Source organism: Gorilla gorilla, chromosome 8 (genome assembly GCF_029281585.2).
Source record: "Gorilla gorilla gorilla isolate KB3781 chromosome 8, NHGRI_mGorGor1-v2.1_pri, whole genome shotgun sequence".
Classification (NCBI taxonomy): domain Eukaryota; kingdom Metazoa; phylum Chordata; class Mammalia; order Primates; family Hominidae; genus Gorilla; species Gorilla gorilla.
Window position 1 is genome coordinate 17,495,799 of NC_073232.2, and position 72,089 is coordinate 17,567,887.

Genomic DNA, 72,089 nt, shown 5'->3' on the forward strand with positions numbered 1-72,089 from the left:
AGTGTGTTCTTTATCAAAATCTTGGGTAAAATATAATATGCTTTCATTTCTTGGTTGCAAAAATTAGATTATTTTAAAAATAATTTTTTAAAAACTTGGAATTCAATTCTGGAACATTAAATAAGTACCTACTATGTGCAAAGTACTTTCTAAGTGTTGAATATACAAAGTTAAATAAAATGCTGTTTGAGGAGAAAGATAAGATGCAAATATCTATAAAACAAGACTAAATTAAGTAAGTGCAGAAAGGAAGGAAAAATCAGTGGGAATTCAAAGTTTGGAGAAAACCTATTCTTTTGGAATTCTCATTAAGACAGGTGAATTATGTGGTATTTATTGATTTCTGATTAAAAATTAATTCATATTTATTGTAAGGAATGTATACTTAAAACATTGCCAAAAGTACTTTCTAAAATGATTGTGTTACTTTATAAGCCATTTATTTCTGTTTTGTTGTCAATTTCTACCTGCTCTTTCAACATTAACAACCATCAATTTTTTTAAATATTCAAATGATACTTTAATTGGATAGAAATAAATAGTATCTAATTATAGTTTTATTTTTAATATTTCTGTTAGTGATATCCAATACTCTTTATATAAACATTGGGCAATTAAGTTTCTTCTTTACAAATTGGCTGCCATGCTTTTTGTCCATTTTACCACTGGAATATTTGTCTGTTATTTATTTATTTTATGAATATGTTGTATCTGAAGTCACTGTTGTGAATGGAAAATTCTTTCTTGGCTGGGTGTGGTAGCTCATGCCTGGAATCCCAGCACTTTGGGAGGTCAATGTGGGAGGATTGCTTGAATCCAAGAGTTTGAGACCAGCCTGGGCAACATAGCAAGGTCCCATCTCTATTGTATTATTATTATTATTATTATTATTATTATTATTGGTAATTTTTAACTGGCATGTATTTTTACTAAGCTTTACACTCATCTTACTAAGCTTTTTAATTTTGTCTAATGCTTTTTGAGTTGATTTTGGGTAGTGAGATACATCTCTAAATGATAATTTTATCTTTTCAGCAATAAGCATATCTCTTATCCAATTTCCTTTTCTCAAACTTTCAGAAAAATATTAATAGTCACTTCAATAAAGATTTCTTTAATATTTCACTATCAAGTATATTAAAGAATTTTTATTCTATTCATATATGAAATTAGAAATAGATATTAATTTTAACCAAATATCTTTTTGGCATCTATTCACAGTAAGACATTATTTGAACAGAGGCAGGAGATCAAATAGTATATAAAATGGTTAGCCACGTGATATGTTTTATGGATGGTTTTATTTCTATTTTCATTTTTTATGTAATCCATAAGTATTGTGTTAAAAATGAGAATATACCGCAAGCACTCCTCCTTGCATTATTAAATATTTTTAAATGGAACTTTTATGCATTATGTGATTCCATCTTATGTATTGTAATTGATCTAAGAAATTGTCTATTAATGGAATATTCAATTTTTTTCTAATATAAACAAAGCTGCAATGAACATCCTTATACATAAAGGTTTATGTACATTACTGATTCTTTCCTTAGGTCAAGTTCTTGGAATAACTAAAAAGCATCTTTCAAGACAGACTAGATACATTTGCCAGATTCCCTTCCAAAATTGCTATAAATTTACATTTCTACTAGCAGTGTAAGAAGGTTCTGCTTCATTTCACCTTTGCCAACATAGGAGGTTGTTGTTGTTTTCTTAATCATTCCTTTAACTTTTGGGGAATCTAATGGGAGAAAATAACATCTCATAATTGTTTCCTTTGGCCCCTCTTTTGTTTTTAGTGAAATTAATTATATTATATGTTAATCATTATCATATATTATATATTACATATTATTTATTAATATTAATAATTGATTTATTAATATTAATTATTGATTATTATTAATCATCTAATATGCGGATTAACTAAATCAATTATTAAATCAGTTTTTTCCTGAGTTGCCTCAAAATACTCTTAGCTTTTTTCTTTGCTTTTATTGTTGATAAGTTCTTCCCCCCACAATAAAACCCTAAAGAAACTCTATTCTCTTCTCATCATTTTGTTTTTGTTTTCTACGTTTAAGTCCTTCACTGAATGGTTAGAATTTTGATTGGTATGTTTACCTATCAAATACCCCCGTCAAATGATGTATTAAAGAGGGTATCCTGCAGAAGAAAAAGCTTAAATAAAAAGCAGGCTGTGGGATGAATTTACATAGAGGTGGCAGCTGACATTGAGGAAGGAGAGATAAATAGGAAAGAAAGAAATTTACAGCCTTTTAGCACCGGGGAAGATGTTTCTAGACTTTTCCATTGAACTTCTGATCTACTTCCCCAACTACACATGTGTCATATCCACGTGGCTTTCCCACATCATGCTCATGTTGACTCACACTCATATTCACACTCACACTAACACTCACACTCAATGGGATCAAAACTGAAAGCCTGTCCTGGCCTCCCCCACACCTGCTTGGAGTGTTGCGGTGCTCTCCAACACTTTGGCCCAAGCCAAAGCTTCAGGGCTGCCCTTGAGTTTCCATGATTCATGATCTTATCCCGTCAGTTCCTCTTCCCCAGTAGCTCCTGTAGGTTCCGCCTTGAGTCCTCTCCATGGCACCCCCCACCTCAGTTGGCGACCACTATCTCAATGCAGATCACTTCCTTTCTCAGCTAGGGCAGGTGACAGTTTCCTACCTGGTTTCCCTCTCTTCAGTCTTACTCTTATCCAAATCATTCTTCTCAGAGCAGCTGTGGAGAATTTCTGAGATGGATATCTGATCACTTTTAACATTCTCTAGTTGTTACCAATTTCCTGTATTAAATCTTTTAGGTCTTTTCTCGTCATTCAATCTGCATTAGTCAGTTTTCACACGACTATAAAGATACTACCTGAGACTGGGTAATTTATAAACAAAAGAGGTTTAATTGACTCACAGTTCTGCATGGCTGAGGAGGCCTCAGGAAACTTACAATCCTGGCAGAAGGCGAAGGGGAAGCAGGCACCTTCTTCACAAGGCAGCAGGAAACAGAGTCCAGGAGAAACTGCCACTTCTAAACCCATCAGATATTGTGAGAACTCCCTCACTATCATGAGAACAGCGTGAGATTTGGGTGGGGACACAGAGCCAAACATATCACAATCTAAGATATTCCCACCTCCTTAGTTAATTTTCTCTGTAATACTTATTCTACTTATTCTGTTTTACATAGCATTGCTTGTTTGCTTTCTTCTTATTTTTCTTCTCCTGCTTCTTTCTTTATTTCTCTCTTTCTCCCTCTCCTTCTCTTTCTTTCTTTCTCTCTTTCTTTCTCTCTCCTTCTTTCCTTCCTTCCTTCCTTCCTTCCTTCTTTCCCTCCCTCCCTCCTTCCCTCCTTTCTCTTTCTTTCCTTCTTTCTTTCTCGCTCTCCTTCCTTCCTTCCTTCCCACCCTCCCTCCCTCCCTCCCTCCTTTCTTTCTTTCTTTCTTTCTTTCTTTCTTTCTTTCTTTCTTTCTTTCTTTCTTTCCTTCTTTCTTTCCTTCTTTCTTTCTTTTACTTTCTTTCTTCTGTTTCCTTCCTTCCTTCCTCCCTCTCTCTCTCTTTCTCTCTTCCTCTCTTCCTCTTTCTCTCTTTCTCTTTCTCTCTCTCTCTCCCTCCTTCCCTCCCTCCCTCTCTTTCTTTCTTTCTTTCTTTCTTTCTTCCTTTCTTTCTTTCTTTCCTTTTCTTTCTTTCTTCAATTTTGTGCTGCCTATACTAAAATGTAGAGTTCATGAGGTCATGAGGCTAGAGTTAGATTTATTGTTCATAACTAAACCCCAGCATGTGGAAAGGTAGCTGGCACATAGTAGGTGCTCATAAATATTTGTTGAATGCTTTGAAAACTGTGAACAGTTCCCACTAGACTGCTACTTAACAGTTTTCAGGATTTGTTTGTGTTCCTGCTTTCTCTAACCCCAGGATCTCAACTATTTTTTAACTTAGCTTACTAGCATTGATCCCTATTGATTTTTTTTTTTTTTTTTTTTTTTTTGGCTAGGTCTTGCTTTTTCACTGAGGCTGAAGTGCAGTGGTGTGTTCATTGCTCACCACAGCCTCGACCTCCTGGGCTCAAGTTATCCTCCCACCTCAGCCTTCCCAGTAGCACACCACCAAGCCTGGGTAATTATTTATTTTTTGTAGAGATGGGATCTCACTCTGTTTCCCAGGCTGGTCTTGAACTCCTGGCCTCAAGCCATTCTCCCACCTTGAGGTTCCAAAATGTTGGGATTATAGGCATGAGCCACTGCACCTGGCCTATTTTTTATCCTTTAGGACTCAGCTTTGAGGTTATATCACTAGGAATCCTGTCCTAAGCACCTTCTCATCAGACAGTGTTTCTCCATAGTGCCCAGCATATTCCCTTGTCATAGCACTGACCACCTTATGTTATTAATGTCTACCTCAGGTAGCTGGTAAGCTAATTCAGTAATCAATCTTACTGTCTACAAGACAGATTTATGTCTTGTTTATCATTGTATTTTCCAGGACTAAGCAGTGGTTTTGGCTTATCATCGATGTTCAATACATTATTTATTGAAAAGGTAAATGATAATATCTAATATTTATGTTACCATTATTTACCATTAATATTAATGTAATCATTATTTACTATTTATAAATGTATTTAGAATACTTAGTGTATCACAAAAATGTCCATTAGAGCAACTGAAACAAAAATGATTAAATAGTGTAGATTTTGTTTTGTTTAAAAAAGTATACAAATGTAAAATACTTATAAGGAATATTTCTAATGCAAAGCAACAAAGACGTGTAAAGGGGTAGGCTTTAATTATCTGGAAAATTTCTTGACAATACTAACTAGCTAAGTTTTCGTGTGATTACTGTCTTTTGTGATGAACATTATTATGTTACCTCATTTTTCTATTTTCCCCTAAAAAACAGGAAAACCAAACAAGGATTTCTGTGGGAAAAATGCTGTAACCAAGAAGTGCTTGGCTATTAGAACAATACTTTCTTACTGCTAAAATTCTATTAAAAATGGTTGTATGCGTTTTGAGATTTAGTTGTTTCTGTGATTTAGCTGCAGTCTTTTTATTTATTTTTTCTTAGTCAGAATCTCTGCTTTGGAAACTCTTGGCCTATCTGTTGGGTGGAATTTGGTGAACTTTAGGCAATGAACCAAATCACATTTGTATTCTTCGGCTTCATTTGAATTCTGCTTTGTATTGGCCAATCACATTTTTCTTCGGTAGGCAGGCAAGCTTGAACAGGATGTTCCCTTAACTGCTTGAGGGGACCTTCATGGTAGTGTGGAATTATAGTAGACAGATCTACATAACGATGAAATCAGTGACAACAGAGATAAATGGTGTCTAACAACAATTATTAACACCATCTCATAAAACTATAATCATTGACATGTTAGTTTTTTAAGTTACATAAAACATTGAAACAACCATAGGGACTGTGCCCACATATTCTTTGCCTTCTTGGAGAAGTCTTTTCCAACCGTGGACATAGGCTGAAAATCTCAGTTAACCTCCAGCTTTCCTGTTCAGACTAGTTAATGTGCCTTCTATTCCAACAAAGGAGAACTTTACCTCTCAAGAGATATTTATTTATTGACATTTTACTTATCAGGAAACCAAAATGTTACTTGTTTGTGGCTCTGCATATGATTTAAGAAGAAATATCAGGGTGGAAGATAGATAAATAGATGGATAACATCTTTTTAAAATAATAATTGCAGTCATCAAAGTTAACATATTTTGACAGGTTGGTATATGAAAAGTCATTTTAAAAAAAACAGCTGTTTAACTGTAGGGAATTTCACTCTTAGGTTGAATCCAAAGATGCATGTTGGTATTTATTCTGTAATCAATCACAGAAAGAAAAGACCTCGAATTTTAGTTGGAAGTTTTATTTTTATCCTTTTCCTTACTCCTGGTCTTTAAACCTGCTCTGAGGAGAGCTATACATGCCAGGGTAGAGCTCATCAAAAGCTAGCAATCACAGCTAAATCAGCATGCAAAATGCCACTCAACCTTGGGCCTTTATTAAAATTTGCTGGGACTCAATTTGAGATAGCGATCATTCTTATTAAAAAGCAAAATGTAAGATAGTTTTTTTATATAAATCTCTGGATGGAATGGAATTGCTAATCAGCATAGGCTGATGTGATTTCTCTGTTGCAAATCCTGCCGAGGGCTCAGAAGTGGCACATTACCATAATTCGTAGGCTAGAGCTGGCAGCTTGAAAAAGACCTGCAAGAATCTTTAAAATGCTTAAGCAAAGCTGCAAGTCACAGCAAAACAACACAGCGAGAGCTGCTACCCGGTGTTCCTCTTGTTATATAACGAAGTTGTGGCCTCTCCCTCATCATTTGCTTTTCTTGATGCTCCCTTGTTTATGTTGCTGGGCATTGTTTATAAACAACCTCTCAACATAGCATTGCCACACGGTAACATCCATCCATTTACAATGTGCTTGGTTCACGGCAGAGGTTGAATGAAAAGGCTTGCATTTTTCTTTTCGTACAGAAAGTGCAGCTAATCAATTAACCACATGCACTTAATGCATTGTTTGTCTCCCCTGCCATCTCCTCTCTCCCTGTTTGACATCATCCTCTATAATTTTTGTTCCCAAAAGATATAGAGCAGCCTCCAAAAGACAGAAAACTCTTCTTGGATACATGATTGCCTGCTTATTTAATGCCTATTTTTCACCCAAAGAAAATACGGTTAGATTTGGGGACCAACCCTTAAATTGAATAAAGTCAGAGACATATATCATTTTTTCCACACAGAGGGAGGGTTACATTTACTTCTGCACAAGAAAACTCATGGCACAGCTATGAGGAGAGATGTCAGCACAAACCAAAATGCGTGTGGCTGAATTTGTGGTAGAAGGAATTACCGACAAAGGCACTCAACATTGGGTGAACTAATGGCAATCTGACCTGATGGTAAGAAGAATTTACAAGAAATGTATGCGTTCACATACACAGCAAGACAATACAAAACAGTACACACAGCTTTCTTATGAAAAGCCCAAATAGCTTGATCACTTGGAAGTCAAATTGCTATATGTCAAACTGTTATAAGCAGATATGTCTGCTTAGGAGATTGGTTGTCTAAGGAAGAGAACCAGTCACTCGGTTTTCTGAGATGTGGAGATGTCCAGTGGGCGAAGGAGGGCCTTTCTCTCCATCTTTTGGATTATAGCTTTAAACTTCTTCTTCTTCTTTTTTTTTTTTTCATTTTAACACTAAATTTCAAAATAGCACTAGGCTCAAACTTTTAACCAGGAATAGGTGATAGAGTCAAGCTGACTTATCCTCAACGAGAGACCAAAGGAAGCTCCTTCTGTATCTAGGACTGTTCCCCTCAGGGCCCTGGGTAGGCTCTGAAGTGGGAAGCTGGCCTTTTTTTAGAGCGTATGTAAGTGTAGTAAATGAACATGTGCATTTTAATGACAATTACTGTTTTCTTTCATGGTGACTGGGTTGTGTCACCTTGGTTAGGGTCCATAGTGATCCTTAGAGCACATTAGCCTATAATGCAGAAATTGAGGTGTAAAGTTCTGTTTGAAAATCTAAATTTGCTCAAATTCGAATGAACATCAGTTTAAAGGTGTTAGAAATTTCTCGACTAGTGGTGGGGAAACCCAGTGGGCAGATTTGCATTGTAACCCATTTAAAACGGGCACAAAAGGAAACGAGGCCCAGAGAGGAGGCGTGAGCCGGATTCAAAGAGCTTATGCTACCTGATGTCTCCTTTTGACAGCCCCTCTGAATCCCTCATTAAAGCCAGAGAGCTGAAAATGATTTTCTAGTTAAAAACAGCAGTCAGATTAAGCAGATTAGACAATGCACCTTTATTATTATTTTTTCTCCCAAGTCCAAAAAGCCATTACGAGGGCATTGCTTCTGAGCCTGCGCACCGGGAGCTCTGGCACCCAGTGCCTGTCTCCCCAGCCTTCTCTTCCCAATTTCTTCCTCCAAAAACGACTGCGATCGCTCAGCATCAGCGTGCACAGCTGGACTTCACGTTCCCATTTGCAGTGGATGCTTCATCTGAAATGCTGGTAGTATTTGTCAGCCTGGAAGTGTCTTGAGGCTGCTTCTGAGAGATACAAGGAGGCAACTGATAAGAAGCGCATCAGAAGGGCAGTTAATTGCCTCCAGTCTCTCGGTGCTGGGAATATTTAAAATCTATGGGATTAAAGGCAGATTAAAAACTGTGGAAGCAGGGGCCCAATAGCGCTGAAAGATCACAATCAGCAAGGGTAATGGCAGAGAAAAAATGAATGTGGCAAATAAAATGACAGATAGGAAATTCAGATCCGCTTCTAATGCTCGAAGTTCCATCTTGTAAGCACAATTCATCTACGTGTAAATCATTTTTTGGCTTCAAGCTTATCAGCCAATCGGTGAATTAAAAATGCTCTTTCCTTAGAGGATTAAAGAGGTTGATTGAAGTCAGTGTGAAAACTGGCTAATAAGTCTGGAAATGTCAGGAGGGGGCTTCAGAGGAACTCGGTATACTTTTTTTTTTCTCTCTCTCCTCTCTCTGCCTCTCCCACTCAGTGCTGTGAAATAGGAAGTTTGCAAAGCAGTGGAGTTCTGTTACTTTGAGAAATGCTTTTGTGTTTTCTGTAGGTGACAAAAGTATCCAGATGGAGTGTTTGAATTTGCAAGGTGCACAGGAATCCTTACCATGAAGACACACAGTGGGGAAACATCGATGAAAGCAATTGCTACTTGTAGAAATCAGCCTGCAAAGGGAAGCCACTAGAAACCTGGGGGCCTGTAAGATTAGCCTGATTGTCTATTTTAAGTTGTAACACTGTGACCAGGAGTATTTTAGATTTTGAGAACATTCGTTTAATTGGACAGTTGATGTTCATTTGGGCTCCTGGATTAAATGTGTTAGGCTTTAAAACGTTAGCAAAACATACTTTTAGTACCAAAGCAGTTGAAATACTGGAGATGGAATAAGTGTTCCCTGTATCAGTGAGTTTTGTTTCTAAGGCAACTGTCATTTTTAAAATATGGGGTCATATGCAATTTGACTCAATTTCTAAGAGGTGGTCTTGGTAAGGGGACTCCCGGCTGGTCCTGGGCTTCAGCACAATTTCAGCGGAGGGGACTGTTCAGGGGACTGGAAGGCACCCTAAATGCAGATTGTATCCTTTTCATTCCAAAGGTCCAGTTGAACAAGAAAATTCCCAGCGCAAAAGTACTAAACCGAGACATGTTGTAGGACTCTGAGAAAGATGTTTTTACTTTTCTGTAGTTTTATTCCTGACTGCACCAACAGTTTCAGGTGCTTGACATTCCATGTCTAGCATCAGCATTGGGCTTGATAGCCCTTGTATTATAGAGGAGGTAACTGAGAGGCAGCGATGTTCAGGAACTTGCTAAAAGTGACCCAGGAAGAAAAGGAGGGGTCTAGATTCCCACTCAGGGTTGACCGGAACCTATAATCTTTCCTCTCACAAACCCACAGTCTTCCCTCCCGTTTGCATTTTGAAGAATAGGCAACACACAGGCGCACACAGGCAGACTAACATGGAGAGGTGGCTGTAAGACACAGGTTCACTGATAATTGGGACTCAAACCTGTTGCTTGATTCAAAGAGCCCTGGGAAAGTTAATTTTGCCCTTTCCATCTTTGACTTTCAACATTTTTATTTTGTTTTATTTTATTTTATTTATTTTTTTGAGGCAGAGTCTCACTCTGTCGCCCAGGCTAGAGTGCAGTAACATGATCTTAGCTTACTGCAACCCCAACCTCCTGGATTTCAGCAATTCTTGTGCCTCAGCCTCCCCAGTAGCTGGGACTACAGGTGTGCACCACAAAATCTGGCTAATTTTTTTATTTTTAGTAGAGACAGGGTTTTGCCATTTTGGCCAGGCTGGTCTTGAACTCCTGGCCTCAAGTGATCCACCTGTCTTAGCCTCCCAAAGTGTTGGGATTACAGGCATGAGCCATGGTTCCGGTCAAAATTTTTATTTAATTTTTAAATTTTTGTGGGTGCCTAGTAGGTGTATATATTTATGGGGTACATGAGACGTTTTGATATGGGCATGCAGTGTGCAACAATCACATCATGGAGAGTGGTGAACCCATCCCCTCAAGCGTTTATTCTTTGTGTTATAAATAATCTAATTATACTCTTTTAGCTATTTAAAAATGCACCATAAGGTTATTATTGACTATAGTCATCCTGTTGTGCTATCATTCTATTTTTGCATTCATTCTATTTTTTTTGTACCCATTAACTATCCCCACCTTCTTCCCCACCCCACTACCCTTCCCAGCTTCTGGTAACCATCCTTCTACTCTCCATGTCCATGACCTAGATCATTGTGGTCATTTTTGACTTTTGAATGCCATTATTAGCAATTTGTTGCATGGTGTTAAGATTTGCTTGTAAACTGAGCACTACTTTAAAAAATGACACTGTCTCTTGGAAAGTCAACACAATCTATTCCTAATACTTTAACATGTTCTCATTTATTAGATGAGGGGCAGAGGCTGCAAGGAGCACCAAAGGGCAGATCTTTGGGGATGATCTTGCCCCCTTGCCCTCTGTCACTAAAGTGGCCACCAGGGACTGGCTGTTCTGGGTTTATTCATGACCCTGGAGTCACTTGCTGTCTTACTATTCAATATGGTTATTTTGTCTTTATTTTTCTCTGATTTCACTCTTTAAATTCCACAGAAATCGTAAGAATTGGCAGAAGAATCCATTTGGCACTTTTGATTTGGATGCATGTATTTGATTGGCCATATGTCATAAACTGAGTAGTAGACTGCGTTGTGTTTGCTCTTCTACGTTTGTCCTGGATGGATGTAGGAAAATTCTCCTCTGGAACTTATGGCTCAGCTCTAGTCTCTTGCCCAGCATCTTGCAGTTTCTTCCAAAAGTTTCCTTTCTTAGTTTCTATACTTCCTTCGTCCCTATATATCCAGTGTGGGAGTTGGTTGCTGCCAACTATGGGCAGAGGAACAGTGTTGAAAGCAACAAGCTGTTTTCTATTTATTAATTATTTGCCAGAATCTCAGCTTCTCCACTGTAGCCTACTGACCAAAGCGCTGAAGATTAATCTGTTTATTTATTTGAGACAGAGTCTCCCTCTGTCTCCCAGGCTGGAGTGCAGTGGCATAATCTCAACTCACTGCAACCTCTGCTTCCTGGGTTCAAGCGATTCTTGTCCCTCAGCCTCCTGAGTCACTGGGATTACAGGCACATACCACCAAGCCTGACTAATTGTTTTGTATTTTTAGTACAGATGGGTTTTTGCCGTGTTGGCCAGGCTGGTCTTGAATTCCTGGCCTCAAGTGATCCACCTGTCTTAGCCTCCCAAAGTGTTGGGATTACAGGCATGAGCCATGGTTCCGGTCAAAATTTTTATTTAATTTTTAAATTTTTGTGGGTGCCTAGTAGGTGTATATATTTATGGGGTACATGAGACGTTTTGATATGGGCATGCAGTGTGCAACAATCACATCATGGAGAGTGGTGAACCCATCCCCTCAAGCGTTTATTCTTTGTGTTATAAATAATCTAATTATACTCTTTTAGCTATTTAAAAATGCACCATAAGGTTATTATTGACTATAGTCATCCTGTTGTGCTATCATTCTATTTTTGCATTCATTCTATTTTTTTTGTACCCATTAACTATCCCCACCTTCTTCCCCACCCCACTACCCTTCCCAGCTTCTGGTAACCATCCTTCTACTCTCCATGTCCATGACCTAGATCATTGTGGTCATTTTTGACTTTTGAATGCCATTATTAGCAATTTGTTGCATGGTGTTAAGATTTGCTTGTAAACTGAGCACTACTTTAAAAAATGACACTGTCTCTTGGAAAGTCAACACAATCTATTCCTAATACTTTAACATGTTCTCATTTATTAGATGAGGGGCAGAGGCTGCAAGGAGCACCAAAGGGCAGATCTTTGGGGATGATCTTGCCCCCTTGCCCTCTGTCACTAAAGTGGCCACCAGGGACTGGCTGTTCTGGGTTTATTCATGACCCTGGAGTCACTTGCTGTCTTACTATTCAATATGGTTATTTTGTCTTTATTTTTCTCTGATTTCACTCTTTAAATTCCACAGAAATCGTAAGAATTGGCAGAAGAATCCATTTGGCGCTTTTGATTTGGATGCATGTATTTGATTGGCCATATGTCATAAACTGAGTAGTAGACTGCGTTGTGTTTGCTCTTCTACGTTTGTCCTGGATGGATGTAGGAAAATTCTCCTCTGGAACTTATGGCTCAGCTCTAGTCTCTTGCCCAGCATCTTGCAGTTTCTTCCAAAAGTTTCCTTTCTTAGTTTCTATACTTCCTTCGTCCCTATATATCCAGTGTGGGAGTTGGTTGCTGCCAACTATGGGCAGAGGAACAGTGTTGAAAGCAACAAGCTGTTTTCTATTTATTAATTATTTGCCAGAATCTCAGCTTCTCCACTGTAGCCTACTGACCAAAGCGCTGAAGATTAATCTGTTTATTTATTTGAGACAGAGTCTCCCTCTGTCTCCCAGGCTGGAGTGCAGTGGCATAATCTCAACTCACTGCAACCTCTGCTTCCTGGGTTCAAGCGATTCTTGTCCCTCAGCCTCCTGAGTCACTGGGATTACAGGCACATACCACCAAGCCTGACTAATTGTTTTGTATTTTTAGTACAGATGGGTTTTTGCCGTGTTGGCCAGGCTGGTCTTGAATTCCTGGCCTCAAGTGATCCACCGCCTTGGCCTCCCAAAGTACTGGGATTACAGGTGCGAGTATTTATTTCTATAATATTTGGTCTTGCCTTCCATTTTATAAGCTACAGACATTTTTTATTGAAGATTTCAAAAATTTATAAAAAATATACAAAAGAAATTAAGAATACCTGCAATCCTGTGATGTCAACATCATCGTGGTTAACAATTTTGGAATATATACATTTTGATATTTTATATAGCTTTTATAGTTGTACAAAAATATATTATGGTAAACTAGACATTGCATTTTATTTAGCATTAAAAAATTTTTATATGCCCTATTATGAGTGTTTTCTTATGCCAATAAACACTTTTCAATGATATGTTTTAAAACTGTAGGTGCATAATTCTATTACATGAGTGAATCATACTTTATTAAACAAATCTCTATTAATAGAACCTTTTTTGTTTCCAATTTATTTTTGTTATTATAAATAAGATACAAATCATCATCCTTTTACATAAAATATTAATTAGGCTTTTATAAATTGTTTTGGTCAAACTAATCTTATTCATTGTAAGAAATTTAGGAAAATGCATAAGGAAAAAACACTTAAAAGAAGCAACCATAATTTCTACTATTAAGAGATGTTCATTAATTTTCATTGTATATTCTTTCAACCTTTTTCCAAAGGGGTGTGTGGTTTAACAATTGGGAACATGTGGTTAGTTATTGCTTCTTGATGCTGACCACAGCTAACAGTTAGTCTGTACGTGCCATGCTCTCTTCCAAGTACTTCACATGGGTTTCATTTATTCTCTTAATAGTCCAATGAAAGAATCCTTTTATAATTCCCATTTTATAGGTGAGAATGGGAAGACACTGAAGCACAGGAAGTTTAATTTCAGAAGTGGCAGAGTCAGGATTCAGCCACAGAGTCCCCACTCTCATCCCCCAGATGCAGAGCTCTCTCTGGACGGCGGATTCAGGCTCAGAGATTTCATACCATGCCCAGGGCTGGACTCTGGGGCGGGGAGCTTGACAGCCAGAGGATTCTCTGCTTGACTGGGATTTCTGGGCTGAGAGTTGCCTGCCTAGAAAAACTCCTTTGCTCTCCCTCATACTCCCTGAGAAGAGAGTGTTTAGTCCCTGCCCTGTGAAATTCACCTGTCCGATGTGCCTTTTCCTCAGGGCGATGTTCTGCTAATCTGAGAAGCTAATCTGAATTAATGCTCAGTAATGGGCTAAATGCAGCACCTCTAGGGGAAAAACATATCTGCATGCTAAAAGGGGCTTTTTGGAGAGTTCTTTATTGCATACCTATTTAGAAAGCTGGAGAAAGAGAGAGAGATTTGGGGCAGGGTTTTGTGTGTGTGTGTGTGTGTGTGTGTGTGTGCGTAACCCTGAAATAGCACTATTTAACTGACAAAGACCAGGCTCCGTGGCTCATGCCTGTAATCCCTGCACTTTGGAAGGCCAAGGTAGGTGGATCGCTTGAGCCCAGGAGTTTAAGACCAGCCTGGACAACATGGCAGAATCCGATGTCTACAAAAAATACAAAAATGAGCCGGGCGTGGTGGCATTCACCTGTAGTCCTAGCTCCTGGGGAGGCTGAAGTCAGAGGATTGCTTGCGTCCAGGAGGTTGAGGCTTCAGTAAGCTGCGATTGTGCCACTGCCCTCCTGCCTGTGTGAAAGAAAGAGTGAGACCCTGTTTCAAAACCACAAAACCCAAACAAAAAAACTGACAAATGACTCAAAAGGCTGGCCCTTGTATACACAGATAGGGGAAATTAGAGATTTTTATTAACACCCAGATCATCCTTTAATATACATATTCTTTGATTGGCTACTGCGCTGGTAAGTTTTATTGTTGTTAAAAGGAGTCACAAAGTGTTGCAATGATTGGAAGTGGTATTTTAAGAGTAACAGGTTTTATGCTTACGAATTTTTTTTCTTTTTTTTTAGACGGAGTTTTGCTATTTTGTCCAGGCTTCTCGGCTCACTGCAATCTCCGCCTCCTGGGTTCAAGCGATTGTCCTGCCTCAGCCTCCCTAGTAGCTGGGATTATAGGTTCCTCCCACCATGCCTGGCTAATTTTAGTATTTTTAGTAGAGACAGGGTTTCACCATGTTGGCCAGGCTGGTCTCAAACTCCTGACCTCAGGTAATCCACCCGCCTCGGGCTCCAAAAGTGCTAGGATTACAGGCATAAGCCACCACGCCTGGCCTTATGCTTAGGAATCTTAACAATGAGTTCAAAGTTGAAAAAAATGAAGTGGATGATCTGAGGGGTGTACAGGATATTTTAGAACTTAAGATAATGAAAACAAACACGATGACACACACTAGATTTTCTTAAAGGACAGAGCCTAGGAAATCAGTACTCCTAGCTCCTCTTACTCTCCAATGCCTGGGTAAGATTCAGAATGGTTATTTCTGTTTGGCAATTTATAAATATGAGCTACTCTTTGCTCAGACAAATAGGAAATATTTCTCTTCAATGATGGATGTGGCCATTTTTACACCAGAGATAAGACTGGTAAGAAACAAGCACTAGGAAAATTGCAAGAAGAACTCCTATCCTCTTCACTCTCATTCAATTGGACCTTTGAGGTTGAGCTTCTGGAAAGACCCTGAACGTTAAATGCAGTAAACAAGATTGCAGAATGTCCTTCTAGCACATTGTTCTCCCAGCAACCACCAACTTGCTTTACATTTGCCTTTAATTATAACCTTAAGTAGAAGGGCAGGAATTGCCAGAGCCAAGAATTCTTTTTGAATTTGCATCACAGACATCTCAGTATCTTAGGAATTTTCCTTTTTTCTGTTTTTTTTTTTTTTTTTTTTTTTTTTTGCATTTTGGTGAGTTAGTTTCTATGACACTCCAAAAAATAGTGGTTCTCTGAGAATGGAGACCTAGCTTCCAAAGAACAAACTTGGCTAAAATATGTTCCTTTTCCAGGTAGGCACTGTTCTGCAATCGTATGGGGACAGCCCACACATCCTAATGAATGCATATCTGCAAACCAAAAAAAAGGGTGGAACAGGCCTTCCAAAGAACACCCTGTAGTTCTGCACCCCTCTTCTAAATCTAAACTGTTGGAGGTTCTACTTAGGTTATGCAGATACACCTCCTTTATCTACTCTGTAGGTTAAAATACGTTCTCTGTTACCCACTGTATAAATTTCACATTATTATAAACTCCCAAAGAAATAGATTGCTTTCTTTCAGCTGAATCAAGAGTGCCTGTCCCCATCCCTTCTCTCACTCACTGATCCCAAACGGAAAATTCAGGTGCTGACACATCGCCCATGCATCCCTATGGTTCTTTGCAAGTTGCCTGATCAATGAGATGCCCTGTGATCCCCGGACAGGCTCTGATGCTGGGATTTAGGCAGCTGGCTGCATCCTCTGAGCACACTGCAGGCTGTTGCACCACCTGTCTGCCCTTTTTTACTTGCAAAATGGAAATCTCTCTAAGCTCTATCATCTTTGACATTGCTGTAAAAAACAAGTTTTAGTGATAAGGTGAACCAGGTAGAATGGCAGGATGGGATATGTGGCAGAGATATATTTTTGACTCCATATTTTAAAACTTTAGATGCAGCAGACATGTCTAAGTAAAGTTGTGCCTTGCCTGCTAAGACAGAAGATTAATATCCAATAAATCACTCCCCCAAGTCCTTAGTCCTGAATTTCAGTTCTTAATGCACAAACTATAGTCCATCATGGTAAATCAATTATTCTTATTCTATTTTTTTCTCATTTTATTTTTTTGATTAATGTGGTTTTATTTTCACAAATGTCTCGAAGGTCCTTGCATACTGTAACATTTTAAATATATTGTTAATATTTGAATTTTTAAAAACGAAAGTCACAGAATTTTCATCTATGAATATTTAAAAGTAGAATAGGGTAAGGGATTATCATTTGAGAATTATTTGGATCCCATTCTTTCTGGAGGCAGTAGAATTAATTTGACCTTTAAATGTCTACCTCAGACCTATGCTTCTCTAAAAACATAATCTGAGTCAGGTAGGGAAGGCCGAAATCTCTGCAAAATGTGACATAATACGTGCAGGAGATGCTTAATTGAAAGATAAAGTAATCTAAATTTTTAAAGTTGTACCCTCATCAAAATTAAGAGATACGTTCTTTTTCCCTTTTCACACTTCCTTTTGCTTTTAGGGTCCAGTAATAAATACATTATAGAGGTGAATGACATGGTGTAGATTATTTTCTAATTCAAACCTTACTGTGTGATCCTGAGAAATATTTTAGTTTATATGCCTCATTCTTCACCTATAAAATGGTAGAAAGTTTATTACTTTTCACTCTTGAAGGCAGTGTGATGTGTTAGAACGAACTTAAGTTTTGAAGTCAGGGATGCTTGAATTTGAGACTCAATTTTTTGTCTTAGTATTTTTTCATGTGATATCAGGCAGATTCTTGAATACCTCAGAGCTTTGTTTTACTCACCTGTAAAATGAAAGACTATATTTCGATCTTAGTTTTATGGTGGAGATTTAATGAGATTATGTATGTAAAGCATCTGGCATGAAAACTAGTAGATCCCCAGCAAACGTCAGTTTTTTTCATTCGCTCTTTCTTCTCTTAGGCTGTTGCATCAGATAAGCGTTTTGGATGTTGCAAATGTTAACATACACAGCACTTACAAGCTGCTACGTAATCCGCTAAGCATTTTATATGTTGCGTTAACACATTCAATTCTTACAATGACTCTATGAAACAGATGATATTATTGTCTCCATTTCATAGATGAAGGAACTAAAAGTACAGATAAATTAATTTTACATGATTAAGTTTGCAAAGCTAGATAGTAGAAAACCATGGATACGAACCCAGGCTGTCTGGTTTCTGAGTTCCCCTTTGCTTTTTTTTTGGAGACACAGTCTTGCTTTATTGCCCAGGCTGGAGTGCATTGGTGGGACCCTAGTTACTGTAGCCTAGCCTACAACTCCTGGGCTCCAGTGATCCTCCTGCCTCAGCCTCCTAAGTAGCTGGGACTACAAGGGTGCACCACCACGCTTAGCTAATTTTTTAAGTTCTTTGTACAGATGGGGTCTTGCTCTGTTGCCCAGGTTGGTCTTGAACCCCTGGCCTCAAGCAATCCTTCTGCCTTGGCCTCCCAAAGCACTGGGATTATAGACATGAGCCATGGCACCCCACCTGAGGTCCCCTTTGAACTACTAACTTCTAGGTCCCTGATAAACAACCCTGACAAACCTGACCAGGGGTGGGACCAATTAGAGCTGGAAGGCCCTTAGGAAATCTTGTCCAGTGCTGCCCAAGCTGTTTAGAACACATATAGGATTCTTGGTAAAATATATTTGGGAAACACTAAACAGTTAAATTGGTGTTTGTTGTAAAGCTTTATTAGAATGTCTCATGGAGGCATTTGGTATGCTAAAGTTTACTGTGAATCTCTGAGAAAGCGTACATATGTATGTAACACTGTGATCCTCAAAAACTCTCTGGCCACACAATTTTTTTCTTTTCTTTTTTCTCCTTCCTTCCTTCCTTCCTTCCTTCCTTCCTTCCTTCCTTCCTTCCTTCCTTCCTTCCTTCCTTCCTTCCTTCCTCTCTCTCTCTTTCTTCTTTCCCCCAGAGCTAGCTGAGGTTTTATTTTGGGGCGGGGCGGTGGGTGGAAAAGCAATTGAATTGTTTTGTAGCTGGGGGCACGGGCAAGGGGGGTCACCAGGCAGTAAACTCGCCCGCAGGTGGGCTGAGCCTCAGGTGGGTCTCCCGTTCCCTGTGCTCCCCTGCGGCCTTCCTCCCGGGCTTTAGGGCAGCCGCAGGAGGGGCAGGCTGGGAGGTGCTGCCACAGCCTTTCACTTGGGCAGGACGTCAGAGGACTCGGACACCAGCTTCCCATCGCGGGTCTCGATCTTCCTCACAACCACGGCCCTCGAGGAGCTGGTGCGGCTGAAGGAGTTGGAGCCCGCGCCAGAGCCAAAGCTGCAGCCCATGGCGTAGCTGAGGCCGGGGCTTGTGAGGCCCCCGCAGGCTGAGCTCAGATCACCTGCATAGCCGCTAGTGGTCTTCCTATGGATACTCACCTTCTGCATCCCAGACTCCAACCGGCTCTCCTCGCCCTCCAGCAGCTTCCTGTAGGTGGCGATCTCGATGTCCAGGGCCAGTTTGACGTTCGTTCATCAGCTCCTGGTACTCACGCTTCTGCCGCGCCATGTCCTGCTTGACCCTCTGCACGGCGGCCTCCAGGTCAGACACCTTGGTGTTGGCCTCCTTAACGGCCAGCTCCCCACGCTGCTCCGCATTTGCGATGGCGGCCTCCAGGGAAGCCTTCTGGCCTTTGAGGCCCTCAATCTCCGCCTGGGGCCGGCTGATGTTCCGGTTCATCTCGGAGATCTCAGTCTTTGTACTCCGCGGGTGATCCTCGTGCTTCCCAGGCAGGGTTTGCAGCTCCTCATACTTGATTTGGTCCATGCTCTCAGCCTCAGCCCGGCTGTGGTTAGCGATCTCCTCGTACTGCGTCTTGACCTCGGCGATGATGCTTTCCATGTCTAGGGAGTGGCTGTTGTCCATGGACAGAGCTACAGACGTGTCCGAAATCTGGGACTGCAGATCCCAGATCTCCTCTTCATACAGCTGCCTGAGGAAGTTGATCTCAGTCAGCCCTTCCAGGCGAGACTCCAGCTCTACCTTGTTTATGTAAGCTTCATCCACATCCTTCTTGATGAGGACAAATTCATTCTCCAGCTGTGTACCCTTATTGATCTCATCCTTATACTTGTTCTTGAAGTCCTCCACCAGCCCCTGCATGTTGCCAAGCTCCGCCTCCAGCTTCAGCTTCTCCTGGCCTAGAGTCTCCAGCTGCCGCCTAAGGTTGTTGATGTAGCTCTCCAACATGTGCATGTTGCTCTGAGCCATCTTCTGCTCCTGCAGGAGGCTCCACTTGGTCTCCCGCATCTTGTTCTGCTGCTCCAGGAACCGTACCTTGTTGATGAAGGAGGCAAACTTGTTGAGGGTCTTGATCTGTTCCTTCTCATGTGTGTGCACTGTCTGGATGTTGGGGACCACCTCCAGATTAAGGGGGCTCAGCAGGCTCTGTTTGACTGTGATGGCGTGATGCCTCCCATGCCGCTGGCCACACCATAGCCTCCACCCAGGCCACCCTGGAAACTGCTGATGCCCACTCGGGAGAAGCTCAAGGAGCTGATGCGCGCACTGGGCCCACTTGTGTAGGAGCGGCTGCTGAAAGTCTGGGGGCCAGAGGTGGACACGTTGTAGGACTGACTTCTGGGTCACCCTGATGGATATGGTGGAGGCAGGAGTGGAAGCAGGTGGGCTGAACCAGGCTGAGATTCCAGAAGGAGCAAAGAAGCTGCTTCTTGGTCCGTAAATCTTTTTTGAGGAGCACTTGGTAACATGTCTGAGGTTCACAGTTTAATGCATGTTCGTGTAATCTGAGTGTCTCATATTGCAGATGGAGAAATGGATGTCCACACATAGAATGGAACTTGCTCAAATGGCAGATGTTTAATTGGTGGCAAAATTGAAATAAAACTCAGATCTTCAGCCTCCAAATGGAGTGCTTTTGCCACTATGCCACATAATAATGCACTAGATAATAGTGCCTGAGATAAAGAACCACAGTATTTTTTTTTCAATACTCCTGCCTAATTCATTCAGCACAGTGAATAGAACTGACATGTATCTTTCCACTCTAATATTGCCACTTCTAAGCAAATAATCAATATAGTCCATGGCATTATTTTCCTGTTACTCCTGCTTCTGGGGCTGTGCATGGACCTCTTAAAAGCTAGACATCAGGCCGGCCGCGGTGGCTCATGCCTGTAATCCCAGTACTTTGGGAGGCCGAGGCAGGTGGATCACAAGGTCAGGAGTTTGAGACCAACCTGGCCAATATGGCGAAACCGCGTCTCTACCAAAAATACAAAAATTAGCCGGGTGTGGTGGCGGGCACCTGTAGTCCCAGCTATTTAGGGGGCTGAGTCCAGCGAGTCGCTTGAACCCGGGAGGTGGAGGTTGCAATGAGCCGAGATCACGCCGCTGCACTCCAGCCTGGGCAACAGAGTGAGACTCCATCTCAACAAAAAAACAAACAAAAAAAAAAAAAAAAAAAAAGGAAGAAAAATGAAAAAAGAAAAAAGCTAGACATCAGCCTTAGGGCTGGCTCTTGGTTGGTTATTGTGTTTTCAAGTGCCTGAGATCACATCTCTAAAGCTCTCTTCAGATATGTGGGTCATACGAATAAAACAGCTTAGGAACACAATTCTAAAATCTTTGAAACATCTTTCACCCTGCCAGAGGTGTGCATATTACATCTGAGGAATCTTACAAACAATCTTACATATTGTATATGTAAACAATAACAGGTGAATTCTAGGAAGGGGGTGGATTGAAAAATGTGGGCAGATCAAACATGAAGAATGGGAATAGAATTATGGTGCTGCTAGTAATTTTGTAAACCAGCTTCCTAAGTTCTAAAAAAAAGGAGGCGGGGGGACTTAATCTGAGTCAGTAGCCACCATCAGCCTGTCCTTAACTGAGAGAAAACAAAATGGTTTCAAGGGAAGCTATATTGAAGTCAGCTAATATAGTGAAGTCAGATCATTCTGATGTATCCTAATTCTCTGTAATGATAATGCTTTTGAGTTATGTCCCTATTAGGATCTGCTAAAGTATTCTTAGTAGCTAGGTGAGGTTTTGAAGACAAGAAAGTCAAGTTGAAGGTTTAGAGCATCTTATGTTATCATTCTAATTTCAGAAGAGTAAATACGGAAGATTAAAAATTCCATAAGTAAAGAAATACGTATGCCAAGTGTATGACAACAGGGTACCAGAAGACCTGGATTTCTGGAGGAGAGGCTCTGAAGAGGAGAGTAGGGCAATCCTCTGTTCTCATTCTTCTCCTGTAATCACAGTGGGTTTACAGATGTTTCCCTGCCCCTCCAGTGGGCAGCTGGTTCTGTAACTGTCTGCAGGCCAGGGCTGCGTGCAGCCTGCTTACAATGATATATTTGATATGTAAATGACAAGGCCTAAAATGGAGCTGCTGATAAGACTCCAGACCAATTTCAAGTGAGGGTCACAGTGGGGAGAAACACAATGATCAAATTCATGAATTAGACTTCTGTTTCCCCTTCCTTTGTCAACAGGAAATATTTATTAATTAAACCAAGGAAGGCTAGTGGGTACTGATGAGCAAATTAGCACATCAAAACCTTGGATGAAAGTTCCTGAGAATAGCGGGCCAGGGGAGAAACCTGGGAAAAGAAAAATAAACTGGAATTTACAGCTTATTTTGATATGAATCGAGTAATAATCAAGTGATTTGTTCCATTCAAGGGAAAAAGTTCGTGTAACAAAATTGCCATTAACCAATTTAAAATAATTTTTAGTTTTTTTCTTTTGTTTGCAGGAATGATGACAATAAGACTATGGAAAATGGTGACAGGAAATTTGTAATAACTGTCATCAGATGATAAATATTTCAACTCACCAACTCTCATAAGAATATATACAAATTACAGTAATACTTAAAAACAATACAAATAAGCACAAAGATAGTTAACACGGTGAAATTACTTTCTATGGAGATTCCTCAGCTTTTATTTCCTTAACTAGTCAGTTCTGGAATTTCAGAGTTTGCTCTCTTGCCGGGCTTCCCGCAAACCTCAAACTTTTAGGAAGCAGTTTCATAGATATATTTTTCTAAAGCCGGCTTGCTGGTATGCACACAGTCGGGCGATAAAGGATTTAAGCAGGATTTACATTTTCACAATCCTCACCCTTGGCAGCCAGAGAGCCATTTCTGCTGCTGCTGGCAGTCTCCCTTGCTCCTCTCTACAATAATTTTATCTTAAATTATTTACTATTTCTTGCTGCTTATTTGCAGCCTTTTCTTTTGGTATTCTTGGTCACATCCATAGGCAGAAAGTAGGCAGATCACCTCATTCCGTAGGTCTTGATTTCCTCATCAGTACAAGGAATACTGAATCTGTATTCCCAACATACGCTCCACAATTAGAATCATCTGCAGGATTTGGAATTACAACAGTAAAAACACCACCCCTACTCCCAGAAATTCTGATTCGATTGTTTTGGGGTGGAGTCCAGGCACTGGTATTTTTTAAAAAAGCTCTGAGAAGATTTTAATATACAGTTAGGGTTGAGCATCACTGACTTTCTAAAGCCTTGCCACTCCAAGTGTAGCAAATGATTCTTGGTCTTGAATGACACTTCTAAATACATTTACATATCTATATCATATTTAAAACATTCTCTGAATTACCAGAAAAAATATACATATGTATTCATTTCTTGGTAACAAATCTGAAATTATGCTCAATGCCAGATAGTATTTATTCAAATATTAGATCAAGTAACTATCATTCCCCCAAATATCACCTTTTGCAAAACTGTAAGATGAATTTTGAGTTAATTTTTTTTTTTCCGGAGTACTTTTAGAAGTTCTTATTTCTCTTCGGTTTGTTCTCTGGTGCTGTGTGGTTTTAGAAAGAAGAGGATTGGGGTGACTGAGGCCAACAAAAAAATAGCAAAAGAGAGAAAAATGTGTATAATAATAAGTTTTCAGAGAAAAATAATATATGAACATTAAAGCTCCTCAGTATGTGAAAACATGGAAAGTGCACACTTACATGTAGAGCTCAGTTATAGTCCTGGCAACTGAGGAGAAAAATACACAGCTTTGTACAAATTTTTCTAAGGCTAAGCCATCTTATAAATGTGCTTTTATATCCTTGACCAGAACCCTGCTTAATCTAAAAGAAAGAGTACAAATGAGGATTGAAGACTTGGTTTCTCTTACTACCCTTATCAGATCTCAAGATGGTTGAGAACCAATATTTTTACTTTTTGAAAAAAAAAAAGCTGGCTAAATATTATAAACAAACAGGAAAAAAAGGAGGGCTGTGACTCAAGTCAACAGTGAAGTCTCAATCTTTCAAGTCTTAAATGCAGTTTTGCATGAGGTCTGGGACTAGCGTTGAAATAAACATTACATTGATGACCTTTAAAAGATAAGCTTCCAAAAGTTAACCTAAGAGACTGGTGGTTTGGACCTGTAATAGGCAGAAAAAAGAAAAGGTCTCTCAAGGTTATATTCAATTCCTAACTCTCAGAACCTGTGAATATGGCAAAAGAGTGAATATCACCTTATATAACAGAAGATGAGGGTCTTGAGAAGATGTGGGTCTTGAGCAGAAGATAAGGGTCTTTAGAAGAGCTTGCATTGGATTATCCGGGGGACTCTAAATGTACTTATGTGTTTCCTTATGAGACAGGTGGAGGGAGATTAGATAGAGACCCACACACAGAAGAAGGCAAGGTGCGTATGGAGGCAGGGATTGGAGTGATGTGGCCTTGAGCCAAGGACACCTGCAGCCACCCAAAGTGATTCTCCCCTAGAGCCCCTGGAAGGAGTGGGGTTCTGCCGGCAGCTTGATGTGGTACTTCTGTTTTCCAGAGCCATGAGATAATACGTTTCTGTTACTTCAAGCCACCAAGTTTGTGCTAATTTGTTATAGCAGCCCCAGGAAACAAATACAGGGCCCAAAGGATAAGAACAGAGAGAGGGGTAAGTATCACATTGTGTAAAGTGAATACACCCCTTTACATAAAGTGAATATGTAAGAGGAATAACTGGAAGGATTCATCAGAGTTTCTTTGTTTGCTATTTGCTTAGCAATTACTTTGTGTTTTATTTTTTGTTTATTGTTTACTTTTTTTTGTTTTTGATTTGGTTTTTTTTTTTTTCTTTGAGACAGAGTCTTACTCTGCAGCCCAGGCTGGAGTGCAGTGGTATGATCATGGTTCACTGCAGCCTCAACCTCCTGGACTCAGGAGATCCTCCCATTTCAGCTATGTAGCTGTGACTGCAGGTGTGTACCACCACTCCAGCTAATTTTTTGATTTTTTTTTGTAGAGAAGGGGGTCTTACTTTGTTGCCCAGGCTGGTCTTGAACTCCTGGACTCAAGTTAACCTCCCACCTTGGCCTCCCAAAGTGTTGGGATTACAGATGTGAGCCACTGTGTCCGGCCAGCAATTACTTTCCATACAACATACTTTGCAGCCAATGGTCTTAAGACACAATTCAATAATATCATCCTTGTTAGAGAAAGCAACTTCCAGACTAGGTTCTGAAACTAATGAAGGTCACTGTCCAACAAATACACTGGGGATTGTGACTCTCAGTCCACACTGTAATCCCAGAGCACCTTTCCACAGAGTGGCCTGGGGACTCACATAGAGAGTAGAGCTACCTTTTTACCTCTCTCCTCCGCAGACTCTGGCTCCCAAAGGAGATTCCCACATGAAGAATAATTTGCTGGTAAAATAACAGTAAAAGATTTTCTCCAAGGTACTTGAATTCATTACTTGGGTTATCTGCCCCACCTCCTACCAGCCCACCTTAGATACTAACTGAAGTGACACACAATTTAGAGGAAGAAAAAAACATTAAATTGCCATTGGAGGGATTCCCATTCCCAGGCCAGTTATAAACCAACCTGCTGCTGTCTTCTGGGCCCTCTAGGAAGTCTTGACCCCATGAGCAGTCTGAGTACATCCCCTGCCCTCCTCCTGTCTTTCCCTCACCCACTCTCTCGCGGAATCAAACTATAGCATTGATGTAGGAATATATGCTTCTTATAATGTACAAGCTTTTATTTTAAGTGGATTTTGGTTTCCAAACTCTTTTCCGTAGTTATACCCCTGCCCCTCGATAGGGGAGCTAACATCTAACTTGTGATCTTGGGATAAATTACACTCTTTACCCCATTCTCCTAGGATAGGAACACTATTTAACGGGCTGGAGGATTCACCCTCCATTATTCTTTTTGCATTGGGAATATAATATAATTTCAGGGTTTGAGAGCACTCACCGACTGTCCAGTTATGTTAACTTAGTGTCTCAGTACATTAGTTTGCTGGAGCTGCTGTAACAATGTACCACAGGCTTGGGGTGCTTAGGCAACAGAAGGTAATTGTCTCTTGGTTCTGGAGGCTGAAGTCTAAGATGAAGGTGTTGGCAGGGTTGGTTCCTTCTGAGGGGTGTGAGGGATGGGTCTGTTCCAGGCGTCTCTCCTTGGGTTGTAAATGACTATCTTCTTTCTCCCTGTGACTGTTCACATCATCTTCTCTTTATGCATGTCTGTCTCTGTGTCCAAATTTTCCCTTTCTATAAGGACATGCATCATAGGGATGGTCATATTGTCCATATTGTGGACACCTTAATGACCACGTTTTCACTTGATTACTTCTGTAGAGACACCCTATCTCTAGATAAGGTCTCATATGAAGGTACTGGGGATTAGGACTCTAGTGTACCCATATTTTTTGGGGTGGGGAGGGAGATAAAATTGAACCATAATGCTTGGTTACTGAAGACACGTTGGAACCGTCTCTACTGTTCACTCCACTCATCTTCATGCTTATGTCTCTATGCACTGTGGTCCATGTTGGGTTTAATGTCCCTTCTTTCTTTGCCTCTGATCAGGCTAGAGACAGTCAACAAGGCAACTCAAACAGTCAGGTAGGTGGCATCAGACAGCTTGCTCTAACGAGACACATTAATTGCCTTCTGGAGGCCTCAGGTGTTGTTTCCTTGATGTTTTAAATTAATTTGGAGAAGCAGTGAAGACTTATGGTTGGGGACAGGGGAATATCCTCTAGATGTTGGTAAAGCAATAGATCTACATTTTACTAGGTTGGCAGCGGGGGGAACCAAGTAAGAAAATCTGTCCAGTGGAGGCTTCATATTCAGTAGGAATGAGAGGGAGACTGGTGGGAGCTATGGGAAAAGAGCCCATTTCAGCTTCTTAAAACTCCCCTTCTTCCCCTAGGACTAGAAGAAAGAAAGAACGCAGCTTTCTTACGTGTGCCCTCCTGGTAATCAAAATGTTTATTGTTCATTATGCAATATTTTTCTATACGGTGCCTTGAGGTCTTGAGAGGATTTCCACTCTAAAGAATGACTGAATAATGATGGATTTAAAAAACACAGGTCTAGCTTGGAATGGGAAAAGCATTGAAGCTCGAAAGTGGTAAAGAAAACACACAAGCAGGGAAAGACAGCCTCAAGCAGAGATGCAGGGGTGGTGACTTAATGCCACTCAGGGGACTCAACCTATCAACAATATCACTCACTTTTTTGGACCATGGCTAACATTCTCCCATTAGAGATTCACTGGAGTTAAGCTTGGCATAGCAAAAAGTCTGTAAGCAGTAGAGTGAGAGTCAGGTAGATTCAGGTTGGAGTCCTGAAACTGGTGTTTATTGGATATGTGTTTTTAGCAAATTTATTTAACCTCCAAAAAGAGAGATGTTTAGGGTGACTGAAAAGAGTCATTTTGAGTATTAGATGAAATGATCTCTGTGAAAACACCTTGTATTAGTCCGTTCTCATGCTGCTAATAAAGACATACGTGAGATCGGGTAATTTATAAAGGAAAGAGGTTTAATTGACTCACAGCTCAGCATGGCTGGGGAGGCCTCAGGAAACTTACAATCATGGCAGAAGGGGAAGCAAACATGTACTTCTTCACTTGGTGGCAGGAAGGAGAAGAATGAGAGCTCACCAAAGAGGCAAGCCCCTTATAAAACCATCAGATCTCGTGATAACTTACTCACTATCACGAGAATAGGATGGGGGAAACTGCCCACATGATTCAATTATCTCCACCTGGTCCCTCCCAAGACATGTGGTGATTATGGGAACTACAATTCCAGATGAGATTTGGGTGGGGACACAGCAAAACCATATCACTCCTCTAGCAATGGCTGCCATGTGATGGGATTCCTGTGTATCCATGAATCCCCCCAGTTCCCACCAGGAGATGGCCAGTGGGGTCCAGAGTGTTTTCAACTCCAAACGTTCTAGAAGGAGTGGCATATTAGGGCATACAAACCTTAGTCTTGGTCTAAAATAGTCCTGGGTTGTTAAAGTTTCTCCTTTTGATTGGAGAGGGCAGGGGTAATATGAAAACATCAATGGGGAGGTGGGGCCATGGGAGGAAGGTGAGAAGTGGGTGCTTTGGGCATTAGAAAGTAGAACTACTCTGGATTAAAAGGCAGAAGGAAAGGCCCCTGGGACCTGGAGGAGGGCTACTCTTTTATTTTTCTTTTGGAACAGAATGATTTTACCACCTTAAAAATGCTATGATGTCATTACAAAGTGGCTGTTGCCTGAATTAACTTAACAAAGTGTAAAAAAATCAATTTATGAATGTTATTAGACCTGATGGTTTTGGGAAGTAAGAAATTATAATCATTCCCACTCAACTGTAGTTAAATCAAACTTGAATGAGAACTTAAGTGGTCTAATTTGTGACTGGCTTAAATAAGTGTTCAGAATACCTAGTGGGCACCTAGAAGCATGAGACCTGCTATTCTCTTGGCATTATGATAGCAAAATGGCAAATTGGATCACTTTGACCTGATGTAATTCATTCGCCGCTGTGAAGGCTTAGTCTCAGGTTGCTGTGTATTAATGACACTAATGTGTATATTAATTTTTCTATTCTCAAGCCTAAGCTGTTTGTTTAAGTAATAGCTTTATCTTAATCAAGGCTTTTATGATACAGAAATATAGTTTCTCAGCCTTGTTCCTTAAATAATAGATTTTCATGAATATGGCATCTTCAAAGTCTGGAGCTTTTACACCAACAATCAATTTGTCTTGACAGCAGAAAATTTAAAACTGTATTACCTTACTGTGAGGCATCACCACAGTAAGCATTTCTTGTTCAACAGAGACTGAGGGTGCAGAGTGGCTATCTAGTGCTCGTGTTCCATGCTGCTGATAACTCGTGTGGTCTATACTCGGTTTAACCATTACCTTGAGGCACAGACATATGGTCGTGCCCTAGGAAGCCTTAGTCTGGAGACTTGGCCTCAGTTGGAGAAGACTGGGTGTGGAGCAGGTTCAGCAGAGCACCCAGCGTTCATGGTGGCCATCTCTATCTGCAAGGGAAGGAAAAGACACACGCATAGGAAGGAATATGACATTGTCCCTTTTTAGCTAGGGGAGGGAATGGAATCGAGGGAAAGTCCTCTAATGAGGTTACAGGTATCTTCCTTTCTAATCATCTTAGTGGCTTTATTATTATTTTTTAAATAAATAGAGATGGGGTCTCACTGTGTTGCCAAGGCTGGTCTTTAACTCCTGGGCTCATGCAATCCTCCGGCATTGGCCTCCCGAGTAGCTGGGATTACAGGTGCATGCCACCATGCCAGACTAATTTTTTGATTTTTTAATGTTTTGGAGATGATATCTCACTGTTTTGCCCAAGCTTGACTCTAATTTTTTAAGCTCAAGTGATTCTCCCACCTTGGCCTCCCAAAGTTCTAGGATTACAAGCATGAGCCATTGCGCCCAGCCCTTAGTGACTTTATACTCAGCTTTCTTCTTCAAGCCTCAAGATGCAATTTGAATAGGATATTCAGTACATTGATATTCTGAGGCAATCACAGGTGATTCTCTTTTGGTCATATGTGGTTGGTTGGCTCCTGGGTTTTATATCTCATCATCAAGTATTTAATTCAGCACTGACTCAGCTAAATGTATCAATTACCTAGGAGAATTTCCTATAGCCCTTTTGGGTTCTGTAATTCCAGTGTTGGCCAGGAACAAATTGATTTATCTAGTAATGCTAACTATAGCAGCTTACTATTAAGCAACAGACATCAGAAGCAGTTTACTTTGAGATAATCAGCTGTTTATTACGATTGGGTCAGTAATGAGAGAAACGTCAAGAAGTGTTTCAAGAAAGATTTTCTCGTCTTTTTTTTCTTTTTCCTATTCTCCACATGTAGGCCTAGTAAGATTGCATTGCCCAGCTCAATCTTATGTTCCAAATCTGCTTCAGCGTAAAGTTTAAGAAAAAGTGTCCTGTCAATTTAGCACATCCAGATTTTGTATTTATTTATTTATTTTTTTTTACTAGAGCCTTTTCTTTCATGTAGTTTGAGTAGCACATCTTTTCTTTTCTCTATTTAAACATTGAGACAAGAGTTAGGGATAAATGAACTTCACTATTTTAAGTGTTGTCTTTCCCAGGGACATTTGCATTTTAGCAGGGAACTGAGCTAAGACCAAAGGGATGAATTTTTAATGGTATAATTTCAGGCATTAACAAATGATCTGGCAGGTAAGTTTTGGCAGTTGGGCAAACCGCCTGTCCCTAAAACCACTCCAGATCTATTTGCTAAGCCATCCTGAAATTAAAATAAAAGTGTTTGCAAACTTTATGATGGTACAAAAAATTATAGTGAGGGATTCACTTAGTAGTTAAAGTCATAGTGACTATTTAAGCCATTATTTTCCAAGTCAGAATTTACTTAAATGTTCAATCTCATTTCTCTCTTAAAGAGTCTCAATGTCTAGGAATTTCCCATTTAAAAAAATTGCAATCAAATTAATTAAAGTGCAAAGCCTTATAATAAAACTACATCAAAGAGACAAAAGTCCACTGATAGATTATGTTTTCAGGCTAGAGATTCAGAAAATATGAGTGCCTGTCATCCCAGATACTTAGGAGGCTGAGGCAAGAGGACCACTTAAGCCCAGGAGTTCAAGGCTGTGATGCACTGTTATTGTACCTATGAGTAGTCACTGTGCAACATAGCGAGGCCCTGTCTCTCAAAGCAAGCAAGCAAGCAAGAAAGAAAGAAAGAGAGGAAGAAAGAAAGAGAAAGAAAGAAAGAAAGAAAAGAAAGAAAGAAAGAGAGGAAGGAAGGAAGGAAAGAAAGAAGGAAGGAAGGAAGGAAATATGAGTATCTCCATAAGGGCATAAATGTTGAAAGAAAGAAAGAAAGAAAGAAAGAGAGAGAAAGAGGAAGGAAGGAAGGAAAGAAAGAAGGAAGGAAGAAAATATGAGTATCTCCATAAGGGCTTAAATGTTTCCCTAATAATTTAAAAATATGTCTTCATGTCTTTACAGTGGATTGAAGCTATAGACAGGTTGTGTCCCCAAGGCCTGGTGCCAATTTTTCCAAAAAGTCCACAAACGTTAGTTGAAATTCATATAATTGTTAAGAGGAGACGTTCTTTACAGTTGAAGTTAAGTATGTCCCAGTCCAAATTTTTCATTCAGAGTCTGTCAGGATGCATTTGCCAATGGAAATGATACTTTTGGAAGCCTTTTGCAAATGTTAGTGTCTTGGTTCACTTAAATTAATTTACTCCTTATGTCTGCATTTGTGAATGGACACTTCCAGTGGAAATGTAAAAAAAAGTCAATAAAAAGAAAAAAAAGATGGTGAGACATATCATTCCAAAATTCAGTGCTTTTATTTATTTATTTATTTGAGACTCACTCTGTCACCTAGGCTGGAGTGCAGTGGCGTGATCTCGGCTCACTGCAACCTCCGCCTCCTTGGTTCCAGTGATTCTCCTGCCTCAGCCTCCTGAGTAGCTAGGATTACAGGTGCCCGCCACCATGCCTGGCTAATTGTATTTTTTTTTTGTAGAGACAGGGTTTCACCATGTTGGCCAAGCTGGTCTTGAAATCCTGACCTCAAGTGATCCAAAGTGCTGGGATTACAGGCGTGAGCCACTGTGCCCAGCAATTCAGTGTTTTCTTGATAGATTTATTGCAATGACCAGATATCCCAGCACTGTGATATGTGACTGGATTTTATCTAACAAACACCTACTGAGTACCTACCAAGTGTCTAGCATTCAAGCCAAATAGTCAGGACAAAGAAACAAACCCAAAAATGTCTCCCCTTTCAAACTTACTGTCCAGTGGAGGAGAGAGGCAAGTAAATAAACACCAGACAATGTGATAGACATGATTTAGATAAGAGGGTCACAGGACTGACCACCCCATGGGCTAAGGTCAGAGGCAGTCTTTATACATGTCTAGACGTCCTCTTCTCTAGCAGACAGTAAGTTCCATGAAGACAGGGACATGTCTTTTCACTTCTGGCACATAGTACGTGCTCAAATAATATCTATTGACTTAGCGGACAACTATGAGAATTAATAAATGTCAGACCCTGGGATTACGATGGTGAGAAAAACTGACATAGCTTCTGCTCTCATGAACCCTCATGGTTGACTGACATTTAACAAACAAATAATTGATGGAAGTTGTCTTATGCATGCTGAGAAAAAGTACAGGGTGCTATGAATGACGACAATAGGCAAATTCATTTAGCCACGGATTCAGGAATGGAATCTCTGACTCAGAGATATTTTAGCTGGGCTTGGGAAGGTGTGTAGGAGTAAGTACCAGCGAAAAGCTGAGTCTGCCAGGTTGAGGGACAGCATGGTCGAAAACGACAAGATGTGCAGCAGGTTGGTAGAATTTAGGACGGAAAGAATGCCTGAAGAGTGGTGTTCTGTGATGCACCTATGCAAAGATGTGCCTACTGGGTCTTATGAATGCGCTGGTTCATTTAAGCTTCAACTCTGGCGGCTGTTGGTCACTGTAATTAAACATTCACACTTTGGGGCTGGTTAGCTAGAATCGGTTATAGAATCAGAAATCTGGTTATTGAATCAGAAAAGCTATACTCTATGGGAAGCCAGTATGGTGTACTTCAGCCATCAATCTCTTAGTCAGCCTGGGCAACAGAGTGAGACCTTGTCTCTACAAAAAATAAAAAAAAAAATTAGCTGGGCATGCTGGCCCATGCCTAGAGTCCCAGCTACTTGGGAGACTGTGGCAGGAGGACTGCTTGAACCCGGGGGTTTAAGGCTGCTGTGAGCTATGATAGAACTACTGCACTCCTGCCTGGGCAACAGAGTGAGACCCTGTCTTCAAAAAAAATCTTAGTCAGGACCTGAGCTCTGCTATTGAGCCAAGTAAACAGCAGGGATGGGTTTTATTGGGAAACGAGTAGGTTTGTAATTAGCATGATGGATGTTAGAAACAGGCTCTTGGGGAAATTAAAGTTATGTGGATTTGCCAAAATGCTTTAGATGCCCTTCACGCTAATGAGAATAAGTTATAGAATCCAATGAAGTCTAGACTTTATCGTTAGGAATGTTCTCCTAAAGTTCCTAAATCATTCTCTAAGACTCTATTCCTTAAAAGGATTTCTGGTTGTCTGGTGCCAACAAGAGTGACAGCAGGCTGCCTTTGAAATGGTCCTGTGTCAGCTCTCAATGGATCTTTCAAGCAGTGAGGTCAGAGCATCTAGAAGGATGGAGAGTTAGGTCCTCAGCAAACTTACACAATAGAGCGTCCACACTGTTCTTCTACTTGCTGTTTTGGGCTAAATTGTGTCCCTCCCCCAAATTTATATATTGAAGTCCTAACCTCCAGGAACTCGGAATGCGCCTGTATTTAGAGATTAGGCATTTAAAAGGTAATTAAGGCAAAGTGAGGTCATATCCAAATAAACAATGGGATTGATGTCCTTGTAAGAAGAGATTAGGACACAGAGACAACCCTGTGAGGACACAGAGAGAAGATGGCCATCCCCAAGCCAAAGAGAGAGAACTCAGAGTGAATTCAAGCCTGCTGACACCTTAAAATAAGACTTCCAGCCTCCAGAACAGTGAGAAAATAAATTTCTGTTGTTTAAGCCACCCAGTCTGTGTTACTTTGTGATGGTAGTTCCTGTAAACCAATATACTTGCTAATAAAAAGTATGTAATAAATAACCACATATATGGCAGACCATGGCCTCAGACTTACTTTCATTTTAGTGTGGGAGTGAGGCTGTAGGTAATAGCTAAAATTACTCACCTTAAAATTTTTTAGTGGCTTCTGTTATGTGCCAAAAAAACATGAGGACAGTACTCCAAAAGCATGGTTTAGATGGGTTCACAATAAAGGTGGTAGAAAAGTAATGACTTGGCCGGGCACTGTGGCTCACACCTGTAATCCCAGCACTTTGGGAGGCCGAAGGGGGCAGATCATCTGAGGTCAGGAGTTCGAGACCAGCCTAACTAACATGGTGAAAACCTGTCTCTACTAAAAATACAAAAAATTAGCCGGGCGTGGTGGCACATTCCTGTAATCCCAGCTACTCTGGAGGCTGAGACAGGAGAATCAGTTGAACCTAGGAGGTGAAGGTTGCAGTGAGCTGAGATTGCACCATTGCACTCCAGCTCAAGCATACTTAAATTTGGCATATAGCAATGCTCAAGAAACACTGGCAAATGAATGAATGAATGAAGGAAGGAGTTGAGAGTTGAAGGATAAGTAGGAATTAGATGGGAGAATGAGGCCAGGACAGAATTTCTGGGCACCTGCCACACAAGAATGAAGTGTGTGGCAGTTACCTGCCACACAAGAATGAAGGGCCGGGTGTGGTGGCTCATGCCTGTAATCCCAGCACTTTGGGAGGCTGAGGCGGGTGGTTCGCGTGAGGTCAGGAGTTCAAGACCAGTCTGGCCAACGTGTTGAAACTCCGTCTCTACTAAAAATACAAAAATTAGCCGGGCATGGTGGGGGGTGCCTGTAATCCCAGTTACTCAGGAGGCTGAGGCAGGAGAATCGCTTGAACCTGGGAGGTGGAGGTTGCAGTGAGCTGAGATCATGCCATTGCACTCCAGCCTGGGTGACATGGGTGAAACTCCGTCTCAATAAACAAACAAAACAAAACAAAACAAAACAAACAACAACAACAAAAAACAAGAATGAAGTTACAGAAGCCTGATAGGATGTGGGTAGTTCCATCCACCAAAGTTGTTCACTCATTTTTTTCTGTAGTGCCACGTATTTTGGTGCCCCAAACATGTTTATTATAAATCTGACAAGTACAACATGTTGTAATAGAAATAACTCACAAAATAGTAACAATCAGTGTTTTCAGTTTAACCTTAGATCCCAACAATAGCTAGAAACACTTTTAGTATTTTAACTAACATTTGTCCATACATTTAGAGTCTGCAAAGAAGTCTTTCCACTTGTTATCTTATTTAACCCATGCAACAAGTATGGAGAAAGGACTAAGAAACATCCCAGTTTGTCTCCTCTAAAGTAGAATCTGAAACAAGAGGCCAAGGTGGGAGAATCGCTTGAGCTCAGGGGTTTGAGGCTGCAGTGAGCCAGGGTTGCACCACTGCAGCCTGGATGACAGAACTCACTTGGGTCTGGGTGACAAAGCAAGACCCTTGGGTGCCAGTAGTTCATTCTCTTGAGAATTGATCCCAAGAATTGGAAGTGAGGGAGTATAGACTAGAACAGGTACAGGAAAAAAGGCCAGTGAAAAACCACGTCAGAATTGTCCTACCGGAGAACAGGGAGGCAGGGCATTTGTCCCCTGATTTCTGTCCTGCGCTGGTTCAAGGTTGCCCCTATAGGGGGAATAGGCTGTGCTTGTGCGTGAACGGAGTAGCCTCCAAAACCTTCAGAGAAAGCCAGGAGGCAGAGAAGTCACAGATACAAGGGCTTATGTCCAAGGATAAACACCATTTTTTTTTTCTTTTCAAGATAGGGTCTCATACTGTTACCCAGGCTGGACTGCAGTGGTGTGATCATGGCTCACTGCAGACTTCAACTCCTGATTTCAAGGGATCTTCCCCCCTCAGCCTCCAAACTAGGTGGGACTACAGGTGTGAACCATCGTGCTGGCCATTTTTTTTTTTTTTGAGATAGGGGGTGTGTCTCACTATGTTGTCCAGGCTGGTCTCAAACTCTTGGCCTCAAGCTATCCTCCCAACTCTGTCCCTTAAAGTGTTGGGATTATAGGTGTGAGCCACCATGTCAGGCTCAAGATAGGACACTTTTAAACAAGTCAAGAACTGTCCGTCACAGCTGCACTGAAGTCAGTTGGACCACAGGAGTTTGGCATGACAAACATCTGCTTTAAGACCAGCTATCCTTGTCCTTACCTTCAAGAGAAGATGAATGCTCAGAAAGTACTGTGACTTTGCCAAGGTCACATGAGAAGGCACAGTTCTAATTTTGGTGGATCTCACTCCAAATGCTGTGTTATCTCAAAGTTATCACAGAGAATTCACAAGGTCAATACACTTTACTACATTTAATAAGGTTGTCAACTTTATGGACAGTCCCCTAGAAACATCACAGACAGTGTGGCGAGATTTAGATATCACTTCCAATCAGAACATATAACATGTAGATTCTGAAAACAGCTTCTACTAGCATTTGGGGGAAAATACATTTATGAGTATGAAACATTTTTCTCTCCTTTCACTTTAATTCTCCTTTGAAAAGGCCTAGAGATTCGTGATTGCTTGACTTCAGCTCAAGACTGCAGAATGAGAAAGCTCTTTTTTGAGACCCATGAGTCTGCTGAGAGCCCGTTGCCAAAGGCATCATTTCATTTGTCCAGCTCCTTGGTGATGTCTCAGAAAAAGTCTGACTTTCCAGAGATATCCTGCCCGATTCCCAGTGTGAAGGGGTTTCTAGCTCTATAACAAACTGCTGAACCTGTTTCTAAAGCTGATTGGGTTTGCATACTAAGAATCCTTTGGGATTTTGTTAGGGCTAGCTGTCCTAAGCTTGTGCAGTCGCTGCCATTCCAGATGAAAGAACTAGTTTGTTTGTGTTTTAATTATCTCTTCTTACAAGATCTACCCAGCAGTATTGCTCCACACGGCTTGAAAGAATTTAATTAAACCGAAAAAAAAAGGGTTTGCTTTTGTTGTTGTCGTTGTCGTTGTTAGTTGCTGGAATGAAATCAGACTCTGGTTGTGCCAGTGCATGGAGGTTTTTTTTTCTTGTTCTTGTGAACAAATTGCTATTAATACTAAAGGCACAAACACTTAGGAGCACAATGCATTTTTTTTTTTTGTGCTGCGTAGAGGGTGTCCGTCTTCGCAATTCGCTAGCAGAATGCAACTTCCAAGAGATGAACACCCTTAGTTTCCATGGAAGGAATCAGAACTCTGTCTGCTAATTGAAACAGAATTAGAGAGAGAGTTGAAGTGGGGAACTTCAGTGTATTTTTAGTTCTGCAGAAAGGCCACATAGAAATAACAGAAGAGGCCGGGTGCGGTGGCTCACGCCTGTAATCCCAGCACTTTGGGAAGCTGAGGCTGGCGGAACATGAGGTGAAGAGATCGAGACCATCCTGGCCAACATGGAGAAACCCCGTCTCTACTGAAAAACACACAAATTAGCTGGGCGTGGTAGCATGCATCTGTAGTCTCAGCTACTTGGGAGGCTGAGGCAGGAGAATCACTTGAACCCAGGAGGTGGAGGTTGCAGTGAGCTGAGATCATGCCAGTGCACTCCAACCTGGCAACAGAGCAAGAACTCATCTAAAAAAAAAAAAAAATAGGTGCAATAGCTTGGAATATCATCCATGGTGGAAATGCCTTTGGGACCTTCTGATCCTGTTGTTCCAAGGGACAGGGAGCAAAGGAACAGACCAGAAGTGGTTCAGTGGCCAAGATATGTTTCTCAACCAACAGTGGCATGAGACTTCATTATAACAAACAAATATGTCATTTTCTTCATGAAGGTAATACTGGTTTATTTTAGAAAATATAGATAAGCCATACATGAAGTTTCTTCAAATGCTCCTATTATATCATCTAAGTACCTAAGGTCTGGCTGTCAGGATGTTTCTCTTTCCACGTCATCTTCTTTTATCTCTTTTTCTTGCATGTTCTGAACCTTGGCAGAGGAAGGGAGAGTAGATGAAAATCAAAGCAGATTCTGAGGCTCATTAGCAGTTTAGATACAATGTTGGCTACAGAGGAGGGGTGAAGAGAGAGAGTCTTGATTCTTAAGACACAATCCAACATAATATGCCTTTATTTAACGCATTCTGGGGGCAGCCCACCATTAGGACCTTTGTAGGTATATAAAAAAATTGTATCAGCTTGCCTTCATAGCACTTACAATCTATTTGGCTGAACTGGCAAATCACTGCATATTTAAAAAATACCAATTTGAGATATTTTTCATATTTGAGAAACAGGAGATTCTCAGTGTGACAGAAAAGTTAGATCTTCTTTCAGTTTCAAATTCTACATAGTAAAGGTTTCAGCGGTACTTCGAAGCCAGAAAAAAGGGTGATCATTGCTCTGGGCTATTTCTCTTAGTTACTCACTTATTTCTTATGAAATTATCTTTTGTATCACCTCACTTGAGATGCCAACATATCAGCAGTCATTTCTTTACTACAATAGATTTTTTTTTGCATTGAGGAAATGTATCTGTAGGTGATTTATAAGGAAGGCTTTGAGTTGATCAAGAGGTATTTGATATGCTCATTAATTAATTTATCCCTTCATTCACTGTATATTTATTGAGTATCCACAATGTTTTATGTGCCAGGTGTTTAGTGGAAAACAAAACTACAAAACCCTGCTCTTATGGAACTTGTAGTTTATGACCGAGTCTCCACGTGGGTATAGAACAACTGAGAAATTGTTTAAACGTTTTAGTGACTGTTCATATGTGGTGTTCTTTGAAGAATACTTTCAGGACCTGTTCTTAAAAACATCTTTTTCTTGTGCCTGTAGGATGCCCTAAATTCCATCAGCTTTGCTCCTTGAAAAGATTATAAACGTCTTTGGGACAGACAATCATGTAAAAATTAGCAGCTGCTAGGAAATCACTAAGAACCCAGCAGGTTCTTTACAACGTGATATGTAGTTCTGGACCAATCAGGTGCTCAGGATGGAGGGTGATGGCAGGTGGCAGGGATGGTGAAGAGATGGAGTCTTAGCACCGAGGCAGTGAATGGGGGGGACAGACTGAGGCCACAGTACGAGGAGGGCGGCCTGAAGGCACAGAGCGGAGGGAGAAGGGAGACAGGACTAAGGAGGAGGATAAATGAGATAATCTCAAATACGTTCCCAGCTTTGTTGTCGACTGTCCTTGATTCCCCAGTGCTTTTCGGTCAGACCTCTCAGCCATTGTTTGTCTAGATGGCAGAAAGTTTTGCTGCAGATCACTTAAAAGAAACCCTAGATGACCAGTTGATCTAACGTTACATTCGAAAGAAGGATGTGACTGACCTATTGCTACGCACGACAAAATAACTTCTGCCTTGTTCTCAGAAGAAATGTTAAAGCATTGACCCATTTTGCCTTTTCCTCGCATGATCATATTTGAATTTTTAGCTCCGACAATTTTACTTACAATCTCAGCATGACATTCTTGCTTGGGCCTTGGGGCACAATCTGAAGTATAAAATACAGTCTCTGGGATGGACTTTTCTACACTTAGAAAGGGCAATCCTATGTGTCTTCTAAAAAGTCTCATAAGCCGAATGTGGATCTGCAAATCACTACCCCACTTTCCAAATTTGAAGCTAGACAATTATTTTTCTAACAGATTGTGTGCACACCCCTGGAAGCAGGGGTTTATAATTGAAATGTTGACACAACCTTAAAGCATCGTAGCACGAGCAGTGTTGTTCTAATAAATCTCGTCCCTAATCCTCAGAGAGAACCTAAAGAAGAGATTCACTTTCTATATCAGGTTTCACTTACTGAAAGGCTTCTGAAGATAAAGCCCATAAACTATGAAGGGACAGATACAATGTGGGCTAAGGGGTTAAAGGGCTAGAGAAAGCTCCGTAATTCTCAGAAATGGGAAACAGATGTTGTTTGACATTTTGAAGCACAGTTTCCTTCTCCCTTATGCACTTTTCTGCTATCATGGTTTTCAAAGCAAAGATGTATTACTGTAAGTGAGAATTGCTCGGCAATGAGTTTCCCGCTTAGAGAACAGAGGGGCCTGATATTAAGACTAATTTTTATTTAATATAGTGTCTTTTCACGTAACGGAATCACAAATTGCATTTGAACACCGAGAGGCGTTGGTACAGTTTATCATGAAACACGGGGAATTAAAATCACACCTTATAAAAATGAGTAAATACAATTGGGAAGAAGCATTGCTGGGGCCTGGAACTCTGCTACATATTAATTTTTGTTGCTAGAGGGACAGCCCTGATTTGCACTGACTTCTGGTAACCTCCGTACAGATAAGCACCTGCAGCTTCACATCTGCAGGTTCACGGACAAACCAGGACTTTGTACTCAGCTTCAAGGAAGAGGTGAGAGAAGAATCTTGGTAATAGTAAGTGATCAGTGCAGGGAATAGAGTGCCCTTGGAGGCAAGATCCAAAATGAATCAGTGAGCAGATAAAGCTCCAGGTGACCAATAGGTTCCTTCAAATGGTAGCTGCGAGAGAAGATACTTTTACTGTCAGAGAGACTGCATAGTGGGAGGGACCGAACCAAGGATAGCCACTTAATGAGCAGAAGGAGCAGTGACAGTGGTGGCAATTTACAAGTCGTGCAAAGAAAACCTCCTTTGTCTATTTAATGTGTATCTCTGCTACCAGTAGTGATATCTATTTCAGCTGATTGAGACATACAGCATGGACAATTGCTAGGTGGGCTCTTTCCGTGGGTTGGAGGAAAGTCAGTCAGTTCAAGGGAGGTGTCAGATCAGAGAGAGTTAAAGAGATGGACTGAGCTGTGTGAAGCGTTGGCAGCTTAAGGTGGATGTTTGCTCGTGGCTACATGACACCATATTTATATTAAAGTTGTGGACATTATGTGTCTTTTAAAGTCCAGTGTGTGAAACTATGTTTACTCTACAATATCTGATATTTAGGGGACTAAAATCATAAGCAAAAAGCAACAATATAAGCACTGGTATTCATCTTTTAGATAAAGGTACCTAGCTATTTGATTACAGCAGGTAGATTTTTAATTTCAACTTTTATTTTAGATTAAAATACACATGCAGGTTTGTTACATGGGTAAATTGCATGATGCTGAGATTTGGGGTCCAAACAATCCTGTCACCCAGGAGGTGAGCATAGAACCCAACAGGTGGTTCCTCAGCCCCTTCACCCCCATCCAGTGACCCCCAGTGTCTGTTGTTCCCATCTTGATGTCTATGTGTCCTCAATGTTTAGTGAGTACATGCCGTGAGAACATGCCCTGTTTGGTGTTCTGTTTTCACAATAGGTTTCTCAGGATAATGGCACCTAGCTCCATTGCTGCAAAGGGCACGATTTTGTTCTTTTTTATGGCTACATAGTATTTCATGGCATGTATGTACCACACTTTCTTTATCCAGTCCACTGTTGATGGGGATTTAGGTTGATTCTGTGTCTTTGCTATTGTGAATAGTGCTGCAATGAACATATAAGGGCATATGTCTTTTTGATAGAATGGATTATTTTCCTTTGAGTATATAACCAGTAGTTGGCTTGCTAGATTGAATGGCAGTTCTATTTTAGGTTCTTTGAGAAATCTCCAAACTGTAAAGCAGGTGGATTTTTTTTTTTTTTTAAAGAAAGAAGAATGGCTTCATTTTGGTGAATGGGGCAAGTTGCCAAATTTTCATTTGCTCTTTCCATTGGCAATGAAATAAAGCCACATCCAAATACTGAAGCCTCCTTCCTGAAGAATTCCCAATGGCCCCAGCCCCCCAACAGCTTGTCTTTCCTATATTACTTTTGCTATTACCCACCTGATGATCAGAATGTTGTCAGAATCAAGTGTGAAACAAAATAAAAAAAAAAGAAAGCAAAAGAAATGAAAAGCACATCCCCCAAAATAGTGAGTAAAACAAGTAAAGAGCCAAATAATGTTAACAACACAAGGTAAGTGCTTGTAATTTATCTCAGAGAAGTTGATTTGGATAAATTATCAACCAACACTCAAAATTTAGGTGTTATAAGTACACATATGCAAATACTTACAAGATTATTACTTCTAAGGCCATTTTTGCAGTTCTTATGATTGTTGAATTAGAAGTGATCAAATTCCCTTGGGGAGGCTGAAGTGCTGATGGAACTTTGCTTTGCTGTGGCATCTTCTTTAAAGCCCTCCTTTTTTGTTCTCTTCTATTTTATGCCATCATTTTTGGCTTTTGGGCCAATGGAACTGTCTTCTATGCAGCTTCTCTGAATACTTAGTGAATTCTGGACATTAGGATTTGTCTGATAATTCTGTTTGTTCTTCCTGAACAAGGTCTTTGTGGAATATAAAGTCAGATTTGGTCAGTTTTTTCAGCCCTTTTCTTTCACTGGTTACACTTAAGCTGATTTCCAGACTCCACTGCAGGCGGAGCTGTTTTCATGGTCACCTTGAGTTCCCTTACTTAACATTTTGTTAAAATAAAATTAAGAAATCCCTATAATGAGAAGGTATTGTTGAGAGCGGTCACACATATAACAGAAATAATCAAATACACTTTCCCCATGCCCTCCTCTAATTCCACTACCCAAGAGCATTGAATTTATATTCAACTATATTTAAAATGGAAGCCAAATTTAAAACAAATATTGTGTGTAATGTATATGACAACAGCTCTCTATGGAAATAATCTTTAATGCAATATTATGTTTATTTCACTGAAGGGACAATGTGTTGCTACCAAAGCTTCCCAATGCAACAAGAATCTCATAGAGGCTCTTCATGATCTTTTTATTTCTTTTAATTGATACTTTTCCCTGCTTTTGTAAGTTTAGGTGAATCAACCATCCTGGTGTCAGAGTCTCCAGTTTTAAAATGAACTAGGAAAAATCACCAGTGTCCTTTCACCCTCTGCTCTTCTGAGCTATACGGTAACCATCTTAGAGGCAGTAACCATTAATTCTATGTTTTGTCTCAGTGCCTTGGATGCAAGTGAACATCAATAAATATTTGTATACGATGCTAATGATGTTTGTAGTGAAAAGGATCTTTAGTAAATATAGAAAATGTAATACATGTAAGGCTCCCATTTAGGCCAAACACATCATGGAAACCTATGGCTTAGAAAGGCAAGTCAATACCTATTGGACACTTGGGTGCACTGCTTATATTTCTCAAGGCAATCATCGTGCACCTTCGCGCCCACTGTCAGGAACTTGATGTTAACGTGCAATGGCTACACTTGCATTAGGGCCCCAGGCAGAGCCAACAGACATAAGAATAACATTCCAAGTTTTGCAGAAGGAAAACAAAAGCCTTTGTCTTTATGGCATGAAACCCTATGTATCATGAGAATTTTGCAAGATGATAATCTGAAAACTCCTAAAAGAGTGAGTTATGCCATGGTCTGTCTTCATGTGACTATCATTGTCATCAGATTTCTGTTAATTGCCAGAGTTTTGGTTCAAGCTAGTAATGCTGCCTTGGGCATTCCTGTGGCCTAATGAGAATAACGTAACATGGAAGAACTTATTACCCAAAGGGCAAATGCCGCCTATGCAGGGGCCACACTTGGGCAAGCTTGGAGTGGACAGACAAGGAACTGAGATGAGGTCTGCAGCTGGAAGTGAATCTAGGGGCTCACATCTTGCCATGTGGACCAAGAAAATATAAAACCACAAAAAGCACAGGTTGGTAGTATTGTTACTTCTTTAATAAGGTTGTGGACTATTGTCCATTCTTTTATGTACAGGTATCAATGATTTAGTGCCCTCCAAAGATATGATTAATACATTTGTATACACTTACCTGAGAATTTGGTAGTTGTGGTTGAAAGAAACTTGTTGGTCAGAGATCCAAGGAAATGTATGATTTTGTTAGTAAAATATTGTGAGCGATGTCCTAAGTAATTCACAGATTACCTCTGTCAGGTAAGGCTTATGATGTCCATCCAGAAAAGTAAAATCTTAAGACAGAGAAAGTTCAAGTCATTCAGTCAGGGTTATTCAGAAGTTTAGTGGATCAGGTAGGTGTCTGAGTATCCAAGTGTGGAGTACCAGGTCATAATAATTTTTCTTGGCTGGGTGCAGTGGCTCACACCTGTAATCCCAGCACTTTGGGAGGCTGAGGCAGGAGGATTGCTTGAACCCAGAAGTTTGAGACCAGCCTGAGCAACACAGCAAGACCCCATCTCTACAAATAACAAAACAATTAGCCAGGCATGATGGTACGCTCCTGCAGTCCCAGCTACTTGGCAGACAGAGGTTGGAGAATTGCTTTAGACCAGGATGTTGAGGCTGCAGCGAACTATCATTGTCAATGGCACTCTACTCCAGCCTGGGGAACAGAGTGAGATCTCATCTCAAAAAAAGAAAAAATTCTGCTGTAGTATACAGGTTTTTATTCAGGGATATTATTTCTGATTGCAAGTATTCCATATACCTTTTCTTCTTTTATATCATTTCCATGTACCCATTCTGTCTTGATAAATGCATCATCTTTAATATTTTAATTATTTGATATTAATTGAGGACTTCCAGATTCATTACATCAGTTAGAATTGTACACATATATACTTAAATTGTATATATTTAAGGTGTATAACATGACGTTTTTGATATGCATGTAGATAGTGAAGTGATTACTACAGCTAAGCAAATGACCTTATCAGCCCACCTTCCACGGTTACCCTTTTTGTGTGGGGTAAGAGCACCTAAAATTCACTCTTAGAGCAAATTTGCTGTATGCAGTACATTATTATTAACTCTAGTCCTCAAGCTGAACTCTAGGCTGACTCATCCTCCATAACTGCAAGTGTGTACCCTTGGACTACTTCTCCTCACTTCCTTCTCCTCCCCACGCCTGGTAACCACTGTTCTACCCTGTTTCTATGAGTTTGACTATTAGATTCCACATAGAAGTGAGATCCTGCAATATTTGTCTTTCTGTGCCTGGCTTATTTCACTTAGCATGATATCCTCCAGGTTCATCCATGTTGTTGCAAGTGGCCAGTTAGGATTATATTCTGCAACAAACACCCTGAAGTAACAGTGGCCTAAGCAAGATACATGTTTCTGTCTCACAAAATAGAAGTCTGGAGGTAGGTAGTTTACAGCTGGTAGGAGGTTCTATAGATTTCCGAGACTCAGGCTACTTCTATTTCCCCACCCCTCCCCACTAAATCGTCCTCAGCAGACAGCTTCCATATCCTAAAGTGGCTCTGGGACCAGGAGCCAAATGTCCATGTTGTAGGTTGGGAAGAAAGATGGGTGGGCCATGGGATGCACCTGTAGCCAGCTCCTTGAAGCAGCTTTCTGGAAACCCACAAAGTACTTCATTGCAGCTCATTGGCCAGATGTTGGAGGTGAGGCCATACTTTGCTGCAAAGGAGTCAGGAAAATGTAGTATCAGCTGTAGCGTTAGGTGCCATGTCAACACAAATAATATCAAGATTCTGTTACTAAGGGAATAACCAAGCAGGATGATGAGCAGCAGTATCTACTGCAAATGCCTACTTACTTAGTGGCTTCCCTGCCTGGTCATTTATCCTTGGTCCTTTCTGATTACTTGGATGCCTTTTCTACTTGGGTGTTAAAGAAAAAGCAAAGATTTGGGAGGAAAGAGGACAAAGGAGTTGGTGGCCTTAAAACTCAAAAGGGTAAGTACATGGATGAAGCCTCTTGAGCTGTGAATAGTGCTAAAAAATAAATAACATTTACTAAACACTATGTGCCGAGATTTATGTTAAAGTATTTTATATATAATATCTCATTTAATACTCAAAATAAATGTATGAAGGAGTTATTATTCTCGCCATTTTACACAAGGGGAAACTGTTCTGCAGAGGCTTAGTAACTCGTCTAATGTCACACAGCCAGCAATGGGAGAGACAGGATTTATTTTTTAGGCTCACTGATTCTAAAGGCTGAGTTCAAGCTCTGCATTCCTCAGCCTCCCAGAATGGGAAGGATAAGAGGACAGCAAGCTCACAATGGGAAAGGTCTATTTTGAAGTGCCTATTGATACTTCCTCTCTCTAAAGTTTCTACTGAAGAAGAATTAGGCAGCCATGTTTGTGGCATGGATTCTGCCTCTTCAGGCAGACTTGGCTGGTTCTGGGATGGAGACCACCCATCAAGGGCATCATAGCTGATTTTTTCCCTTGGAATCTCAGAATGAATTATGGAGGAATTGAATTGTGGGAACAGAATGCAAAAATTCAGTAAAGTGAGTAGGAGGCTCCCACCAGAAGACGGAAACAGGAGAAAGGGGTGGAGCCCCTAGAGCAAGGTTATTCCACGGCTGGTTGGACCTAAAGAAAAGCCAGAGCTCTTTCTGTTAAGTTCTCCAGCCATTGCCTGGAATTCAGACCTACTGTCCAGTTCTGCTTCTTTGAGTCATGACTGGGAACCCAACTTCCATGGCCTGAAGAGTCTCTGTTAGGCTTACAATCAACTCTTCTCATTCAGGTTCATTCCAATGTTTTTCTGTTTTTTATGTTCATGAGGGCTACAGTATAATAGATTCCTGGACTTAGAAAATATTCATTTTAGAATGTGATGATTAGCACCACAGATTATGCAGCCAAACTGCCTGGGTCTAAATCTAGATTCAACACTTATTATCTGTGTGACATTGGGCAAATCATTGATAAGTACTCAAGTCAGGATTTGCCCTTAGGTCTGACTCTAAAATCTGTTCTTTTTCCCTGGACCAGTATCACCGTGCACTTGCTCTGTGTAAAGCAGCCTGGGAAAAATTGTCCCAGGGTCTCTTTAGTCCCAAATGAGATGTGCCATATATTTCTCAAATGCCCTGCATTTGCACAGGTGTTTTTTTTTCCTTTTGCATTATGAAATTACTTTAACAAGAGTTAGTTCATTTTCTGTTGTATATGCCAGAGTTCATTGGCATAATAAAAAGCTTGTAAGTCTTTTGAGTAGATGAGAAAAATTCACTCAAGGCTTAGTTAATATATATGAGTATTATTTTTTTTCTCCCATCGCTCTGACCTGTAAATGGCTCATTTATCAGTGTGTTGAGCAGGTAACTTTCAGCCGATGGGCCATGAATGAAATCTGTGTCTGGTGGCGGCCGTGTACAGGGAGAGAGAAAAAGTGAATGATAGAAAAAAGAGGCAATCAATGTTTAAACAATGGTCTGCCTTCAGCAAAAGAAATCCCCCATGTGCTCCAGACTTCTTTGTGTGGGAGAAGCTAGAGAGAGACCACAACCATAAGCTGTCTCATCTCTTTTAAATCTATATTGGCAAATTAGCTACTCAATGGCTTTCAAATGCGCTAAGACAGCTTGTCGTTGTAATGACTGACAGACTGGGGAAATCTGGACCTCTGTGGAATAAGGGTCTTAGAGAAGAGAAGGAAAATGTTCTGATTAGATGTCATTGAAGCCTTTATTTGTACTATTCACAACACTAAATTATGAGGATACCATCCTGACCTAATTTATTAAAAGGACTTAAACATGCCCTGGAATGACAATTCAGGGTCTTACACAGTCAGGCCTACAGTGGGGCTGGTTTTCATCCAAGTCGGCTTAGGAGTGGGAGAGGTGCAGTTTGGAGTCAGGACTGAGCAGAGAGTGGTACTGTCTCCAAAGCCCTAAGAGAATTTCTAAAGGGTCTCAGCCCCAGATAGCTCTCATTATTTTCTTTATTGCAAGTTTTCATTTCATGTTTCTGTTAATAAGCTTAAAACGTTTTTTTTGGTCAGATGTTTGGGGAAAGTGGACATCAAGGCTTAGTTTTGTCTCTTTATAACAGGAAATGACATTCAGAAAGTATTCCACACATTATTACGAATATTTCCACCTGATAGACAAATATTTTAAGACCAGTGAGAGAATCCTATTTAACTTCCTTTCCTGGGATATGAAAGGTTATTACAGAACACAACACTAGTGATGTTTTTATTTCAGTTTGGGCATATTTTGTTTCATCATCTAGGCAGTAACCATGGTTGACTACATAATATTTTTGTACTTAGCTATGCAACTCTTTCTTCATACGTCCTTGCTTAATAGAATCTACATTACTATCCAACTGAAATGCTGCTACTTTAGTAAGGATAGTAGCACATTTAAAAAATATGCTGGTTTAGAAAGTATTACATCTGTGTTTTCGTTTGCACAAACTTCTAAATACAAACATTTTAGTGTTTCTTCTATAATATGTTGCATTTCCACCCTCATAGTGTATCAGGTAACAAGTATATGGCGTAGTGCTATTTTTTTTTTAGTATTTAGATTTTACAAAGCATTTTTACATGCTTTTCCAATAATCTTTCAAATAAATTATTAGTCCCAGTTTACAGGTGTGGAACCTGAGGTTGATGGGGTAAGTCATTTATTTAACCTAATAGAGCTGGCAAGGAGGTGGCTTGCAAACCCAGGTTGTAAGTCTGGAGTCAAGACCTTTCATCATTGTGTGAGAACTGCAGAACAGGAGAGGCAGTTGTTTTGGCGGATAGCCAGATACCACGGGACAGAGGCCACTGGAACACAGGGCATTTCTCTGCCTTCCAGTATGGGAGTCTCTAAACAGGAAGCTGTTCACTCAATTCTAAACCACATTTGGAGAACAAAGAATTTTATTCATAGATGAGCTTTAATTGCCAATTGCATTGTTTCTTTTCACATCCTTTTATCTCTCTAATTAAAACTGGGATGGATAAGATCTTAACTTTCTTGTTTCAAGTTAAAAATTCAGATTTTTATGGGTAAATCTTCAGTGTTTCACAAGGCTCCCTGGTTTCTCAATGAAAGTTGCATAGCACCTCTTTTGTTCTCATCAAGTGGCATGCTTATAGGGCTAGATAAACCATAAAATTATAGGGTAGAGCTGTAATTACCTCTGCTTTCTAAACCACAGTGTAGGATCCTTATAGCACTTCCTTTAGAATGTGATTGAGTTAATTGTTATTACTATGTTATCATGTAGCATTAACTAACATACCCAAAGCAGCTACCTAGTTATTCAAGAGTCATTGCATCACCCAGAGCCCGGTGACTTAACTTGTGATCAGCGTTCATGAAATGTGCAAAATCAAGTTCTTGCTGCTTGTATTTAGCTGGGGATTATAGCTCTTATAAAAGCCTTAGGGCTAGTTTAAGTGGCCTGAGCCTGAGGTTTCGAAATACCTGGAACTTCACCCAGGCTCAAAGCCCTAGCATGGTTGACTCAACAAGTGTAATATCACTCACTGCACTGTTTGTGTGTATTTAGGAAGACAGCTTAAAATTTAAGGGTCCTGTGTGCACTTAAACAGACTTGGGGCATTTTGGGAAGGAGTAGGAGTGCTTTTCTGTTCAATCAACCGGCAAACCTGTTATACTGGTAATGTTACGTGGTAGAGAAATGGGAGAACTGGTTTGGAAAAAGTGAGAACTCTTGCTCTTCCCACTTACTCTCTGACCTATCACCCAGTTTTTAGAAATGTTTGGAGCCAAACTTTGGAATATTTTCTTGCTCTTTGCGAAGCACAGTTGAGATCTGGAATAACAAACAGGTATCCTTCCAATTATACGTTGTACCTGGATCTACGAGTCGATGTACCTTGGTATCAGTCTATCTGTGTATCTTTATATCTGTGTATATGTCTATTTGTGAATGTGTGTATCTCCTTTTGTATCTTTATGGGACATGTTAGCATGAATAAGCCCAGATTTCTAACTCCAGTCTGGAACTCATGGATAACAAGAGGAAACTCGAAAAGGGCCTTAATAGTTTGGAGCCTGAGGCTCTCTAGCTTTCCAGAAATTCTACAACTTTTCTTCCGCCTCCCCGAACGCATTGCTTCCATGACGTCTCTTGCACCTGTGTGCTCCTAGTGCTGCCATGTTAACTTGGTTCTTCATTAATGAGAGGTTTCATAACCAGGCTCCCTTCTCCTCCTTTCTAACCCATCCTAAACCACGGGTCCTATCTGCTGGTCAGACATGGTCAAGGGATTCCTACAGCTTAGACTGCTGTTTGAAGCTCTTTGTGGACTTCCTCCTATTCCCCTTCCCAGCCTTCTTTCTCATTATGGCCCAGCCAGGACCCTTTATTCAAGCCCCACTGGAGTGGTTGCTGCTTTTGAGATATGCGTGGCACCTTCCTTGTTCTGTATCATTTCTTATGCCAGTCCTTTTAACTAAAATACTCTTTCTCCCATTTCAGCATTTGAACACGTCTTGAATGTCCTTCCTTCCTTCCTCTTTCTTTCTTTCCTTCCTTCCTTCTTCTTATTCTTCTTTTCTTCCTTTCTCTTTCTCTTTCTTTCCCTTTCTTTCTTTCTTTCTTTCTTTCTTTCTTTCTTTCTTCCTTTCTTTCTTTCCTTCTTTCTTTCTTTCCTTCCTTCCTTCCTTCCTTCCTTCCTTCCTTCCTTCCTTCCTTCCTTCCTTCCTCTTTCTTTCTCTCTTCCTTTCTTCCTTTTTTTTCTTTTTTTGACACAGGGTCTTGCTTTGTCACCCAGGCTGGATTGCAGTGGCAAGATCATGGATCATTGCAGCCTCGACCTCCCTGGCTCAAGTGATTGTCCCAGCTCAGCCTCCTGAGTGGCTGAAACTACAGGTGCACACCACCACACTCAGCTAATTTAATTTAATTTAATTTAATTTAATTTAATTTAATTTAATTTAATTTAATTTTGTAGAGATGGAGTTTTACTAGGTAGCCCAGGCTGGTCTTGAACTCCTAGGCTCAAGCAATCCTCTCACCTTGGCCTCCCAAAGTGCTAGGATTACAGGTGTGAGCCACCAAACCTGGCTGAATGTCATTTCTGATATGCAAAAAATCTCCTCTGATATCCTCCAAAAGAACTTACCTGAAATAGGCCCTATATCATCTAATTGATTTTAATCCTTTTGCAATCCGGGACTCTCTTGATTTTACAACCCCAAGTATGTTTCCAGTTTTGATTTTCCTCTCCACCTATGTGGCTACCATAGTGATATGTTTAAAATGCTAATGTAATAAATGCTTATTACTCCTCTGCTTAAAATTCTATCATGAGAGGAGGAAGTTTGAGTAGATACGTAAGGGAAACTACTACTTTATACTTAATATTTCTCATAAATGCACAAATTATGTTTATAATAAAAATAAACCCTTTCATTGTTCCCCATTACTAATGGATTGGAAAAACAGTTGCTTCGCATGACTTGGAAATCTCTTCATGATTGAATGGGTGATCCTGTTGGAAATTCAGGCTTCTTTGTACACCAGTTTTCAAGATGGACTAGGATTCTTAACATTTGCTGAATATTCTATGGTGCTCCTGAGCTCTGGAGGTGCTGGCCTTCTTTCCCCCAGGGTCCTCTTCCATGGGAAGGGGTTCCCCTCATACTCCACATTCAGGTTATGCCACCTTTTCTCTGTAGTTTTACCTCCCCTCCCTAGGCATAGTTGGGTCTTTTAACATACCCATGTTAGGGTACTTACCACATGGCCCTGTTTTTGTTTATTGTTATTTACTTGTAGCTGCCTACATTCAAAAGAGATTTAAGGCAAAGAAATCTGGTACTTTGAATTTTGTATCCTGGTGTATTACGGTTCTCCAGAGAAGCAGAACCATTAGAATATATTACGAGATATCAACTCACATGATTATGGAGGCTGAGAAGTCCCAAGATCTGCCATCTGCAAGGAGACCCAGGAAGTTTGGCGATGTAGTTTGAAGGCCTGAGAGTGGAGACTATAGTATAGATTCCAGTCTGGGACTGAAGGCCCAAGAAACATGAGGGCAGGAGATTGATCCCACAGCTCAAGCAGTAGAGAGAGAGACAGAGAGAGAGAGAGAGAGAGAGAGAGAGAGAGAGAATATCTTCCCTTTCTCTATTTTTTTTTTTTGTCTTAGTCAAGAGCTAAATCCCTTGGATGATGCCTACCCACATTGGTGAGGGTGATCTGCTGTACTGAGTCCACCAATTCAAATTGTAATCTCTTCTGGAAACACCTTTGTAGACACATCCAGAAATAATGTTTAACCAGCTATCTGGGCATCCTGTAGCCCAGGAAAGCTGATACATAAAACTGAGTATCACACCTGGGCACCTAGATCATGCCAAATTTGAGAGGTATTAATTATTATTATTATTTTGATAAGGATTTGTGAACTTGTAAAAAACAAAATCATAGAAGAATTGGAAGAGTGAGTAGAGATTATCACACAAATTTTTTGTTATGTACCTGAGGAGTCTAAAGTCATTTGTAGTCTCCTTCGCATCTGGCACAATGTCTTGTGTTTGGAGGATTTTAGTATATTTTTGTTGAATGAATGTTGTTAACAATTAGTCACTCTCTTACTTATGGATTTGTCTATTTCTCCTTGCAATTCTATCCGTTTTTGCTTGTTTTCAGCTGCATAAATATTTAGGATTTTTATGACCTCTTAGTAATTGATCCCTTTATCGTTATGAAATTACCTTCTTTATCCCCAGTAACATTCTTTTCTCTGAAATCCACTTTGTCTGATATTAATATAGCCAGATTTCATTTTATTACTGTTGGAATAAAATATCTTTTTCAACCCTTTTACTTCTTATCTATATTTAAAGTAAGCAGCACACAGTTGGGTCTTGTTTTTTATTTAACCTTATATAATATCTGCCTTTAGATTGGACATTTACACTACTTGCATTTAATGTTATTATTGATATGATTAGGTTGAAATACATTACCTTGCAATTTATTTTCTATGTGTCCCATCTGTTCTCTCTCTCTCTCTTTCACCTGTTCTGCCTTCTTTTGGGTTAATTACATATTTTTTATGATTCTATTTTATCTCCCTTGTGGACGTATGATTGTATCTCTTTATTTGTGCTTGTTCAGTAGTTGCTTTAGGATTTATTGTATGCATCTTTAACTTATTGAAGTCTATCTTTAAGTAATCACGTACCACTCCACATACATAAGTATAAGAATGCTACAATAGTAGACTTCTGTTTCTCCCTCCTCCATCTGTACATAAAATAATTGTACAGTATTTTATGTTTATTATGCTACATTTATATTATTTTTGCTTAATTAGTTGATTATCTTTGATAGAAATTTAAATAATAAGAAAAAATCTTATATACCTGCCCTAGCATTAATCTTTCCAGTACTCTAGATTCTCTTGTATATATTTATATTTCCATCTGGTTTTATTTTCCTTCTGTCTGAAAGACATACTTCAAAATTTCATGTAATGTGGATCTGCTGCAGATGAATTCATTTTACCTTTGCTTTTGAGAGGAATTTTTTTTTTGTTTGGTGAATAATTCTACATTGTCCATTTTGGTTTTCTTTCAATATTTCAAAGCGTGTCTTCTTATCTGGATTGTTTCTGAGAAGAAATCTGCTGCCACCTGTATCTTTGTTTTTTTTTTTGTTTTGTTTTGTTTTGTTTTTTGTATGTAATGTGTCTTTCTTCCTCTGGCTGTTTTAAAGGTTTTCTCTTTAGCACTGGTTTTGAATAATTTTATACGCGTGCCTTGGTGTGGTTTTCTACATGTTCCTAATATCTGGGATTTGTTAACCTTCAATCTACGGGTTTATAGTTTTCATTAAATGTGCAAAAATTTCAGCCATTATTTCTTCAATTAATTTTCTTCCCCTTCTTCTCTTTTGGAGACTCCAATTACAAATAGGATATATATATATTTGATTGCTTGAAATTTTCTCATAGCTCAGTGATACATCTTTTTTTTAAAATTCTTTTTTCTCTTTATGTTTTGTTTTGGACCGTTTCCATTGTTACGTTGTAGAGTTTATTACTTTTTTCTTCCATAATATCTAATCTGCCATTAATCCCATCTAGTGAGATTTCCTTTTCACACACATTGATTTTTCATTTCTAGTAGTTGGCCTTGAGTCTTTTCTATACCGTTCATCTTTCTATTTAACTTTTGGAACGAATGAAATTGATTTGTAACAATGGTTTTAATGTCCTTGTCAGCTACGAGTTTTAATATCTGTGTCTGTTATGGGTCTGATTGATGGCTTTTTCCTGTGTTCTTTGCATGCCTGATACTTTTTGATTGAATGCCAGACATTGTGAATCTCACCTTATTAGGTGTTGGATAATTTTCTTTTCTAGGGGTATTCTTAAGCTTTGTTCTGGGATGTAGACAAGTTACTTAGAAACAGTTCGATCCTTTTTGGGTCTTGCTTTTCAGATTTGGTAGGTGAACTGGAGCAGTGCTTACTCTAGGACTAAATCTTCTCCACTACTGAGGAGAGATCGATTTGTGTACTCTACTGAGGGCCCTGTGAATCTCGAGGCTTTCCAATCTGGCTCTTGGAAATAGACACTATTCCCAGCCTTGGGTGAGTGCCAGGCACTGTGACCTCTTGATTCTTTCAGGTGATTCTTTTCCTGGACTTCACATGCATAAGCTGATCAGAACTAAGTTGAATGTCCGAGGGGAACACTGTAGATCCCGGCATTCGCTCTGTGTGTAGCTGTCTCCTATTTGATGCTTTATCCTTCAAATACTAGCTGCCTTGACTCCCCTTAATTCCATCTTCACCACTCATGGAATATGCCAAATTTGATCTGAGTTACCCTTCGCTCCACTGTGGCCTGCAAACTCTCTCGAGGAAGTAAGCTTGGACAATTTTAAGGCTCGTTTTATTTGTTCCCCATATTTTAATAATAATTGCCCTTTATTTTCCTATATCCAAGGGCTCACAGACCATTATTTCATATATTTTGTCAAGTTTTTTATTGTTTTAGGTGAGAAGGAAATTTGAATGCCTTTATTCCATCTTGACAAGGTTATCTTTGTTTGAAATTATATTTCCCACATTCTTCTAGAATATATGATTCTTAGGCTAGAATTAAGTCTAATTACCCAATCATCTTATATTGTTTTAACAATCTTCTTTACTTTTTTTGGTTTATCTTTTCTCAATAGCATGATTGCAACTTGCTAAAGCAAAGTGATTTTTCTGAATAATAAGCTGATAGCTCTGTAAGCTTTTTCTCTACCTCATTCTACAAATCATTATCTTTAACCACTGGAGAATTTTAATACTGATCTGTAAAAATGTCCTTGGCAAAACATGTCCTGCCATCTTTGCCTCTATTTCAGTTCATTGTATCATATGATGTTTTATTACAGGTGGAATGTGTGTGCAAATTGTGATCAAGAAGGTTAAGAACAATATTTACAAGTTTATCGAGTAATTAGAAATAATATATCTAATATTTTCTACTTTGAATAATGTTACTACTATCCTCATGATAGTGGTGAATTTATATTTGATTCTTTCCCATTCTTCTCCATCATCTTGATATCTGATGTCAAATTATATCAACTGTGTCTTTACAAAATTATTCTCATCTGTTACTCCTCTGCACTTCTGCTTCCTAGTTTAGGCTCTAATAAAATATCACTTGAATTGCCCTAACAGTCTCTCCTCTCAACAACCTGTATACACTAAACAAGTCTTCAAATATGAATTGAATATGTTCTTGTTCCAAGAAGTGTTGAGAGCTGGCTCGGGATGAACCAATCATACTAAACCAAAACTTTGATGTTTGCCCCTCCTGTTAAAAATCCCTTCACGAATTCCGTCCTCTAAGAAAACGAAATTCAGATGCCTTTGTGTGACAGTCATAAGACCTTATACGACGTACCTTTTTGGTTAAATCCAACAGCTTTTTGTTCTCTCTGTACATCAAATATTCTCTTTGCTTTCTTAAACTTTAATAGAATGTGCATTCTTTTTTTTTTTTTTTTTTCACTTCCAAGGTCTAACTCAAAAGCCTCATTCCCACGCAGCCTCATTTGATCCTCTCCAGATTGGAAGTTTTATTCTCTTACGGCTACTCCCACTTTTTACTTTATCTTTTTTTATTTATGTATATATATTATCTCCTTTATTGACTATACAACAGTTTGAGGGCAAGGTAGGCATAGGGCTTATTCCTCTATTTTCTACTCTGCTTTGCACTGAATAATCGGTGTTCAACAAAAGCCTGGAGAATGGTAAGTAAAGGGGCACAAAGAGTCGCTTAAACCAATTTTATCTAAATAATTCTAAATGGACAAAAAATTTCAGGAATGCTAGGTCTGGTGCCTACTGGTGACCATGGGAAGAAATATAGCTCATGGCACATTGGGTTGAGCAGGAAAGAGTATCTTTTTGAGATTCTTTTTTTTTTTTTTTTTTTGGTGGTTTTGTTTTAGGTCAAAGAAGATTAGTATATTAACAATTCAACACTAAAGCTTAATTGGCAAAACACCAAGGTGCTTGGTATAGTGGTACTATAATCCAGTTTAGTGATCTTCTTAACTTTATTTTCTAAAACTATCATTTTGGAAGTTGAGCTAAGACCAAGATAGTTTGATAACAAATGGAGACACTTGCTTGGCACATTTACATGCAGAATAGATTTCTTTTCTTTTAAATAAGGGTTATTGGTTCCATGAGGTCACGGAAGTGAGAAATATTGAAAATATTTTAGAAAACTTAAAATTTCACTTAATTGATAAACTCTCAGCTCTTCCATTTTCTGTGTCCTTGAGTAAGTAACTTAACCTAAGTCTTAGTTTTCTCATCTATAAAATAGGGATAATAACACTCTATAGTGTTGTAGGATTAAATTAGTTATTTTTAGTAAACTTCTTCGCATAGTAGTTTTTGTTATGATAATCAGCATTATGTAAGTTTTAACTATTATATATACCACGACTTAAAAGAGTAGTTACATTTGCCTTTTAATTTCTTTGTTTGGTTGTAGGCTACATGCATAAGACACCTTATCTCTGCTATTTAATATACTGTTTAGATGTAGAAATTGCTCAAGTGATTTTTGTTTATTAAATGAGTACATCAAGGCCTTCTGTGGTGCTTAGTAACTATTAAAACCTTGTCATGGGAAGGGTTTAGATTGGAAATCATTCCATGATGGCAAGTGATATTAAACACTGAAACGAGAGGAAAAGACAGGGGGTGAATCTTTTCACTGAAGTCTTTGGGATTAAGATAGTAGTTCACTTGTCTGAGTCATCACAGAATCCTGCTAGAACAGTAGAGAAGACTGAAGGACAGATGAAGTCATTTCTATTTCATGATTTAAAACTGCAAATAACAATTGTCCAATAGTATAGACAATACCTCTTAGCATATTATTTATATTCAAGCTGTCTACTTCAGAGAATATTAATTAAATAACCTCAGGGGCATGACATTTGCTAAATTCCTCCAACCCAATATTTTAAATTGTAAGCTACTACTTAACTTCAACACCTGAAATATAAAACAAGAACTGACAAAAATATGTGGAAAGCTATATATGTAAATGGGTCCCTAAAGTGCTGAGAAGCTCCCTGTCTAAGTCAGTTAGTGCTGCTATACCAGATTACCCTAAACTTGGAGGGCTAAACAACAAATGTTTATTTCTCATGGTTGTGGAGCCTGGAAATCCATAATCAAAGTGCTGGCAGATCCTGCATCTAGCAAGGGCTCTCTTCCTGGTTTGCAGATGGCTGCCTTCTTGCTGTATCCTCATATGGTGGACAGCAGAGAAAAGGGCCAAGCTCTCTGGTATCTCATCTTATAAGGACACTAATCCCGTCATGAGGCCTCCACTCTCATCACCTAATTACCTTCCAAAGGTCCCACCTCTTAATACCCTCCCATTATGGAGGGTAGGGGTTCAACATATGAATTTTGGGGAGGGGGGGTCACAAACATTCAGTCCATAACACCACCTTATTTCCAAATATACTCTTCTTCTGCTTGTCATGATGCCTAAAACTCCATTGTTATAAGTCCATTATTTTCGAACAACATACTTGACTGGAATTATCTACCCACTTTGACTTGCTATTATCACAAACAGGGCAACATTAAGTCTTAGAACTATTCAGTCCTTAGACATCTTGTCTTAGTCTGTTCTCACACTGCTATAAAGAAAAATCTGAGACTGGGTAATTTACAAAGAAAAAAGGTTTAATTGGCTCATGGTTCTGCAGGCTGTACAAGAAGCATGGTAGCATCTGCCCAGCTTCAGTCATGGCAGAAGGCGAAGGGGAAGTTGGCACTTCACATGCCAGAGCAGGAGGAAGAGAGGAATGAGGAGAGGTGCTCCACACCTTTTTTTGTGTGTGCCCATTATTTGCTAATGCTGCACCTTTTAAACAACCAGATTTCTTGAGAACTCCATCACCAGACAGCACTAGAGCGATGGTGCTAGACCATTAGAAACTGCCCCTATGACCCAGTGACTTCCCACCAGGTCCCTCCTCCAACACTGGGGATTACAATTAGAGATGAGATGTGGGTGGGGACACTGAGCCAAACCATTTCACATTTTTTCTTGACAGTGAGAGAGGGGAAGAGAGCATGGATATAAAGTGCTAATTTTAAATTAAATGAGGAGGAGTTGAATACTTTTTGGGTAGAGCACACAGGACCTTTTATGAGGGAAGGCCACAGTGATTCCTCCAAGAGTGGCTTGGGTGTCCAAGGTGCAGGATTGGAGGCAGGTAAAAAGCAGGACAAAGAAGGTACTGAAGTGGGACATCTCTGAGTTGTCACTATTTTTTAAAGCCAGGTCTCATTTAAATTGAAGGTATTGGATTAGATACAGTGCTTCTCAGCCCACGTTGTAGTCTGACCTTACACATCCACCCTGGTGAGAAGGAATGGAGAAGAAGAGTTTGGGTGGAATGAAGACCTGGATCACAACTACTGTCACACTAGAAGAAGCACTTGTGAGTCCTTATTTTTGCAGACTTTTGTCTTTCTTGTCCGTGGTTGGGGGTTGAGATCCTGAGCTATGTCCTATCCAAGGTCCCTCCAGCTAGAACATGCTGGGATTCTATAAATTGTTTTCTGCATAATATTCTTCCATGTAGACGCTAAAGTTCATCAATTTAAAATTTATGACTACAACTCTTTTCAGCAACTTCACACCACCGTACAGGTGCATGTGTATGTGATGTGATAAATTGAGTCAATTATAAGCACAGTTCTGGGAAAACAAAGACAAGCAAAATTTAGTGCATCTTCCTCACTTATCTCTTTATTTCAAGTTCTGGAAGCTTTAGGGTCTGAATTATCTACACGAATTGTCCCAGCATCCCCCCTTCAATTTCTATATGGAGATAACTCAAATTATGGCCAGTATTACCACTGCCCCCAATCTCTTTTTGGCTTTGAGATAATAAACATCTCCCAACAACTTAAAAAAATTGAGATGCCCTTTTCACTTTGACCATACAGATGGAAAAATTGTAAATAACAGATCCTTGACACTCTTCAGAAATAAAATGTGATGAAGAGTTCAGTTGTCTGATTAAATTCTCCCCATAAAATCTCACCTAGCCTATTCTTACCCCAGGGATAAGGACTGTGCACACAATGGACATTATTTTTCTTTTGAACATACTCGTATCTTGTCAAGATGTCATCAATACAAATACTTTGACGTTTTTAGTGCGATGATTGGGAAGCAGGTTGAATTTTTCAGTCCTCCCAGCCAATATAAGTCAGTCTGAGATACTTAATTTCTATTTGAGATCCTTCATTTCTATTATAAACAGATCCCACAGTGGAAGATAAATTTCATGGTAACAGTTTGGACTTTTTTATGAACCGCCTGCAAGTTTTCTGCAAACAACATGTTTTATGGGAGCTCAAGGCAATGTTCACCCATCAAGGCCTGACAGTAAGAGGAGGATGGATGAGGCCTTATCTCAGGCACACATGTAACCTTCCCTGTCCCCTGGCCTGACCTCCCTCTGCACTCATTTATGAAAATGATTCATCTTTAAAGAGCTTCCTCGCTCTGCCTGCAGGCTGTAGATCTTTTTGCACTGAACTTGTGTAGGCTGACGTTATAAACTTCGGTTTGTAAGCCATTTGGAGGGGCTTAATTTTGAATATTGGAAAAAGAAAGTACAATACATGTACTTCCTTAAAGGAACAGTCTCATCCTGGGACTCTCTTCTATAGAAAGATGGTCCCAAGAGATCTATTGAAAAAAACAAACATCATTAGGATTCAACTTGTATTTATTTTGCTAAAGTCTTGCCTCAGCACATTAAAGTAGAGAGTAGGCAAGTAGTGCTAGCACTGGGCTGACGTTATCATGCCATTCTCTCCCCATATCGAGAAAGCGGCTTTGGAGCACACATTTCATATTGGTGGAGGGCACTGCAAAGGGTCTTATTTGTGTCAGGTCTGGTGGAAATCACTAGGTTTCTCTAGAATATTCCTTTGAAATGAAAAGCCTCAGGGAGTAAGGGGTATTAACTAGAAATAAGGAGAATAAGATCTCAACAAAAGTAGACATAGGAAAAGGGAGAAGAAGATGATATGAATTGGGTCATTTATTTAGCTAAATCTGTGAGTTGTAAGAGCCAGTATTTTCATAGTACTTGTGTGTGGGATCTCACATTGGAAATATGGCAAAAAATAAATATGTGCGAGAGTTTGAACTTAAGAAAGAGAAGATAGAATAGGTTAATAGCATGGTTTTTAAAATTCAATTTTTTTGTGTAACACGATTTAAATAGGAATGAGATATCCTAGACCTGACATCTAGATACCTAGAGTGACAAACATTTTCTGTGTAGGGATAGATATTCACTTCTTTTAGGGCTTTGCAGGCCTTATGATCTCCGTCGCAACTACTCAACTCTGCCAATGTAGCGCTGAAATAGATGTAGTCAGTATGCTTGGACATGGGTGTTTTCCAACGAAACTTCATTTATAATGCCACGAGGCAGCCTGGATTTGGCCTGTGGGCCACAGTTTGCCCATCCCAGTCTTAGATTACTCTGGCCTCACACCAAGCCTCAACTAGACCTGTGCCTGCTTCCATGTTCCTAGACTGAGACCAATGACAAAAGTGTAGCCATAACTAAATAGTGGCATTTTGCTACTTAACAGTCATCAAAATGAGTCCCATGGAAGTCTGTGTTCTGCAAGGTGGCAATTGGTGTTCCTCGAAAAAGGTGTCTGTGGTTAAGGAAATTTGGAAAGTATGGGTGAGACTTCTTGGACTTACAATTTTTAAAATGCATTGAGAATGTCAAAGAGAAGATGAAGGAGGCAACATTTCCCAAACCTGTTCATTCGTAGAAGCTTCTTGTACTCCTGCCTCTTACCATCTTCAGAACACATCCCTGGGGTGTGTTCCCCAGGGAGATTAGAGTCTCTGATGTTGTCTACCCTGCCCCATGACAACAACCGGATTATGTGCTGCCAGAAACCAGAGTTCTGCCCTATACAAGCTGGCTTCAGACACTCCCCCAAACTCCAAAAACCATTCAGGTAGAATTTTTCCTTTGTCTCTTATCCTGATAGCTATTTTTCTTATGCCAGCTTGCCTTTCCCTAATAGGTATTAGTGGAGCATGACTGTGTGCCCACTGGCCTTCCAGATGACTACAAAATAGCAGTAGTAGAAATGAGCTCTTCCTACATTCCATTTATTGGAATAATTACAAAGATTCCTGTAGAGACTTGCCCTCTGGCAATCCCTAATGATGTAAAGCCCTACTCCAAGAAAGTTATGTCCTAACCTCTTACCTGAAGGAGAGTTTTCTTGTGCTTATAGACAGCAATGATAAAACTTGGTGGCTGTGGGAATTCATAGAGGATGCTGGCTGTTCTCTGGCATAATGTTGTATGTGATGGAGTGCTGAGGAATTCAGCTCATCTCTGCTGAGCACCCTTCATGTCCATGGCACAGGGCAAAGTGGTGTTGAAATTAGTATAATCAATAAGGTATTGTTCTTGTCTTTGAGGAAATTCAAATTATGCAGGGATTAAAGGAATATAGTAGTAAAATTGTTTCAAATTGTGGAATCCAGAAAGGACACAGTTTCCTCAAGAGTAAGGGATGGTAATCTATGTGGTTTCTGGATTCCACAATCTTGCTTCAATCAGAGTAGCTCTGATGTTATCTATTTTATGTACTAGAAAAATAACAGGTGTTGGAGTCAGACACAACTCTTCTATTTACTATGGTGCTGCTTAATCCTTCTGAGCTTGTTTGCTTATCTATTTAAAGTGAATAACACCCAGGCTTCACAGATTTGTTGTGAAGATGGAATAAATGAATGTACATGAAGTGCCCAGCCCAGTTCTTGGCACACAGTAGCACCTCAGTAAAGGCCAGCCAGGACAATAGAGTAGACCATGGTGAAAGCCACAAGAAAACTACAGCGTACTTTCCATTTTGTCTCATAAACAGTTGGGCTGAAAATATTTGTTGGGAAAAAAATTGAATAAAATACAAAGGAATGAATGAGAGAAAGGATTGTGACATCTGGCTGGGGGAATCTCAGACAGCCCTGCAGGAGGGGGAACATTTATATTGCACTTTTACTTCAGGTCCTGAGGACAGAGGGTTTCTTGCAACCAGGTGACTTAGTGCAGGGATGAAAGAGGTAGCCTGGGCCACGCAGATGCCTCAGAATCTTTGAGAAGTCGTCTTTAGAGTGGCCAGGTGATATTAGGAAAAGACTTTCCTGGAGAAACATAGAATATAGGAGAATAAAAGAATGGGAGGGTGGAAGGATGTGGAGACAGCAAAAGAGGGACACACACACACACATACACACGCAGACACACACACATATACACACGCGCACACACACACACAGAAGCTACAGTTCTAAAACAACACAACAGCTGTATGGAAGACAATCCTAATTTTATGATTTAATTTTCCTTCTAAGCAAGCACAGTGGGTTTTCTCTGATTCTTTACTCTGTAAATATAATAAATAGGTCTGTAACTGTATTTTGCAGTCATTGATTTTTTCCCCCAAAATAGACGATTTAGAATAGTTTTGAATTTAGGGACTAAGTTTATCCCAAATCCTCAATCTCCCAAATACTAATTGAATGGGAGACAGTTGTGTTTACCATTTGCGAGAGAAAAAAATTCAAATGCCATTATATTGGATGCTATAGATGGGTAGAGGAAAAATTAGGTGAGAAAGAATAAGGTTAAGAGTGTCCTCAGGTTCTAAATAGAGGCAAGGAAATTGCTAGCGTTCAATGTTTCCTCATCTGAGAAGTAGAAAAGACATTCTGTAATTTTCTTTCAAGTCTTTACTTACATGAAGCATGCCTCCCTCTTTCCAATACCTACACAGTGGATTTGATTGAGGCCTGTAGCTTTTTCTCTATGGTTTCTTCTGTGAAACTGATAGTCTTATGGCAATATTGTGAATTGAAACAAAATCACAACTACAACCTGAATTTTGTTGGATTTTATTCCTATTTCCTTAAAAAACCCCTGCACCAATTACCTCCTCTCCCCTTCCCCACTTGCCCCCCGTAACTAGAAGTTCCTGGGGACATTGCACCTGCACACACAACATAACTCATCTGTGTCCCTTCCCTTGGAGTCAGGAGATTGGTTACTTTAATTCAGCTTCAGTCTGTCCCTTGGCTGGGCACATCTTGCTCACTGGGTCTCTGGCACTGCTACAGTTACAATCTACAGCTGCAGACCTCACCAATGAAGACCCTGGCCCTCTTAAAAATTTTATTTATAAACTCTGAACTTAACCATCACATACTTTCAGTTGTGCTTACTTATAGATGCTTTATTTCACCAATTAAACTCTTGGTAGAGTAAGTCGGTGTATACTGTTGTGTACCAAGGCTGGGTTTCAATGTGACAGTTGGCTGCCTGGATATGGCTTCCAGGCACTCAGTTCAACCAAGTCCTGCCCTTTCTCTAACCCTGCAGATCTACTTATGTTCTCAATGGGCTTAAACCACACAATGCTATGGGATGCCTCTCTCTGCTTGAGATCCTACATTCCATTGGTTGACTATGAGTCTTACAGGGGCAAAGATGGCAGGGAAATCCAAGTACCAGACACCAAGTTGAGTCAGAATCACTTGCTCCTCTAAAACAAAGGCTTTGTAATTGGGCTAAGTGTGCTTTCATGATGATTCTCTTCTCCCCAAGGAAGAATCATCCTGCAAGAGTCTCCTCAGCCATTATGCAAACAGATTTTTTATTCTTTGCCATTTTATTATTTCTCCAAGTGTACTCAGAAACTCAGGAACATCTTTCAATGACAGGTTTACTTTAAGCTCAGTCTGAGATTCCCTTTCTAAATAAGAAGAACAGACCTAATATTTGCAGTATCACTAGTGGTGTTCTTTCCTGTTATCTTGCTCTATAAATTGGAAAATGGAAAGACAAATCTTGGAGCTATTTCTATATTCAAAAATAGCTGTTTTAGCCTTAAAAAAAGAACAATAGAATCTGAACTGGAAGAAAACTTAGAGCTTACCTCAGGCAATAACCTCATTTCACAGATGAAGAAAGTGAGTTCCAGCAGGACCACATGCCTTATCCAATGTCCTCAACAGTTTTTTTCACGGCAGAATTGGGACCAGAATTCAGGTCTCATAATACTTGGTCCAGTATAATTTTGCACTATATCATATTGCCCATCAGAAGTGTGTAGGTACCCTTTCTTTCAATTATTTTGTTGATCATTTAAGAAGAAAAAATTGATTATTCTTGTGCTCTTCTTTTTCAATTAAATGGTGTACCTGAGGTTCATCTGCAGCACTTTTTCTTCTTCTTTTTTTTTTTTTTTTTTTTTTTTTTTTTGAGACAGAGTCTTGCTCTGTCGCCCAGGCTGGAGTAGACGATCTGGGCTCACTGCAACCTCTACTTCCTGGGTTCAAGCCATTCTCCTGCCTCAGCCTCCTGAGTAGCTGGGACCACAGGTGCCCGTCACCATGCCTGGCTAATTTTATTTTTTATTTTTATTTTTAGTAGAGACGGGGTTTCACCATGTTAGCCAGGACAGTCTCTAACTCCTGACCTCGTGATCCACCCGCCTCGGCCTCCCAAAGTGCTAGGATTACAGGCATGAGCCACTGCGCCTGGCCATCTGCAGCACTCTTGTAGTGGAAAGTCTCAGTGACTCAAGGCTAGGGTATCCTACCACATACTTAGCCATGACCCTTTTTTCACTTCCTTTTTCCTTCAACTCCTTGGTTTTGAACCTCGACCGGAGAAGAATGGGGAAATAAAGAGCGATAAAGATCAAAACAATGAGTGTAGCCATGTGGGAGGATAAGCATGCCATGGGGATTTGGATGATCTGCAGATTGCAGTTACCTGTGTTCAATTGTTGTTACTACAAAATGAGACACAAATGCCGGCATCTGCATGCATCAGTCCATAGCTACAGACCTCACCAATGAAGACCCTGGCCATCTTAAAAATAATTTAATTTATAAACTCTGAACTTAACCATCACATACTTTCAGTTGTGATTACTGATAGATGCTTTATTTCACCACTTAAACTCTTGGTAGAATACGTCTTTGTATGCTGTGCATTTTGGAAACACATCAACTCCATGAGGTGAGATGTTTCCATCATTGGAAATATGGTTTGCTCTGTTTACTTCTAAGATATTGACTTCTAGATTCTTATTCTTTGATTTGAAATTTCCTGTTAGCCCAGTTACGACCTTACCATGGTTTTTACAGCATTTGCACAGACGCCTTCTTTTTCAAGAGGTCTCTGTTGCAGTTCTAAAGCTGTTGTAGAAGCCAGCTGAAAATCAATGAGGCCGAGTGATAGAAAAACTGTCCAGGTACCTGCTTCAAAAATGCTTTTGCATTAAGTCTGGTCTTAGTGCTAACAGTGGTATTCAAAAACTCATCTGAGCCTTTTCATCTTCAAAGTTCTTGGCATACATTAACTAATTTATCCTTATAACACTCTTGTCAGGTAACAGGTATAATCACTGTGGATTAGAATATTCGGGGATCCAGAAGTTATTAAAATCTTAGATTCTCGGTCTTCTCAATAATGCCTCCAAACAGAAGTCCCTTCAGTGGTAACCAGGTTTCCACAGTACTCCTGTTTCAAAGGAGATACTCCCTTTACTGGCTCCAAATTTTAAAAAGCGTGGATCTTAACAAGATAAAAAATTGAATACCTATAAAATATCTACCTTACTGAGCTGCAGAGAAGTGTTATACTTTTCCTTTTGTTAGAATAAATTAAGGTACAATTTACAAGTCATTCTTTTTAGTGCATGCTTTGGCATGACTTTTCACAAATGTTTACAGTTGAGCAACCATCACACGTAATTGAGACACAGAACAAGTCTATGACGCCCTCCAAATCCCCCCGTCACTTTTAGTCAATGTCTCCTCCTGCCCCCAATCACAGGCAATTCTGTCTCTACAGCTCTGCCTTGGCAAAAGAGTTATAAAGGTCATCGTATAATATGCAGCCTTTGAAGTCTGGTTTCTTCTACTTGGTGGAATGCTTTTGAGTTCATCCATGTTGTTGCATATTTTCGTAGTGTACTTGCAATGTTGGGAGGTACCACGGTTAGTTAATTGATTCTGCATATGAGGAACATTTTTTTTTCTAGTTTTTGGTGAATGCAAATGAAGCCACTATAAACATTGTGTACAGGTGGACATGCTGTGTGGACATGAGTTTTCATTTCTCTTGGGTAGGCTTATATTTTTAAAATTTACTTATCTTCAGGTGGAGAAATAAGAATCAATATGACACACAAAGCAATGTACAGAAGAAATAATTGTTGACATCCTGGGTATCCTGACACTTAAACTTTTTGGATGACAGTTTCCTTAGATCCTAACTCACTAGGCACCCAGGGCAAAGAAGTGTGTCTTCAGGCTGCTTTCAAGTACTTGGTATATGCAAGCATCTTTCAGTCATTTAACAAACACTGATTGAGCAGCTACTATGTGCTAACCATTTCTTAGACACTATTCTTGATAATGAAGTAAGGAACAAAGATGTTTCTGAACAAATAATGACACATACTTTGCTGTCTGTATGCACCAGTATTCTCTACTCCAATTACTCTTTCATAAAGTCTCTCTTTCTCTCTCTCTCTCTCTGTGTGTGTGTGTGTGTGTGTGTGTGAGAGAGAGAGAGAGAGAGAGAGACAGAGAGAGAGAGAGAGAAGGAAAATGAGAAGACTTTCCCACAAATCTCCTATATCTTCTGACATGGAATGGTAAATTGCATTTCAATTATCTGTTAATTCCTTGGAAGATTTCAGAGCTTTCTTTGCGGTGCTTACTAATCTCTCCTATTATGACCCCAAAGTTGTGTAATGGATTGTGAACTAAATGGCATCATGCACATAGACCAAGTAAATCAGGAGATGGCCTACTGGTATGAGGTGAGAGATCCTTGGAAGAGTCCTGCTGAAAAATTTCATCCCCACTGTCTTGCTATAAATGTGTAAGATGCTGTTATTAGATTTTCCTGCTTTCTGTTCATCATTATTGTTGTTTTCAATAAAATATCAGATTGTACTGGAAGGAAGAGTGCAGACAACAACATTATCTTATTTGTGTTAACTAAGAGGAATCTGGACGCATGAAAGCCACTCCCAAGAAAGTAACTATGAGGAAAGGAGAGAGAAGGAACCAATACAATTGGAAGCTTAGAGATGGGAATGTGTGAGAGGTAAACTCTTCACATTTTTGCCTGAGATTGATCTTCTGGGGAAAAAAGAATGAAACTCTGTCAAATCATCTCTCTGTTCATTCCATAGGGTGCTCAATTTTACAATCAAATCAAGACATTGGCTAGGCCACTAGGTTTATTACCAAGTCTTCAATTCATTGAATAATTTTGTGGTTCTAGAAAAGAAATCAAATAAAATATTTTATCAACAGAATTGTCATATATGTGTGTATATATATGTATATATACAGTATGTATATATATGTAGATGTGTATATTATATATACATATGTATATGTATATTATATATTCATATATGTGTATATATACAGACACACATATACACATATATATATATACACATACATAATATATATACATATATAATATATATACATATATATACACACACATACACACAAACTGGTTTGGGAAGCAGGAAAAGCTCTTAACACAACAACTGTAGAGAAGATGTTTGAAATGATGGGGTTAGCCCTAGAGAGGAGGGTGGGCGTTTGTCTGTTAATGTACACTGAATAATCTGGGTTTGCTCTAAACATTTCCCATTGAAATACTGAATTATTCCAATCATCTGGGCTATGATTATTTTATTTTATATGAACACACTTTCAAAATTATGAAAAGCCCATTTCTTTCTCAAAAGGGCCACGATCCCTCTTGCTGTCCCAGACCACCAGAGCTAACATTTGGTTCCAGTGAAATGGAAACCTTGAAATGACGAGTAAGGCATTTTCGGGGAACCGCCGCTCACTCCTTTCCCTGATGAACTGTCATGCTCTTCTGAGAACATAACCCATCTGTCCTCTGAAATAGGGGATCAGATAACCAGGTCATGCTCAGCTGATTTGCCAGCCGATAAATGGTGAACTTTACTGAGGCTCCCTGCCCACAAGTTTCTTTTGAGAAGAAAAGGACCAGAGTCAGAGATAATGAGGCAGCCTCATGACTTTTAGCATAGTCATGGTTTCCTTGGCCCACACATTGATAGCAGTAACTTCCTTGTCATCTTCAACATCCTATTTGTCCACTTCATCTGTAGCAGCAAATGCTGCCATAACAGAAACGATTAGAGGAACGGTGCCAGAGATGCAGTAAACATTCAATAAATATTAGAGAATGAGGCTAACAGCGATGATGAGAGCTATTCTCAGTGGTTTAAGCAATGTGCTTCAAGAGATGTGTTGCCTTTGCTACCAACCCGAAGTAGCATTCTACACACATGTAGCCTGATTAAATGAGATATCAATGTGGTTGCTCAGAGAGGGTATATTACAGAGGTCTTGTATCTTCTTGCTCTTACTGTGATCCATGAACATTGCAAATAAGCACCAAAAAAACTAAAGACAGGTGAGTGAAATGTCAGTCAGAATTGCAGATTAGAATGAATCTGATTATTGTAGGACAGTAAGCTTGAGAAAAGTAGTAAGAACTCTGTTAGATGCTACACATAGGAGACTTTTTTTCTAGAACAGTGAGAGGATAGAGTAAGGTGGATATATATATATATTTTTTCCTGTGGGGCTATGTTTGGGTTGTGATAGAGTGACAGTATAGTGGGGACCGGGGAAAGGAGATTTAGAGGACCTTTAAAATTCACCCTCTAGGGAGAGAATTTGTCAATAGCAAATTGCAGAGGTGCATGCCAGGGGATGCACTCTTTTTGATTTTTAAGTCTGGGGTGATTATGATGTTTATAATACTAGTACTGCTAATAATAGTAGTTGTAATAAGAGTTAATATTTATTGAGAATTTACACTGCTTAGGAGCTGTGATAATTGCTTAACATTTATTATTTAATTTAATGCCTACTATATTAGTCTATTTTTACATTGCTATAAAGAACTACCTGAGACTGGGTAACTTATAAACAGAAGAGGTTTAATTGACTCACAGTTCCACATGGCTAGGGAGGCCTCAGGAAACTTACAATTGCGGTGGAAGGCAAAGGGGAAGCAGGCATCTTCTCCACAAGGTGGAAGGAGAGAGAAAGAGAGCAAGTTTGGGAACTACCAAATACTTTAAAACCATCTGAGCTTATGAGAACTCACTCACTATCACAACAACAGCATGGGGGAAACTGCCCCCATGACCCAGTCACCTCCCATCAGGTCCCTTCCTTGACACGCGGAGATTACAATTTGAGATGAGATTTGGGTGGGGACACAGAGCCAAACCATATTACCTACAACAACCAATTAAGTTGGATAACTACTGTTGTTGTAACGAGGAAGTTGTGGCTTAGAGTTAAGTAAACTGCCCAACGCCACACAGCTTGCTAAATAGGGACATTTGAACCAGGTTCTGGAGTTGGACTGTGTGAGTTCAGATGGTATCAAAAGGAAGGATGGACAGCTTCATTTTCAGGTTGATATAAATGCAATGTAAAAGTGGCAGAGATAACATTATGATTAATATTTCCCTCCAAATGTCTTTGCTTTTATTTTCTTTCAATCCTCTTGATCAAGGGTCACAAACTATGGTTTGTGGATTAATCTGGCCTGACACCGGTTTTCATAGGGACTGTGAGCTAAGAATGGTTTGTATGTTTTTAAATCATTGAAAAACATTAAAAGAATATTTGAAGAAATGTGAAAATGGTATGACATTCAAATTTCAGTGTTTATACATAAAGTTTTTTATTTTTTCATATTTATAAGTAAATACAATACAAAGAAAGTCAATTGTAAAAACATTTTTCTCATATAAACATAAAGTTTTATTGGAACACAGAAAAGCCTATTAAGTATTGGCGATAGCTGCTTTCGATTTACAATGGAAGAGTTGAGTGGTTGTGAGAGGAACTATACTGTGTGCAAAGCCTAATGCATTTACTGTCTGATTGTTCACAGATAAAGCTTACCAATCTTTGCTTTTGATTGTTGAGAATAAAGTACTCAAGGAGAAAGGCTTTGTATTTTTAGTAGAGATAGGGTTTCAGCATGTTGGTCAGGGTAGTCTCGATCTCTTGACCTCTTGATCCACCCGGTAGGCAGTTGTTTCTAAGAGGTGACTTTAAGGGGCTTTGTCAGGAACTATGCCATGTCAACTCCATTACCTGCCATTCTACCTTCAGGAATTCTACCTTCTGGGAGACTGCTGGGATTGTGTTCTGTCTCTCTCATTTGCTATGTAAGCTTGGTAAAAGTTGTTTAACCTTTTTACATTTCAGTTTCCGCATCTGTAAAATGGTGATAATAGCACCAGCTTCAAAGGATTGAAGTAAGGATATTAAATGAGATAATCTGGTAAGGAGCTCAGAACAATGTCTGGCACATGGTGAGAGGATACACACATGTTAACTAATTGTTCATATCGTGCCAGTAAGTTTTTCCTATGACTCGTGCTTATCGCATTTGTTAACACCTGGTAGCTCCATCACTGAATTGTTCAACTAAGTCAGATGCATCTCTTCTTGACCTCCATTACCTCTTCCCTAATCAGAACTGGAATGGTTTCCTCGGCTTCTCTTGGCTTAGGTCAGGAGCAGGCAAGGCAGAGATACCAAGTCCTCGTGTCCATCTCCTCAACTACGGTTGACTCTATCCTCATTGGCTCCTGTGGCCAGTGTAACTATTCAGGTGGGCATGGGATAAACCCTGTGAACTTAGAGATTGAAGCCTCACTTGGTAAATGCATTCATGATCTCTAAAGGCTAGGAGACTTAGAAGGCTTAGACTGGGTCTACAAGTAACACTGAAGTAAATGAGCTGTCTCATGGGCAAGTGGGGTAGGCGGCTGTTTCTTTCTTTCTTTTTTTTTTTTTCAGAGTCTCGCTCTGTCATCAGGCTGGAGTGCAGTGGCACAATCTCGGCTTACTGCAACCTCTGCCTTCAAGCCATTCTCATGCCTCAGCCTCCAAAGTAGCTGGGACTACAGACGTGTGACACCATGCCCAGCTAATTTTTGTATTTTTAGTAGAGACAGGATTTCAGCATGTTGGTCATGGTGGTCTCGATCTCTTGACTTCATGATCCGCCCGGTAGGCAGCTGTTTCTAAGAGGTGACTCTAAGGGGCTTAGTCAGGAACTATGCCATGTCAACTCCATTACCTGTCATTCTACCTTCAGGGATTCGTTACTTCACCATTATGATGAGGGCAGGGGTGGGGATGGGAGTGGGAGTGGGGAACACTTGGAGGGAGAGTGGGACATGGCACCGAAATCCAGTCTTGCCTACTTGAGAGTGTTGCAGGGGCCAACTCCAATTATGACGTCAGCATGGCATAAAGAAAGGGTGGGCTATGACCAGGTGCAGTGGCTCATGCCTGTAATCCCAGCAATTTGGGAGGCTGAGGCAGGAGGATCACTTGAGCTCCTTAGTTTGAGATGAGCCTGAGGAACATTGTGAGACCCCGAAGCTATAAAAAATTAAAAAGGCATAATGGCATGCACCTGTAGTCCCAGCTACTCAGAAGGCTGAGGCTAGAGGATTGCTTGAGCCGAGGAGGTAGAGGCTACAGTGAGCTATGATTGTGCCACCGTACTCCAGTCTGGGTGAAAAAAGAGACCCTTTCTCAAAACAAAAACAAAAAAGAAAGTATAAGCCACAGTGTCAGTATGGAAGACGATTTCCTCTTCTTTAGAGCTCCTGAGATAGGGTCTTTCCAGAGTATTATAGATTTGATCCTTAAGCAGGGTAAGGACTTGATATGGTTATTTCAAAATAAGTAATTAGCAGCTAACTGGTCACTGTAACAGACTCCTCACAGCCACAGAGCAGTAGTGAAACGTTCTCATTCATTACTCAAAACCCACTGTCTGCATTTATTCAGTGCTTTATTCTGTCTCCTGTTCATCTGTGTTTTGTTTCTTAGGGAAATTGCACTAGAATAGGATTGGCAGACTTAGGCTTATGGGTCCTAGCTTCCGATTCAATTAATGACCTTCAGTATGACTTTGAATTTTTGAGACTGTCCGTTTACCCCTTCTTATTCTTGAAGGAGAGACGGGGATAAATTCAGAGGCATTGTCGTGGATGGATTCTGGGTTCAGATCCAGGTTATTCAATTCATATCTTCATGATCTTGAATGAAGAAATTCACCTTTTTGTGCCTCAGTTTCCCCATCTGTAAAGTAGGCATATTGGTAGTATCCCCCACATGAGGTTTTTCACAGGATTAAGCGAGTTAGCTGATTTAGCTAGAATGTTTAGAAGGGTAAATGTTATCAGGTTGTTTGCTTATTGTTTTCATGATTATTTCCGAAAGAGGTAGTCCTGTCTAGCATTGAATAGATTGTTACAATCAATCCACATGGCTATCCTCTGACATGGTTTTTATCCCAATAGATGGAATCATGGCTCTATGAAGTAGAAGGACTTGCTTA

General features: G+C 39.9%; 1 pseudogene; it reads right to left on the bottom strand.

Moving 5' to 3' along the window:
- Positions 1–18,561: 18,561 nt before the first annotated feature.
- Positions 18,562–59,968, bottom strand: LOC101138134 (keratin, type II cytoskeletal 8-like; annotated as a pseudogene).
- Between the last annotated feature and the right edge of the window lie 12,121 nt (positions 59,969–72,089).